The following is a 65,175-nucleotide window of genomic DNA, read 5'->3' on the forward strand; positions in this document are numbered from 1 at the left end:
TCCAGCACCACATCTGCTGGTGCACCACCAAGCTTCCCACAATGATGATAATGGACTAAACCTCCGAACCTGTGAGCCAACCCCAGTTCAGTGAGTTGGCATGGTCATGGCATCTCTTCACAACAATAAAAACCCTAACTAAGACACTTGAGAACAGGAAGCTGGAAGCTCAGCCTCAGGCAGCTCATCCATGGAGACAAAGTCCGGTCAGAAACTGACTGCCTCAACCCCCTCAGGACTTTCTACTGGATATTTATCAGCACTGAACTTTATGATGTTTTTTATCCACTGCTCTTTGCTCTTTTACTTGGAAGCCTTTACTTTAGACACCCTGCTCTGCCCAGGACGGTCACTTGTGAACTCCAGGTGACAGCTCCAGTGGGGCTAGCACAGTTGATACCTGCTGCATGTCTGTAAGCCTGGATTTGACAGGTTACCTTTTGTGTGCTTTCTCAGGTGGATTACTCCAGTTGTCTCTGCTGGATGGTTTGCTGTCTACTTCTTTCTATTTACTTCTGCTTGCTGTGTATTTAATAAACTCACTCATACAAAATGGAAAGTATGGCTGTCGTAGATCATTCTGGACCATAAAGAGCAGGGGTTTCTGACCGTCGAGTGTATATAACCTTTGAGCTCTCTAAATTTTGCTTCCTGGGTCTCATTAGCCTCCTTCCTCTCTTTAGGAAGAAGTGTTTCAATAAGGAGGAAGTAGCTACACAATGTGCCATCCCTTCCTCTGGCTTACATTCTTTCCATCCTCTTATATGATGTTCCCTGAGCCCACAGCAACATTATTCTCAGGAGGCTAACTAGCTGGTTAATGAGTCTCTGCAGTACACTACAAGAAAAAAAAAATCCCTCCAAGACAAACCAAAGTGACAGCAGCAGTAATTATGTGTATAATCACAGATGTTTAGAAGGCAATTTAATAGGCACATAATACCCATTTAACAACACAATTGCAATTGCTTCCCCACTGGGGCCTAAGACTTTCCCAACTACTGGCTTTTTGTCCTGGCTTACAGCACTACATTGAGTTTTCTCTTGTGGAGCAGACTTTAAATCCAATTGGAAAATAATTGTTTACACTCGTAACAGTCATGCCACTACACACCAAGGAGCACACATCATCTCTTAGGGTAGCATGAAAATCCACACCAAGTGCCAAGCAATGGTATCACATACCTTTAATCCCAGCATTTGAGGCAGAGGAAGGCAGATCTCTGCGTTTGAGGTCAGCCTGGTCTACAAAGTAAGTTCTAGGACAGTCAAGGCTACACAAAACAAAAACAAAAACCCTGTCTTGAAAAACGAAAACAAAACAAAACAAAAGATCCAAACCAAGCAAGACGGTCTTTCCCCAGCATCCTACATATTCCATTCAGGTATGAAAGCGAGGAGGGAGTTTTGTGTTCAGTGTCAAGCCGATTTCCTTTACATCCTTTCAGCTAAAGCATGGAGTGTCTTCAGAAATAAGAACTTACAGTCAATGGTAAGGCTTAGGTTGGGGTAGGGATATTCCAGGGACCTCCCTGACCAACAACTCCTAGGGAGGTAGTTCACCCTTAGCCATGGATATTTGCCTCCAAACCTTTCTGACTGGATGCAATATCCGATATGGCCTGCAAACTATCCTGTTTGTATTAGTTGTCTTGTCAAAAGAGCATAACTTAGTTGGTAGAGTCCTTGCTCAACATGCACATAAACAAGGAAGAGGTGCTGCCTACCTGCAATCCTAGCACTTAGGCAGGGACAGAAGTAACAGAAATTCAAGATCATCCTCAACTAGTAGTGAGTTCAAGGCCAGTCTGGGCTAAGACTCAGTCACAGACAGACACAAGGTTAGTATAGTAGTTAATCTTGATTGCCTACTTGACAGGATTTATAATCACCATGAAAACAACCTCTGGGCCTGTCTGTGAGGAGTTCTCTACATTGGGTTAATTAATTGCCATGAGAAGATCTGATCTAACTGGGAAAGAGAAAGGAAGCTGGAAAGTAGGATTCATTGTTCTCCGTTTCCAGGGTAGATCTAATGGGACTATCATAGAAACCTGGGACCAGCCTCATTCAGTATCTGTGGCTCCTCCCAGCGCTTCTCACCCCGCCCTCTACCGTAATCCTCTCCAGCCCAGCCCAGGGGCTGGGTTTCCCTTCCCTCAGCTTCAGATCCTTGTGACTCAGCCCTTTTGGGTAAGCACTCTCTTTTGGTCTCTTGGTTCCCAAACACTCTCTGTGTCCCATTGGCCTCCTCTTCCTTCTCTCTTCCTCTCGCACTCTCCCTGCCCCTCTTCTCTCACGGCCCGGGTCAGTCTCGACCCTCCCACACACCTCTGGCTGAACTTTCCCTCAATCTGCCGAGGAGTGGCCATGTTCTCGAAGCCACTCACTGGCTAGGATGGGTTGTGCCCATGAACTGTGAGCCTCTCCTTGAGAGCTTGTGTCAGGGTGTTCTGTCAGTGTGGTGAGGAAAGTAACTTAGCTGGGTAGAGAGGCCTGAAAGACACTACCGATCCAACCCTGCATAATTCACAGCCATTTTCCATGAGTTCTTCAGCCTCCTTGCTAGGGTGCTACTGCTGCTGCGGAGGTGGGGGTGGCTCCATTGTGCTTCTCCTCACCTGATGGTCTCTGTAGGGCAGGCCTGGCTGCTTGACTTGGCTCAAACCCAAGGAGGACTAGGGTTTACTCTTACCTGCCTCAGTCTTTCCAGTGCTGGGACCATACGTATGCCACTGGTCATGGTCATGCATTTGGATCTCTTTCCTTCATCAAAATAGATATATATTTCCTCTTTAATATATAATATAAATATTTTTAAAGGTTTGTTTATTTACTTATTTATTGGATTTTTTGAGCCAGGGCTTCTCTGTAGCTTTGGAGACCCTAGCTCTTGTAGACCAGGCTGGTCTCGAACTCACAGAGATCCTCCTGCTTCCGCCTCCTGAGTGCTGGGATTAAAGGCATGTGCCACCATGGGCCAGCTATTCATTTACTTATTATGTATGCAGTTTTCTGTATGCATGTATGCCTGCAGGCCAGAAGAGGGCACAGATCTCATTACAGATGGCTACGAGCCACTATGTGCTTCCTGGGAATTGAACTCAGAACTTCTGGAAGAGCAATTCTATTGATTGCTTTCCTTCCCTACTTGAAACTGAAGGTCATCAGTTGATAGGATGTTGTGAAATTTAAGCAGAAAGGAGAAAAGATAACACATTACTGTGTTCAGTGGTGGGACAGTAAAGGGACTAAGGACATGTACTATGGTTCACTTGACAAGGACAGTTCTTTCTGCTTTGACTTCAGGGTCTTCTCCAAAGGTCCAGGATCACAAAAAAGTCACAGGCAAGTTCAGCAGAGCCTGAAGAAGCAAATGTTTCCAGAACTAACTCTTAACAGTAGGGTAAGAAGCCAGTGGGGCAGGGCGGTGGTGGTACATGCCTTTTATCCCAGCACTCAGGAGGCAGAGGCAGGTGGATCTCTGTAAGTTCAAGGCCAGCCTGCTCTACAAGAGCTAGTTCCAGGACAGGCTCCAAAACTTCAACGAAACCCTGTCTCAAAAAAGAAGAAGAAGAAGAAGAAGAAGAAGAAGAAGAAGAAGAAGAAGAAGAAGAAGAAGAAGAAGAAGAAGAAGAAGCAGCAGCAGCAGCAGCAGCAGCAGCAGCAGCAGCAGCAGCAGCCAGTGGGTAGTACCCTAATTCATAGTTTTTTGGAATATAGTTCTTATAGTATCTATGGGTGTGTGTGTGGGGGGGGGGTATAGTTATGGACTTCTCAGAGTGATTACCAGAGGACTCACTGGATTTGATTCCTTTTGTTCATGGTAGTGACCTTGGTATCACACCTCTGAGGGTATTAATAAATCCTCATTTGTTCCTGCCAACTGAGTTATTTCCCAAATTAGCCACTTATATCCCAACTCTCTGTCTCAAACACTGCCTTAAAACAAAATACTTGGGCTGGAGAGATGGCTCAGAGGTTAAGAGCATTGCCTGCTCTTCCAAAGGTCTTGAGTTCAATTCCCAGCAACCACATGGTGGCTCACAACCATCTGTAATGGGGTCTGGTGCCCTCCTCTGGCCTGCAGGCATATACACAGACAGAATATTGTATACATAATAAATAAATATTTCTTTAAAAAAAAAAACACTTTACTGGGCTGGGGTGATATCTCAGTGGCTAAAAGCTTTTGTCCCACAAACCTGGTGACCTGAGTTTAGATCCCTGTGACTGACTACTTTACTAGACTGGGAAGAAACTCATTGGCTAAAAGCTTTTATCCCCCAAGCCTGGTTGCCTAAGTTTGGCTCTCTGGAACCCACTGTTTGGTTGGGGGCTTCACCCCAGCCCCCTGGCATCCATGTATACAAGGAGTCTGGAATGTTTGGTCAGAAGTGTCACCTCAGCTCCTCTCCATTTCAAACCCCTCCCCTGGGAGTTGCCTCAGTCCAAGAAAGCCGGCCAAACAGTGACCCCCCCCCCCCTCCAGGGAGGGTCAAGACCACTCCCATAGGCTATTTAAACTGCCCCCCAGAGAACCTCTCCATGTTTTCCTGGTGCTACCCAGGAGTGCTGGCATCCATTACACCTTGGTTTCTTCTAATTCAGTTTGATTTGGTCTGATTTGGATTATTGCATTGGCAGAGAGGTTTGTCATTTTGGAAAAAAACTTAATGCCCGTGTAGAAGTTGGACATGATAATACATAATACTAGTTCTCCTACCACCAAATGGGAAGCAGATAAGCAAATACCTTGGAGTTCAAGGGCCAGCTACCCTGAAGTATGAAGCACAATAAGCAAAACAAGAAAGACCATGCCTCAAGCAAGGTGGAAGGAGAGGATGGACTCTCAAGGTTGGTTGTCCTCTGACATACCATGGCACATATGTTCTACAACCAATCACAGACACACACACACCTCAGGAATAAATCTTTATTGAAATATTAGCACATTAATGACCCACTACACAGATAGTGAAATCAGTCATTAAGAATTATGACTTGGAGACAATGATAATGACATCAGCACCTAATTCCATTAAGGAAGGAATAAAGGCACATGACCTGGAAGGGTCTGTACATGACTGGAAACAGGAGTTAATGGACAGTTATTCCATTAACACAAAACTCAAAGTGAAACTTAAAAAATGAGTGTTTTGTTTTTCTTGGGTGGTTTTTTTTTTTTTTTTTTTTTTTTGGACAATGATGATCGTTGAGCTGGGTGTGGTAGCACATGCCTATAACCTTACCACCTGAAAGCTGAGGCAGAAGGATTCTGGGGTTGAGGGCAACTGGGGCTACATAAGAAAACTCAGTCCCACAACAAAATGGTTTTGTTTTGGTTCCACAGAAGGGAGCAGATAATGTGACCTGGAAGTGGCAGTGGAAAGGGAAGAAGTCCCAGGAGCAACTCCAAGCCTGGTGCTGTATGGAGATGCTGACACAGCAGCGACTTGGAGGTGCCCAGACTTCATCTAATACATTGCAAGAATTTGCAGTTACCGGCCCTAGAAGGTGGAGAAATGAAGCTAATATTGGAAGAGAGATTGTGTGGACCGCGTGGCAACCATGGCTGCTTGACAAAGTTCCAGCACTTCAACATTGCAGGCTGTTAGTATTCAGGGATCTGTACTGGCCCGCCCTTGGGGTCCTGACCGATGTCCTCAGCTGCAGCCCCTAAGAACCTCCCCTCCCCCGCCCCGCACATTCCCTATAATCTCTTTAAAAGGTGGGCCTTGCCCACCTCCGTCTCTTTCTCTCCCTCCCTCTCTCTTTCTCTTCCACTGCTCTTGTCCCCAGAGACAAGTCTCTGCCTCCCCTCCCACCCCCTTCCCTACTCCCTTCTCTGCCCCTTCTCTCTCCTCTTCCAATAAACCTCCCATGTGAGCCCTGTTGTAGGGCGTGGACTCCTTCCCACAGACTTTAAATTATGACACAGATCACATTTCTCCAGCACCTTTTTACTTTCATTTTGAATAATTCTCAAAAGAATCATTTCCTTTGTGAAATTCGGGTGGGCTTTGGTAAAGGACAAAAATATATACAATGGGGGCTGGAGAGATAGCTCAAAGGTTAAGAGCATTTTCCTGCTTTTCCGAAGGTCTTGAGTTCAATTCCCAGTCAACCACATGGTGGCTCACAACCATCTGTAATGGAGTCTGGTGCCCTCTTCTGGCCTGTGGTCATACACACAGACAGAATATTGTATACAAAATAAATAAATATTTAAAAACATATATATATACAATAGTAGCATCTCTAAACAAAATAATTCTTTGGAAAAAAATCTGTGGAACCAGAAATTGCATTGTGCCTGTCTAATTACACCAAGAGCAGGAACGTTAGGGATATACTATAGACACACCTTATCACAAGGATGAAATAAATGTCTACAGTTCAGATCCCAAGCCTGAGGCCATTAAGGGCAAGAGTTCAGTTAATAAGTGTAGAGAAATCAGAATGGTACAGTATAATGGGGAAAGAGTAAGACATCAGGACCTTCCCTTTTGGGAACATTAAGAGGGGAACAGGCCCATATAGTAAAACTAAGAAATTGTAGTATAGTGTTCATTCCCCCAAAAAAAGTCCTTTTCCTGAGGTCAGGCATTTGTATAGGGTTTCCATTCCCTTGGGAGCTTGAGGAAAGTTCCTGCTTGTTAAAGCAGTCATTATCCTTATTTCTAGCAAGAGGAACTTAGGTCCCTTTCATTAGCATGCAGGGCCCAGACCCACAGGCTTCCTAGAGACCACCCAGGCACCACCTAGGAACAGACCAAACGAGGGGAAATATCTAACATTCCAACCATTATAGATAGAATCACGTGATGTCCCTTAGCCCAGCATCACCCGTCCCTTTCACCAAGACACCCCTAGACAAATGTCAGCCAATCAGAGGTCCTGGACCTTAGAAATCCCCTCACCCCAGAAATCCCCTCACCCCAACCTCTGCTATGATAGAAACCCCACCCCAATTGGACTCATAGCTCTCCGACGTCATTGCTACGTCAGATGGATGGAAGGCCCAAGCTCGAGCTTGAATATAGACTCTTTGCTTTTGCATGCGACTGCAGACTCTGTGCTGGGTTTGGGGGACCCCGCGATCTGGGACTAACAAACGTATGGCTGGTGCCTATTGTCAAAATCAAGGCTGGCTTCCTCAATCCCTGATTTCAAGCCACACCCCAGCTCACATGCCCCTTTTCTCCATTTAATCTTACGTGCAATAAAAGGTGTAGCTTTTTTTTTTTTTTTCAATTAAACACTGCTGGCAGCCATCCTGGCTCACCCTCAGATCATGTCTGCACCTCCCAACCCGAACTCCATACATCTTTGGGACCTGAACCTGAAGAACCAAAGTTCCTCCATCTCTCCCTCCATCTTGTGTAAGCTATTTTCCATAAAACCGTCCAGTCGTTAGAAACGGCTAGGGGCGGAAATAACGGGGTAGCCACCTGGAGAGTACAGATAACCGCAGATTGTCCCCACCGGAAGGTCAGCCGACAAGCAACAGGTGAGGTTCAAAAATAAAATTCCTGAAAAGTCCCTAGACACGAGCCAGTCAGCATTGACCCTGTCACCCCACACCCTGCTAAGGTAACTTTTCTGGCTTTTGCCCTTAAATAATGCCCTCTAGAAGGGCAGGGTATCTCCTCTGGCTGCTGCACTGACAAGGTCCCTGCACACAATAAACCTTGCTTTTGCATTTCGGTGAGTCGATCTCCCTGGTGGTCTTTTGGGTCCCCACGAACTGGGCATAACAAACCCCATGCTGAAGCAAGTGTCCAGCAGTTCCCAGCTCTCTGATGAGGAGTGTGCTGAGGGTTACCTCCTCTCCTTTGGAGAGGAACATAAAGCTATGGGCATTACAAGTCTGGCATTTCACCTGACCTTTGCTATAAGATGTGCAGAGCCAGGGACAGCATAGGCTAACATGGAGCTGATGACTTTGTAGCTCTCTTCTCAAGAAACTGTTGAATAGTCAGCAGCTCTTTCAAGGTTCTTCATGAACTACTGTCAACCAAGGCCAAAGCTTACTCTTCAGTTGTATTTCTAAACAAGGACAGATTAAATAATACTACTTATATAGCAGAAAACAATCTTCAAATGCTGAAATACTAGAAAAATGTCAAATGGTACCAAATATTCCGAAAAGAGATAATGTAATGGTCTGTCCTGTCCCCTTAAGAGACAAGCTCCGCTCACTCCCTCCCCTGTCTGCCAAGGCAAGTGGATCTTCCTTCTGCTTCCAGCCTGTGAATCCTTCCTTTCTGTCTCTCTCCCAAAGAGGCAGCTTCTGCCTCTCTCCCTTCTCCCTCCTTCTCCCCCCCCACCCCGTGTTCTCTCCCTCTCTCTCCCTCCCCCCCTCTCTACCTCTCTTGCCTCATCCCCCTTCTCCTCCCTCTCCCCTTCCCTTCCATATTCCACTAAATAAATATCCAACCTCACTCTGCATGGTGTGTGCATATCCATCTCTGTCTCCCACCCGCTGTGTGGCTCCCTACCTGTGCTTCCATTGTTTGGTTGGTAAAGGGTCCCAGGGGCTCCTGTAATACCAAATGAGTAACCTCATGTGTCCACCAGAAATCTTACAGGTTGACCCCCTATGGTGAAGGTTACCATAGGCTCCTAAGGGCCTGGTTCGAAGAGCCTTGGTGTCACTAAACCCTCCATGGCTAGGATTGGCTTGGGTTTGGGGAGGACCCATCTGTTTCTGATGTGGACATTCATTTTTCCAATGACCCATTTCTTTGCCAGAGGCACATTGGTCATTTTGTAAAGGTCTGCTCTTTTTATCATGGTGTACACGGGCAGTTGAGAGTGGCTGGGGCTTGTAGTGCAGCCGTGTGACATGCCCCATCTTCTTTATCAGAAATTCTTCGTTGTCTCTGCCATCAAAAACATTCTGGGCCACCTCTAATAGTTCTGACCTGTTCTTTCTTGCAAATCCATTTATCTTTTTTCCCTCTACCCTACATCTGCGAGGGGCATTCCTGGCTCTGCCACTTTTTTTTTTTCCCAGAAGGCCAGGAGAAAGGTAAGCATGGGAGATTTTATATTGATTTGGAAGCATTTTCAGGAATATTAGCTTTAATGCTCTGGCAAGAATCTCAGGAGATAGTGCCAGCCTTTCCCCAGGATGACAGGCAGAGGATGCCATCCACTTTAACCACAGCTGGAATGCTGAACTGCCATGACAGTAGAAAGAAGGCTGAACAGGCCCAGAAAATTGAGCATGCTGGATGGATATTCGATGTGAAGTGAGAGGCTCCCTAATACCCGTGTACTGCAGAGAAGGCAGTGAAGAGTGTGCTAGCCAAAAGGGCATTTGTATTTCTCTCCACTCCAAGGTCATTGTAGCGCTCCTCTCTGGCCACCGCTGGTGATAGGGGAGGTCATTACAGAGTCTTCCCAATAGGAATAACAACTGTGAGGCACTATTAATAGAGAGCGTGTGACAACACTCAGTGACATATGGTTCCAGTCATGTATGGCAAGTTCAGAGGGCAGCCAGGTGTGACTGTTTTGCAGCTTCACAGAGTGATAAGGCATGGATGGTATCTTGTGGTGGCTAGCGTTTAAGAACTGAATATTAGTTGAAAGGATTCTAGCCAGCCCAAGCATTGCAAACACAACTCTGACAGGCCTTGCCCTTCTCCCCCATTCCCTCTGCCTTGCTAAAAACCATTACCTTATATTCCTAGTCATGAAGAAGGTCTGTTCCCTCATTTGGCTACTTCCTCTTTCTGGTGCTAACTACCAAGGTCCAGCTATCAGAACCCCCCTTTTGGCTGCCCTAATTAACATGCCCAATCAAAATTAAATACCTCTTTTTAGCAAGGCAATGGTGGCACACAACGTTAAACCCAGCACTCAGGAGGCAGAGACAAATGAATGAATCTCTGTGAGTTCGAGGCCAGCCTGGTCTACAAAGTGAGTTCCAGGACAGGCTCCAAAGCTACACAGAGAAACCCTGTCTCGAAAAAACAAAACAATAAAAAACAAAATCCCCCCCCCCCCAAAAAAAAAACCCTCATCCTAACTCAGCTCAACTTTAGCTTTACAAACTGCCCTTTGCCTGTGTGCAGCTACCGGCTGCTCTCTGCAGAGGGAGTTCTTTGTCCCGCTCCACTCTCCCTCCCCCAGGACAAACATCCCTTGTTCCTCACCCTTTCTCCCTCCTCTATCGTCTGTCTTTGTCGCTCATCTCCTGCCTTTGGTTCCTCTAGGGTGAATAAACCTTTGTGTTGAGGGTGTCTTGAGCGGATAGTGGTCCCTTCATTAGTAAACTATATACATATATGGGGTACAAAGGGATGCAATGACATATGTATACAATGTGGAATTATTGATCAACCTAATACACATATCCATCATTGTACTTGTTGTTCAGTAACTACTTATTGTTCATTCGTCTTATCTAATTGAGTGATTATATCTTTTAGTCAATAACTTGTTCATTTCCTACCATTCCTAACCTCTGGTAACCAACATTCTCATCTCTGCTTTTATGAGTTCTATTGTTCTAGATTTCACAAGTCAATAAGAACACTTTGCTTTTCTGAGTTTTGGGGTGGCCAGTTTAATGCGGCAACTTTGTTGAGCCATGATATCTATGATCGTTATCATTCTAGATGTTTCTGTGCAAGTGTATTTGGAGATTAGGGTTTTTTTTCTTTCTTTTTTTTTAAGACAGGATCTCTACATAGCTCTGCCTATCCTGAAACTCACTGTGTAGACCAGGCTGGCCTCAAACTCAAATAGATCTGCCTGCCTCTTCCTGCTGAGTGCTGGGATTAAAAGCCTGTGTCCCCATGCCCAGCAGGGGAGGTTAACATTTAAATTAGTGGACTTTAAGTAAACAGATCAGCTTTCATAATGTGGGTGGGAATAGAATGAAAAGGCTGGTCCACTCTGAGCAAAGCAGAAGTCACCTGAAGACTGCCTTTGGACTTCATTGACAACACTGGCTTGTTTGATTGTTTCTAGGTAGATGGCTCTGCAGTCCAGCTGCAGCATCAGGTCTTCTGAGTCTGCAGCCTGAAGACTTCCAACCTCACAGCCTCCATGGGAGAAGAGAGGCTCATTGGCTATGTAACAAACACAACATAACAAATGAGCATCATATTGATTCTGTTTCTCTGAATCACCCTGGTTGTAACATGGAAAGAGAACCAAATGGCCTACCTAACATGTGCAGTCAAAGGAGGTGACGTGCATGTGACCGGGCTGTGTTTCCAGTTTCTGTCTCTAATAAAACATTTGAGGGATTAACTTGTTGAAAGGTTTATTTTAGTTCACACTTTTGAAGGTTTCCGTGACAATCTTCACTATTTTAAATCACATCGCATTAATAATATACATCAAGTTTATACCATATTTTACTTTTCTCGTCATTCTGGGAAAAAAACAACAAGAAATTAGGATAGCAAACATCTATTCTTCCATGGAATGTATTCTTAAAATTAAATATATAGAACGCAAATTTCAAAGTGTGGAACTCACACGTAGAAGGCATAATTCAACACCATAACTACATTAGTAGTCATGGATGTCACAGTTACAACAATGTGTTAGGCACTACTTTAATAGGCACAAAAATTCTACCCAGAGAGTTGACAACGTATACTCTTTTGTGATATGTCTCATTTTATTTTTTAGTGTGATTGTGTGCAGCAAGCGAACTAGAATGAGTAGTGACAGATTCAGGTTGCCACAGCCTGACTCAGGTCTCCTTGCCCAGTGACTGGTGTAATCAAGGAGCGTCAAGTCACACAGCACATCATTCTGGTTCAAGAGGACTGTTTGCTTCTTACTTCACAGGTGAAGATGGGTGAAAACATTTGAGGTTCAGAAAGGCTCTGAAGCATAAATGACTATTCATCAGCTAGGGGATTTTTTTTTTTTTGACTTTTCAAAACAGGGTTTCTCTGTGTAGCTTTGGAGCCTGTCCTGGAACTAGCTCTTGTAGACCAGGCTGGCCTCAGACTCACAGAGATCCGCCTGCCTCTGCCTCCCGAGTGCTGGTATTAAAGGCGGGAGCCACCACTGCACAGTCCAGCTGTGGGATTTCTATTCTACTGTTGATTGACTGAAACGCGATTTTGCTCTGTATTAGTGACTCTGCTGTCTCTGGATTACAGCTGTGTACCACCACACCTGGCTCTGCTACTCTACTATTTTAAAATATAAAGGATCTGGCTCTAAGTGATGTTTTCTTCTCATTTCCAATCGAACTCTTTCCGGTGGGTCTTTAGTCTTTGGCTCATTTTTTCTGCCTGATCAGATCTAAGGAACTGTTCAAACACAGGGCATTCTGGGATTGCAAAGTTAGGCTCTTCATTGAACCAAAAAGTATAAAAACAGACAATATCATTCTTAAAATGATTTTAATAATCTAGATCCAGTTTTTCAATGATATAAAGCTCAATAAAGATGTGTTAACAATACACTATTGTAGCTGGGCAGTGCTGGTGTGTACCTTTAATCCCAGCACTCAGGGAGGCAGAAGCAGGCAAATCTCTGGGAGTTCAAAGCCAGGACAGCCAGAAATACACAGAGAAAACTTGACTCAAAAAAAAAAAATACACAGCCGGGCGGTGGTGGCGCACGCCTTTAATCCCAGCACTCGGGAGGCAGAGGCAGGCGGATCTCTGAGTTCGAGGCCAGCCTGGTCTACAAGAGCTAGTTCCAGGACAGGCTCTAGAAACTACAGGGAAACCCTGTCTCGAAAAACCAAAAAAAAAAAAAAAAAATACACAATTGTTTTTGGTTGCTTGATGCTTTTGGAAGCCTAAATCCTCAGGTTTCCAGGCTCAAAAATTCTCTCTTACTTGCTCCTATGGTGATGCAAAGAATATAAAGACCACATTGAAAAGCATTCTCATCACTTGGACATTTTGTTTAAGCTTACATACAATGAACCATCATGCCATTACATGTTCTGAAATTATTAGCACTGTGGATGAGCAGTCTCAATCAGGTACAAGTTTATTATACACTGAGTAGATTTTTGTTTTGTTTTGTTTTTTGGTTTTTCGAGACAGGGTTTCTCTGCAGCTTTTTTAGAGTTTGTCCTGGAACTAGCTCTTGTAGACCAGGCTGGCCTCGAACTCACAGAGATTCGCCTGCCTCTGCCTCCCGAGTGCTGGGATTAAAGGCGTGCGCCACCACCGCCTGGCTCACTGAGTAGATTTTTGTTCATTTAAAAAAATTCTAATGGCAATTAGCTACAGCATCTAGAGTATTAAATTTTAATAAGAGTAAATAAAGCATAGTAATGACATAAATAAAGTATGTCTTTTTTTTTTAAAGACAGGATTTCACAACATAACTCTAGCTGTCCTGGAACTTGATCTGTAGACCAGGCTGACCTCAAATTCACAGAGATCCACCTACCACTGCCTCCTGAGTGCCAAGATTAAAGTTGTATATGTGGTTTCTAAGAAATCTGGGCAGCAGCCAGGGAGTGGTGGTAAACACTGTTAATCCTAGCACTTGGGAGGCAGAGGCAAGCAGATCTCTGTGAGTTAAAGGCCAGCGTGGTCTGCAAAGCGAGCTCCAGGACAGCCAGGACTGTTACATAGAGAAAAATCTAAAGAAAAAAAGAAACCTGGGCAAATTCTTTTTTTTGCCAAGAGCAAGTATTGGCTGTTTCGGCATTATCATTCACATCCTCTATAACAATATATAAGAAACAGGTCAATCATATATACATATACACACATATACATACATACACATATATATACAATACTATATATATGTATATATGGATGGATAGATTTGAGGTTATGCGTATACACATATGGCAGTCTTTCTTTTTTTTTTTTTGGTTTTTTGAGACAGGGTTTCTCTGTGTAGCTCTGGTTGTCCGTGAACTCACTCTGTAGACCAAGCTTGGCCTAGAACTCACGGAGATCCATCTGCCTCTGCCTCCTGAGTGGGATTAAAGGTATATGTCACCATGCCAAGTGTATCACTCACTGTTGATACCCCCTCTGTAAGGGGTAGGATATGGGGGAAATACCTCCTCCATAAAGTCAAAGCAACTGGACCCAGCTTTACTTACCCTTTTACATTCCTCAACCATGAATGTGTGCACCCCCCCACACACATAAGTGTTTCTGCCCTACAAGTATCAACTTTTGGGGGTTCCACCTTCCCATTTCTTCTTCCAGCTTCCTAATTCTATTCTGAGTATAGAACACATTCTATCCTTGGTCTTTATCCAGCCTTACTATTATTAAAGGTGTCCACTGAGAATGAAATCACGCTTTAAATTTTCATTGTTAACTTGACACGTAGAGCACAGGTACGGGTCAGCCCTCCAGCATTTTAGACCATGCCATTTTGGATGTGATGGAGAACTGTAATGTAAGACTTAGAATTGTAACAGGAAAATCGACTGCTTCATGGGGGAGGGGCAATTGGAATTCATTCCCACAAAACAGCCCGGGGATATAAAAGTGTTGACAATATAAATATTCAAAACATTCATAGTGACATAACATATTCTCCTCACAAGCACTATTAAAAACACACAAACCTAGAAAAATGTCCAAGTGTTAATGTTTTAAGAATACAATTAAATGCCCACTTCAAAGATTCACTAAAACATTTTCAGATGTGACTTTCTGAGTGGATTAATTTTCCAAGGGCTTTCATCTCTGTTGTTTATGCTTTAGAGAAACAGTGATTCATCAGAGGCTCAAGGTCGAAGGAGAGAGGACAGTGCCAGCCAAGGACTCCCCTGGGTCCATGAAAACACGCACCATCTTCTGGTACCTCCACACAGAAATAAAAGGAAAGAATACAAGAAAATATTCTCATCAACTGTAAACATATGTCCAGAAGCAGCTGTATCAGCAACACACATGTAAAATACCTTCTGCATTCAAAACATTTTAACACCATCTGCTTGATTTTCAAAATAATTCCATAATATTCAACAAATTAGTAGGCTCATTTTATAAGCCAGAAGAGTGATGGTCAAGAGATCGTAGGACTTTTTTTTTTTTTTTTTTTTTTTTTTTTGGTTTTTCGAGACAGGGTTTCTCTGCAGCTTTAGAGCCTGTCCTGGAACTAGCTCTTGTAGACCAGGCTGGTCTCGAACTCACAGAGATCCGCCTGCCTCTGCCTCCCGAGTGCTGGGATTAAAGGCGTGTGCCATCACCGCCTGGCTTCGTAGGACATTCTTATGGTCTAATACTAATTAGTAGAGTAAAGGCAAGCTTAGAGCTTTGTTCTCTGACTTCTTGCTTAATATTCTTTACACTATACCATTTTGGTTTTCAAATAAATAAACTTACTTTAAGTATAAGAAACTTACAATCTCAAAAGGCAATTTCATTGGGTAATTAGATACCCTTCTGTGATTTATAGCATAAAACACATTATAAAATATTTAACACTCAATCAGAGTTAAAAATTAGGCATGGTAAGCTGCATGCCTTTTATCCTAGCACTCAGAGGCAGAGATAGGCAGATCTCTAACTTCAGATCCAACCTAGTGTGTGTATTAAGTTCAACACCAACAAGGGCGACCAGAGTGAAACCCTGTCTCAACCTCCATGCCACAAAAGGTACATTCCCAACACTTGGGAGAGAGACTGAGGCAGTGGGTCTGAGCTATATAGCAAAACTCTGCCAAAAAAAAAAAATACTAGTTTTAAAAAACTGAATTTGAATAGCATTTTATTCACTTGAGTATTTTATCTTCCCTTTTATTGATGAGATCGGAAAATTAGATGTGAATGCTAAATCAAGTGGCTAAGACCATTTTTCCTGTTCAGAACATTTTGTCTACTTTTACTGGAAATAAGATAATTTGGAAATCTGAAAAACTACTATGTATGTATATTGATAATTTTGACAATAGTTCAAAATAAACTGCTTCTTTTTCTTTGAAACTGTCACTATTTTTTTTCTTGGCTAAATTTGCTTTTGCTTTCCTTGGCTAAGTCTGGACAGTGTATTATAGCATCAAACTATTTGCTACTGAGTGGTCCTTTTTGTTTTCTGCGAATATTTGCTCAAAATATCTCCTTTGAGCACTTACAAATCTTGCCAAAAGTGATGATTCCAGGACCGATAAATCTAGAAACAAAAAGGAATATAAAATTTATTTTATTATGCTCTAAGAATGGCATTTTCTTTGAAAAGAAAACTTATATTTTAGCCCTAGTTAGTACTTCTGAGACTGCTTAAAAGTACTTTGCCTTTCCCCTCCAGTTTTTGTTTGTTTTTGTTGTTGTTGTTGTTTTGGTTTTTCAAAACAGGGTTTCTCTGTGTAACTTTGGAGCTGGTCCTGGAACTTGCTCTATAGACCAGGCTGGCCTTGAACTCACAGAGATCCGCCTGCCTCTGCCTCCTGAGTGCTGGGATTCAAGGCCAGCACTACCACAGCCTGCCCCCCCACCCCAACTCCAGTTTTGATGCTGGGATTGAATCTAGGTTTTCAGAAACTAAGGAAACATTCTACCACTGAACTATGGCCCCAGCCTGCAAGATGTACCTAATGCATTTTTTATATTATTTGGTGTATGTTGCTGCACGTACTCGTGTATTTGTGTGAGCACGTGTACGGCGGCGTGCATGTTGAGGTCAGGGGTCAACTTCAAGTGAAATGGGTTCTTTTCTTCCACCACAGGGGTTCCAGAGATCAGACTCCGGTCTGCAGATTTGGGGGCAAGCTTCTTTATCCACTGAGTCATCTCGTTGGCCTTCAAGTGCACTTTATATTTAATACTAATTGACTGAGGAGAATATAATCCTGATACATTTATTTTCAGCCAGACTACGTGTATACAAAAAAATCCAATTTCAATTGTCAAGAAAGATGAATAATACTGATACATCTGAACACTAAGGTCAGCTATATGCTAAGAAAGTGAGAGTGGATGTAGTTTTGTAGACACTGGTTTCAGAAAGAAAGCTGTCTGCTTTCCCTCCTAACTCAGCAGACTACCCTATCTGTTCTTGTAGCTGGTGAGCACAGAGCGCTGTAGCCAGCAGCTTACGATGCTACCGTGGGTCTGGATGTTTTGTGATGTCACTTCTTGCGTTGTTCTGCTGTAAATGTTGACATGTGTCCAGAAGCGTCTTGGCCTGTATACGACAGTTCTTTGGCATGTTGCAGTCAGCAGAAGCACTCTCTCCTGGGCTTAACTGCTTCCTCAGAAGAATGCACAGTATTTGGAACAAAACCACTTTTAACCCCTTCCCAGCCATCCTGAATACAAATCTCTCCCTTCTTAATAAGTTCGTATATGTCTCTTGTCAAGATTGTGAAGGACTCCTCAACATTTGTAGCATCTTTTGCTGAGGTTTCTATATATTTCATTCCACAGTCTGTTGATAGTTTCTCGGCTTCTTCCCTTGACACCTGACGTTGTGAAGCTAAATCACATTTGTGTCCCACCAGGAGAAATATAATATGAAAAGGCTGTACGTGCATTTTCGCTTCTTCCAGCCAATCTTTCACATGTTCAAAAGACCGTCGGTTAGTAATGTCAAATACTAAAAATCCACCAACTGAGTTGCGATAATAGGATCGAGTTATTGATCTGAAAAAATAAAAAAAAGGGTTGTGTAAGGTCAGTGCTCTTTGCTCCTCCTTTGAATAATGAAACACCAAAATCAAACTTGAAAATAACGTTATTTAAATAGAATTCATAAATCCAATATGAAGTATCTTTGGTGAACAAAAATATTCTGAGATTAACACATATGCCCATTTCATATATGGAGAGAATTTTGAAGTCACACTTCTTAGACACATGAGAACCTTTGCCGCATATCATCTTGCAGTGTCTTACGAGGTTTTATTTTTAAGTATTTGATAGAAGAGTTGTTACAAAATTGGGTTAAAACAGATAGATAATAAAGGACTAGGGATGTGGCTCTGTAGTAGAGTGCCTACATGCAGGAAGCCCGAGTTCAGTCCCCACACCAAATATGATGTGTGTGGTAGCACGCTCCTAGCATCCCCTCACACGGGAGGTGAAGGTAAGGATGAGAAGTTCGAGGTGGGGCTGAAAGCTGACCCCGCTGGATGAGCACGCGCCATGCAGACATGAAGACCTACGTTTGGTCCCTAGAACTCATGGAAAAAAAATCCTGGTGTGGCGGCTCAAAATTGTAATCCTAGCACTGGGGAGGTAGAGACAGGCAGACCCCTGGGGCTTGCTGGCCAGACACCCGAATGTCATATCTTTTCTCTCTCCATCACACTCCCATTTATCCTTCAATAGTTTCAGAAAGCTATTATCTGAGAAGCCTTCCCAATCAAAGACTCCTTTCTCAAATAATCCCATCTAATGGTTAGCACACTGCTATTACATTTGCATCAATTTTTATAATGTGCTGCCTGTATGTAGGGTGTGACTCTGGCTCAACCCATGGTTTCCCAAAGGTCAAACATGTTTTATACATGTGTCTTACATCATATTGGCTGGCAAATCCTAGGAATCACAGAATGCTTGCTAAACAGGGCTGACAGTCCAAAGGGCAAAGGAAAGTGCTAAGTGCCAAGGACCTCCCGAGTGTCAAAGTTCAAGCTGCCAGTGCTCCACACTAAACTCTACTTGACCAAGGTACAGAGATTGCTATGAAGGGACAGTGGGATGCGCCAGACGCTTGTGCTCACTCCTAAAGCCACAGTAGTTCAGCGACCCAACACTGTGCCCGCCCTTGCTGCTAGGGCAGGTGTTTCCAGTCCCTGAGTACCTCTCGAGCACTCAGGAGGCCCTAGGTTCAGTACTTAGTACTGCCAGAGAAACCCACCAGCTTTGCTTTCTGAGTGTGAAGAACGTATGTACCCCCTCTCTTATTCACTCGCCTCCCTGTTTCTCCTCAAAATTCATAAAATAGCCCCAAGTGACTCCCCTCCTCCTCCTGTGCTTTCATCCATCTTTCTATTTTTGAGACATGGTTTTCCAAGTCCAACTCAGCCTAGAACTGCTCTGTGGCCCAGCTTTCTTCCCAGCTCAGCCTCCTGAGTCCTAGGACTGTAGGCATGCACCATCACGCTAGGCTTCAAGCGACAGTTTCTGGGGACTACAGCACTGTACAAGCATTGATGACAAGAAAAACTGTCCCCCGTCTTTGGCGGGATTTAAATAATCTAGTTAATTAAGGTGTTGCTATCTTCTTTAATTCTGTGGGATAATTAATTTGTTACCGTTCTGCCACTGTCCTATCTACATGTGTATGAATTCAGGCAGATGTGCCATGTCATAAGAATAATCCAATTAAGCCTGTGTTGTTAGGCCGAAACTTTATCAGCACCAAATCTGCCTTGCTCTCTATAGCTTAGCATGGGTGTAATTTTATTACATCTATTCATTTACTTTATGTGTGTATGTTATGTATGATATATATATATATATATATATATATATATATATATATATATATTTGGGTACATGTATACCATGGCACATGTGGCCATCAGAGGACAACTGTCAAGGCTTGTTTTTTTTTAAATATTTATTTATTATGTATACAATATTCTGTCTGCATGTATGCCTGAAGGCCAGAAGAGGGCACCAGACCTCATTACAGATGGTTGTGAGCCACCATGTGGTTGCTGGGAATTGAACTCAGGACCTTTGGAAGAGCAGGCAATGCTCTTAACCTCTGAGCCATCTCTCCAGCCCAAGGCTTGGTTTTTGTTCCTTTCACCACGTGGGTTTTGGGATCTGTAGTGGTCTGAAAAAAAAATGACCCCCAAAGGGAGTGGAACTGTTTGTTAGGAGGTGTGGCTTTGTTGGTAAGGTATGTTTGTAGATATGTTCTCGTTGGAGGAAGTGTGTCACCTTGGAATCCGGCTTTAAGGGTTCATATATGCACAAGCCATATCCCGTGAGACAGTCTTGTGCTGTTGCCTTCTGATCAAGATGTAGCCAGCACCACATCTGCCTGCATGCTGCCATGCTCCCTACCACGAATGATAAGGGACTGAAAGTCTGAACTGTAAGCCACCACCTCAAATAAATGTTTTCCTTTAGAAGAGTTGTCGTGGTCATGGTGACTTTTCACTGCACTGAAAACCTTAGCTAAGACAAGATCAACTCAGGTCCTCAGGCTTTGTAGCAAGGTCCTTGACCTGCTGAGCCTGGAACTCACTCACAGAGATCCACCTGCCTCTGCCACCTGAGTGCTGGGATTAAAGGTGTGTACCACCACTGCCTGTCCTTCACCAGTGTAATTTTAAAAAACAACCTTTTTGTGGTTGAAAATTCAATGTTGAGAAGATTACTTAGTGCAAGTTTTTTAAGATTTTACTGGGATATGGGAACTTGGGAGACAGCTCAGTGGTTACAAGTATGTGCTGTTCTCCGAGAACCGTTAGGTTGCCAGCACCCATGTTGGCTCAGAACTGCCTGTAACTCCAGTTCCAGGGGGATCGGATGTCTCTGTCCTTTTAGGGCAACTGCATTCAAATTTACATACTTACATGCAGACACAGTATACATAATTAAAAGTAATAGAGCCTGAACAAGGATGACACCAATAGACATCCTAACATTGAAGGGGGAAAGTTACAGTTTATCCCTAGACAAAGAATTACTAGCTGAATGGTGGTGGTGCATGCCTTTAATCACAGCAATAGGGAGGTAGAGGCAGGCGGATCTCTGTGAGTTCGAGGCCAGCCTGGGCTACAAGAACTAGTTCCAGGACAGGCTCCAAAACTACAGAGAAACCCTGTCTTGAAAAGCCAGAAAAAAAAAATTATAGGCAACTAAGGAATGCTGAGAGTGGGAGAAATGGTCTTCCCTAGGAAAAATCATTCCAAGTGGTCAGCTCTGGAAGCAAACATACAAGCAGCATTACAGACAGAGCAGACTGAATTTATATATTTAGGGACATGCATGCAAGAGCGCGCGCGCGCGCGCGCGCACACACACACACACACACACACACACACACACACACACACTCCAGCAACAATTAAAAAAAGACCCTGGGTTTGAAAAGGGTAAGGTCGGGGGTACATAGGAGGGTTTGGAGAGAAGAAAGGGGAGGGGAAACGATATTAATCTAAAGAAATGTTTAAAAAGGAACAGGGGTGGATATTTCAAAATTACTGGGATATAATACAAACAAAGTAACCTTATGACCTCATTAAATCGCCAAGATATTTAGAGTTATATTATTTCAGTGAATATTTACATTTACAAATTAAAAAAAAACGAGTTACCACCTAAAATAGAAAATTCAACATTGGAATGTTTGCATGCATGTATTTTATATGTGTGTGTGTGTGTGTGCGCGCGCACACACACACACACAGAGCATGCCTTACATTGTAGGAAACACCATGTTTTCTAGCATCTTGCATTTTTTTTTAAAAAGAATCTTAATTTTGTATGTTAAGGAGGGAATTATTAGTTGTGAGACTATCCTCTGGCCAGAATGCAAAGGGGGGAGGGGATACAGAACCCAAAGGGAAGGTCCAGGTTTTGTTTTTCTTTATATCTTTTAGGGTTGAGGATTAAACCCTTGGCCCCTGAGCCAAGTCAGTCCTCAGCCCCACTGCCATTGCATATAAAAGAAGCCTGCTGAGGTTTTGCTGCTGGAAGGTGATCTATCTCACCCACTTTCAAAGGCATCTCCTCTAGCTTGGCCTCAGGACCCCCCCTACCCCATTATCCCCTCCAGTCCAGTAAACAAATCCTCTGCTCCTCTGAGACTGAAGTCGTCTGCTGGCACCTACCAGTTCTGGGCCTTTCTCCACAGACTAGAAATTTTAGCCCTTGACTTTCTTTATCTCAAGTCCGGTCGTTCTGCTGATAGCAGCATCCACTACGGCAGGTTGTTCCCCAGCGCCTGTTTTCCAGATTTGGGGCCCCAGCGAGATGGCTTGATGCACGGAAGTGCTGGTTGCAATGCCCGATGGCCTGAGTTCTGTCTCAGGACCACAGAGTGGAAAGGAAGAACTTACTCCTACAGGCTGTCCTTGGGCATGCAGCTCTCCTACGCCTCCAAATAAATGAATGTAAGGTAAGTCTAACTGCAAATCTGGGCTGAGGAGATGGTTCAGGGCACATCAGTTGAAGTTGCTATGAATTAATTATAACCAATCCCAAGTGGGCACTCAGTAGTGCCAAGGAACCGCTGGTACCTTTGCATGGTACCCTTTACCCCTCCCCACTTTCTGTATCCATGCTACTTTTCTGTATCCATGCTACTGGCTTGCTAACTTCTTTTTTTTTTTTTTTTTTTTTTTTTGGTTTTTCGAGACAGGGTTTCTCTGTGGCTTTGGAGCCTGTCCTGGAACTAGCTCTTGTAGACCAGGCTGGTCTCGAACTCACAGAGATCCGCCTGCCTCTGCCTCCCGAGTGCTGGGATTAAAGGCGTGCGCCACCACTGCCCGGCTTGGCTTGCTAACTTTTAAGGGGCATGAAGGACCGTGTCTGTTTTGTTCACCACTGAATACCCAGTGCTCTTTCAAGTGTGCAGTACAGAATGATCAGGTCAGAGCGCAACACAGCTGGTGAGGACATAAGAGACATGACAGAACAGTGGAAGCCAGGGCATGCTGCCCAACATCTCATCTCTCAGCAGTCTGAGCTCACGTGTCACACTGGAGCATTGCCATCAGCGTTGGAGGGGCTGATTAACACACAGTCGCCAGCGCTCCGTGGGAAGTTCCTTGAGGGGTGGCTTTTACGCTGGAGACCAGAGAAACCAGATGAAACCAGAGAAAGTGAGTCCTAGCGTCCTTAAAATCAATTAACTGGGCGTGGTGGTTTACATCTTCCACGACACCACTCAAGCACAGGCAGGCAGATATCTGTGAGTCCAGGGCCAGCCAGGTAAACATAGCGAGATCCTATCTCAAAAAATTGTCAATAGCCGGGCGGTGGTGGCGCACGCCTTTAATCCCAGCACTCGGGAGGCAGAGGCAGGCGGATCTCTGTGAGTTCGAGACCAGCCTGGTCTACAAGAGTTAGTTCCAGGACAGGCTCTAAAGCTGCAGAGCAACCCTGTCTCGAAAAACCAAAAAAAGAAAAAAAAATTGTCAATAATTACCATCATTATTATTGTATATGTATGATGTATGTGTGTGGGCTTCTGACAGCATGCTGTGAGGCCACAGCACAGACTCTGGATTCAGTTCTCTCCTTCTACCTTTATGTGGATTCCGGGATTTAACTCTGGTTACCAGACTGTACGCCACCTTGTAGTTATATATTGTATGACCCTGTTAAGATTTTTTTTTTCTAACCTTAGAGGGAACTTGCATAGTATAATGTACTTCTCGGACCCATTTGTGTGAGATCCAAAGGTTCCAGCTTTAACAGGACTAAAGGAGAAGTACCTTCAATTGGTCTATACCAATAACTCTGAGATCCCTTTGGGAGGGGGGTGTCAAATGACCTTTTCACAGGGGTCGCCTGAGTCCATCTAAAAACACAGATATTTACATTACAATGCAGAACAGTAGCGAAATTACAGCTATAAAGTAGCAACGAAAATAATCTTACGGTTGGGAGTCACCACGACAGGAGGAACTGTGCTGCAGCATTAGGGAGGCTGTAAATCACTGCAGCATTAGGAGGATGTAAATCACTGCTCTGTGCTGTAACACACGCAGCTGACCACTTCGGCCATCAGATCTAGTGGTTCCAGCCTCAAGTGTACACAGAACACTGAGATGTTCAATTAAGCCTAGACAAGGCTCCGATGGGCAATTATAGCCATGACATTCTGGAGCAGAGGCATGCTCTTCATCAAAGGCTGTTACACTTTTGAAAAATAGTTCTGGCTCATAGTCTGGCTTTGAAAGAGACTAAATGCCATCTTTAGAACCCAAAATGCTTGTGCGAGTTGAACACTCACTATGAGGGTATTCTTTGATGCCCACCACACACACACACACACACACACACACACACACACACACACACGGGGGTGGGTGGCAGGGACACACACACACACACACACAGAGAGAGAGAGAGAGAGAGAGAGAGAGAGAGAGAGAGAGAGAGAGAGAGAGAGAGAGAGAGAGAGAGAGAGAGAGAGAGAGAGATATCAAGCTAGCACCACTCAGCTCCACTCTTTGGGGAACTTAAAGCTAAGTATAAAAGGGAAACTCTCCCATTTGGAAAGCCAGTGGTAGGACTCACTGTCCACTTTTCCTAGAGGATTTCTGTGGCTCAAGATCCACAGTTCATTAGCACAGGCTAAGGGTTTGTCATGTCAAGAAATGAAAACCACCATCTACTTATAAAGAGGTTTGAGGGCCATGTTGATGAGTATGTAATAAACAGTAATGAACTATTGTAGCTTATATGAAAGCCTAGCAAAAGGCTCCTCCATACAGGAATCCTTTTTGTTGTTGTTGTTTTGTTTTGTTTTGAGACAGGGTTTTCTTTTCTGTAGCTTTGGAGCCTGTCCTGGAACTAGCTCTTTCTTGTAGACCAGGCTGGCCTTGAACTCACAGAGATCGACCTGCCTCTATCTCCCAAGTGCTGGGATAAAAGGCTTGCGCCACTACTGCCTGACTAGGAATTCTTGATAATCTACAAAACAAAATGTCTTGTCCTGTCATTATCAGTAAAGATGTCCACTCCAGTGTGAATGTGAAGCGGTCATGGGAGCTGTGCCAAGACTCAAGGGTCTTCCTCTTACCCAGGTTGACTTGGACGGTCACCCTTTGCTACCCACATCTCCAGTAACTGCTGATGTGAGAAGCTGGATGCTCTCACTGTAGAGGATTCACTCTGGAATGTGGACATCTTAATGACCATCCACGAAATCATAGAATGCCACATTCCTTTCCATGGTATTATATGTAGGGCACCAATTAAAGTATTCAGTTAGCCGGGCGGTGGTGGCACACGCCTTTAATCCCAGCACTCGGGAGGCAGAGGCAGGCAGATCTCTGAGTTCGAGGCTAGCCTGGTCTACAAGAGCTAGTTCCAGGACAGGCTCTAGAAACTATAGGGAAACCCTGTCTCAAAAAAAAAAAAAAAAAGTATTCAGTTAATCACGGTGAAGATGGGACGTAGGCTGATGTCAACCACGGGATTCCAAGAGCTTGCCACTGTGATAGAGAGGCAGCTGGTCTATATAACTGTGGATGGCTCCTGAGGACTTAGACACGTGACATCCAGGAGAGGTCACCTTGCAAGGCTTTGTCAGGATCCTTCAGGATGCATGCATCCTAAACTAGTGCGGGAGGAGGGGGTGTTTTCTCTGAGTCACAGTTGTTCCATGGGAAGCAAGGGCTGAAGGTTGGGTGATGAAACCTTTCTCAACTGCATTTAATGAGTCACTAAATCCTATTTTATTTTCAAATGTCTTTTCCATTTTCTGCTAGTGACTCATCCTGTAGCCCACTAGGCCTCGAACTCTAGGTAATTCTTCTGCCATGCCCTCCCAAGATCTGGGGTTATGAGTCACCATGTTTGGCTCCTGAGTCACTAAATATTTTGGATGCCTTTAATCCCTTTCTATTGTGCTGATGAAGAAGTTTTTGCAGTCAAGGGAGGGATGTTTCCACTAGAGAACACTGTAATGCTTCTAGTGAATTCGTCCAGGCTGCCAACTGGCTCCTTGGAGCTTCTACAGCAGTAGGTGAGCATGTGGGAAAGGAGCAGCCCCGTCAGGTGAGGACTACAGGCTTCCTGTGGTTCTGGCTGCTCAGAGCTCATGGGATCTATTGCTTCTGCTAAACTTGGTTCTCCAGCATGGGGACTATCTTAGCCTATCAAAGCAGCCTCAAGAGAGAGCTGAGCAGGGCCGGGCAGTGGTGGCGCATGCCTTTAATCCCAGCACTCAGGAGACAGAGGCAGGCGGATCTCTGAGTTCGAGGCCAGCATGGTCTACAAGAGCTAGTTCCAGGACAGGCTCTAGAAACTACAGGGAAACCCTGTCTCAAAAAAACAAAAAAAGAGAGAGAGAGCTGAGCAAATTTCCCTTTTTATGAAGAGCCTCAAGATGATTTTATCTGGGGCAACCAGAACATAGTTGATGGAGGAAATTTGCACAGATGTTGTCTAGGAAAAATGATAGAAACCAAGATCACAAATCTTTCATAACTTCCAACACGGCTTTACAAGGCAAAGGTTCAGTTTTGTTTGTTTTGTTTTTTTAAAAGTGGCCAGGCGATGGTGGCGCACGCCTTTAATCCCAGCACTTGGGAGGCAGAAGCAGATGGATCTCTGTGAGTTTGAGGCCAGCCTGGTCAGAGCTAGTTCCAGGACAGGCACCAAAAACTAGAGAAACCCTGTCTCGGAAAAAAAAATTATATACATATACATACATACATACATACATACACACACACATACACACACACACACACACACACACACACACACACACACACACACATATATAGTTTTTTTAAAAGCCTAAGGAAAAGAGTTTGCATTTGTATGTTTTTACATAAAATGTTATCTCAGAGACCAGGTGGTGGTGGCAGCGCACACCTTTAATCCCAGCGCTCAGGAGGGAGGCAGAGGCAGGCAAATCTCTGTGAGTTCAAAGCCAGCCTGATCTACAAGAGCGAGTTCCAGGACAGCTAGGGCTGTTACATAGAGAAACCCTGTCTTGAAAACAAAACAAACAAACAAAACCAAAACTGTTGTCTGAGGTAAATTAATACAGTCATATTTAAACATTAGACAATAAATATGTATATAAAGATGTCATGGCACCCCTATAAACATGTACAATTTTGTTTGTATTACTAATAAACAAATCTAATAAATTACAGAGAAGTGAAAACCAATGGGAGACCCTCCTCCACGTGAGTCAGTCAGACTATATGTCACTATGACAAACACCTGAGAAAAGCAATTTAAAGGGGGAAAAGATGTATTTTTGCTCGTGGTTTCAGAGGCGTCATGGCAGTCAGGGTGTATGAGCAGAAGTGCTCACCTCTGGGTGGTAAGGCTGGAGACGGTGAGGAGAGGGAGAGGAGAGGGAAGGAAGGGCCACAAGGATAGGAGAGAGAGCAGCAAAGCGATAGGCAGAAGGACGTGAAGGCCGAGGAAGAACACACACATTCCAGGGACAAGGCACACTTTTAAGTGACATTCCTCCTGACCACGCTTCAGCTCTTCACATTGCCATCATATTGTGACACCACTGGGGACACCATCATCAGTTAGGTCAGGATTCAGTTTCTTCTCCCAAACCCATCGGCCGGCAACCAAGTCCCTTTCATACAAGCTATGGGTGACATCAAGACTCAAGTCATCACACCTCCTTAATTTTTAAGTGTATAGTACAGTACTGTTAATTTTTTAAGGACAATGTTGCTCAGACCTCCAGGTATCCAAATCCAGATCTCTCCTGACCATCACTCCATTTCCTGCTTCTTTAGGTTTGACAAGTTAAATGCTTCAATAGTGGAGTCATGCGTTATCTGTCCTCCTACAGCTCTCAGTCTCTCTGTCTCTTTCCAAGACCTCCCTGTGTAGCCCAGCCTGGCCTCAAACTCCTAATTAGCCTTAGCCTTTTGAGTGCTGGGATTATAGGTGTGTGCCACCATGCCCAGCATGACTACATAAAAGGTTTTAGCTGTTGAGTTTTCTCCCCCCTCCTCACGAAATAACATATACGTGAGTGATTGCTGGCAGCCTCAGAGCTCACCGACATTTATAAAGTCTTGCTTAATGTATGATTAATGTAACGAACTGGGAGCAAACTGCTGTGGGGAAATTGGAGTCTTTTGGCACAAAAACAATTATCGAGGTTCTAAAAAAATATAAATGATATCTCAGGCAACTGTTTAGTTTTCTGGCAGACACTGAAAACAAGATGCTATTACTAAATGGAGGACAGCACTCCATAAGCCCTGGTGTGCTCAAGATTTATAGTGGTGACACATCTAAATATTTAAATGTAAGTGTTAAGATTATAGAGTGCTTGCATGTCATCATGGACTTTGCTGAACAGGCATCAGACTCTCAAAAACACTGGGCACTTGCTGGCTGAGGGTAAATGAATTAGATGCTCCACCTGGAAATACCTTCCTATGGCGCTGCCAACTGTAAAATAGGTATTTAGAAGACAGAAGTGCTTTGACGCTGAAGACTGTTGGCAGCTAGTAGCCCACAAATGCATTAGCCTCTCCTGCAGCCAGGGCTGGACGTTCTGAGGGCCCTTGTGGGAGTAGACATTGTGTTGACGCTTCACTCACCGGCTTCTTCTGCCGTGTGAAGCTAGCCCTTAGGATGACTTCAGGAACATACCGCAAAAGTCTCCCCTCTCATTTTATCAGGACTCAGTCCCTCCCTTACCAAGGATTCTAACACTGTGAACTTAGGATAGTCTTTTTTCACCCAAACATTAATAATTCCAGCATTTTCCTATTTAAAAAAAAATCAGGGTGTGGTTACAGAGACTCCAAGGAATTCAGACAAAGAACTAATGGAGCCCATTTTCCCTTTGAACATGTAACTCCCCTGTGGGCATCTTTTATCTCCCTTTCATGACACATCTTCAATGCTGACAGGGCTTCTTGCTATCCCCAATGCTCTATTTGCCATTGTTGTTCTTATTCTCCATAGCAATTAATACATTCTGACATTCTATATCATTTTCAACTTATTTGAGTATATCCCGCTCCTTGCCCCTATTATAAAATAAGGTCCACAAAGCTAGTCATGGTGGTATATGGCTATAATCTCAAGATTGAGAGGCTGAGGCAGGAGAATCATGAGTTCAAAGCTACCCTTGGCGATATACTAAGGCCCTGCACAAACAAACATACATGCTGTTTTATATGAGTGCTGGGATCTGAACTCAGGTCCTCAAGCTTGAACAGCAAGCTCTTTCCTCAGTGAGCCATCTACTAGGCCCTATTCCAGTGTTTTCTGGTATCTTCTGCAGAGATTAATGTACAGCTTCTCAGTATCACTTTATTTTTCACATGATAAAAGGGACCAGAGATAATTAAATACTACCCTGTATAAGCAAAGAATAAACGTTTTTGGTTTAGAGTTCTATAATTTCTGCATCTATAGTCTACTCCCATGTGTTTCTCTGTTGTGGAATATGACTTTAACTATGTAAAGATGTGTTACATTTGTTTATGTTGTGAATTATTACTTTATCTATGCAAAGGTGTGTTGCATTTGTTTATGCTGCATTTATTTAATGATATATTTAATGAGATGTGTTGCTGTTCTACCTTACCTGTCTAAGGCACCTGATTAGTCTAATAAAAAGCTGAATGGTTGCTGGGCAGTAGGGTGCACGCTTTTAATCCCAGCACTTGGGAGGCAGAGTCAGGCAGATCTCTGTGAGTTTGAGGCCAGCCTGGTCTACAAGAGCTAGTTCCAGGACAGGCACCAAAAGCTACAGAGAAACCCTGTCTTGAAAAAAAAAAAGCTGAATGTCCAATAGCTAGGCAGTAGAAGGATAGGCTGGGCTGGTGTACAGAGGGAATAAAGAGGAGAAGGAATCTAAGCTGGAGAGAAGAAAAAAGAGAGGGAGACATTCGGGGACAGCTATTCAAATATTCAAGAAGTGGGAAAAGTAAGACATGCAGAATGAAAAAAAAAAAGGTAAAAAGCCCTGAGGCAAAATGTGAATGAAGAGAAACAGGTTAAATTATGTTATAAGAGCTAGTGGGATGAGCATAGATAAGGCTGAGCATCCATAACTAATAATAAGTCTCTATGTCGTGATTTGGGAGCTGGTGGTCTGAGAAAGCCTGCTACATTTTTCTGTACTCTTTGTTTCATGATTTCATGTCCTGAAATTTATTACTCTCACTATTTATCCTTTCATTATTCCAGCCTGCTTCTAAAATTACTGTTTTCATTTAGAAATCAATGGAACTAATGGGGATTTTCACAAGTAAGTCATCATGCCTTCTCAGGGTTGGGGCAGAGGAAGACAGCATATAAGGACTGAAAAGTATTTCATAGTACTTATGAACCTGTAAGGACCGTACCCAGCTGTGTGCTCTAAGACCTCTCCTGATCTAAACACACAGAACATTTCAGAGTCAGGGTGGCCAGCAAGATGGCTCAGCAGGTAAAGGGACTCGCCATCAAAGCCTGATGACTTGAGCTCAGACCTTGGGACCCACACGGTGGAAGGAGAGAACTGACTCCCACTTCGGTGTAAGGGCTCACTGTCAGTGTGTGTAGCAGTGCGGTCAGCAAGGGCTGTACAGAGAGGAAGGCTGTCATTCACTGGTGCCACAGACGTGTGTTGTCATTTTGGTATTGCAACCACTATGTAAAGCAATTTCCCCCTTTGTTTCCTGCATATAGCAGTAAGTAAAATAATGGTTTGGACGGATATGAGTTTGGGTCCACTGGGATGGGTGTGGTGTTGTTTGGAAGCAAAGACTTTCCAGGATAGAAATTGTGCATGCCATTGCAGTTTGCTTCGACCATAATAAGAAGTCTGGCATAGAAGGAGCACTAAACACAATGTTGAGAGATCTGGGGATGCTGGAGAATGGCTCAGAGGTAAAGAACACTGGCTGCTCTTCCAGAGCACTCATGATCAATTCTAAGCATCCACATGGTGGCTCATAACCACCTCTAACTCCCATCCCAGGGCATCTGATGTCCTCTTCTGGCCTCCACGGGTACATACATATGGTACACTGGCATATATACACATGGAATAAAAATAAATGAAGTCAGGGCTGGAGAGATGGCTCAGCGGTTAAGAGCACTGGCTGCTCTTCAAGAGGTCCTGAGTTCAATACCCAGCAACCACATGGTGGCTCACAACCATTGTAATGAGATCTGGCACCCTCTTCTGGTCTGCAGGCATACATACAGACAGAACACTGTAAAATAATAAATAAATAAATAAATTGAGATAAAGAGAACTGAGGATTTTTTGTTTGTTTTGTTTTTTTTGGGACAGGGTTTCTCTGTGTAGCTCTGGCTTGCAACTCACTCTGTAGTTGAGGCTGGCCTCAAATTCACAGAGATTAAAGGTGTGTGCCACCATTGCCCAACAAGAACTGAGTCTTGAGAAAGCCAGTTATGAGCTATACGATCTTGGGCAAGTAGAAGACTCTCTAGTCACTAACTGTATGACTTAGAGAATGGCTTTGGAAGTTGGGCAGTGGTAGCACTCAGGAGGCAGGCAGATCTGTGAGTTCGAGGCCAGCCTGGTCTACAGACTGAGTTCCAGGACAGCCAGGACTGTTTCACAGAGAAGGCCTGTCTTGAAAAACAAAACAAACAAACAAACAAAACTGGCATTTGAGAAGTTGAGACAGGAGGATTAGGAATTCAGTTTTCTTTTTTTCTCTAAATATTTATTTATTGTGTATATAGTCCTCTGTCTGCATGACACCAGATCTCATATAGATGGTTGTGAGCCACCATGTTGCTGGGAATTGAACTTAGGACCGCTGGAAGAGCAGCCAGTGATCTTAACCTCTGAGCCATCTCTACATCCCAAGGAGTTCAGTTTTAAGGGAATAACTACAGTGAGTTTGAGCCAGCCTCGATTCCATGAGACCATTTCTCAGTAAAAATATATAAATTTAGTTAATAAAAAAGAAAAAACTTTATCTTACATTGAATACTATTTCAAGGAAAAGTGGTGGGTTATACCTATAATTTGAGAAGCTATTATCTTTCTTCATAATGCCTTTTTTTTTTTTACACAACTAGGGAGGTTCTTAGGAGCCACTTAATTCCCCTTTGCAGCATTCTCTCTTGATCTCATATCACACTAAATCCTGTAGAAAGGGATGCACTGGGAGGGACTAAAGAATCAGAAAGAGTGCAGGGAAATTGCTCAGTGGGTAAAATGCTTGCTTTGCAAGAATGAGGAGCTGAATTTGGGTCTCCAGCACCCACGTAAAAAAGTCAGGTGTGGCAATGTGTACCTGTAACCTCAGCACTGAGAGAGACAGGAGCCCTGGTGTTAACTAACCATAGCTTACAGCTGACAGCCTTTTGCTAAGTTAATTAGTCAGCCAACTCATTTATATAGGTCTGCTATTGCTTCAAATCTGAGAAAGATGAAAGCAACTTATCAAAGGAGCCTTTCCCAAAGCTTCCTCCTTGCACATCAGTTATACCTAATTGGGTATTTTGGAAATTGCCCAAGTAAATCTGTTAATGTAATCAAAGTTAAACACATTTCTTTGCTGCACTGTTTCTGAGCAGCTTTCTTCCTCCAGTGCTGGAACTGCCTTGGGAACGGTAAACAAGGACTCTGCCACTGAACTGCAGCTTTAGTCCTTGGTATTTTGAGACAAAGTATTAATATGTAGCCTATACTGGCTTCAAATGTACAATCTTGCCTCTGCTTCCAGGTGTTTAGATCATAGGCATACAGCATCATGCCTGGCTTCTTAAAGGCTTTGATAAGGAGCTTTAGGGGGATGTTACATGGATAGAGATTTCTAAACACATGTGGCTATATAAATTATTCTTTGAAAATATCATAAGGGAAGAACGTTCTACAGAGCTCACCTTGAGAGCACTGGGGGAAGAAGGCACTATTCTCTGAGCTTTATAATTAGTGGCTATAGCCGGTTGGTGGTGATGCACACATTTAATCCCAGCCCTCGGGAGGCAGAGGCTGGCAGGCACGCCTTTAATCCCAGCACTAGGGAGTCAGAGGCAGGAGGATCTCTGTGAGTTCAAGGCCAGCCTGGTCTACAAGAGTTAGTTCCAGGACAGGCTCCAAAGCTACAGAGAAACCCTGTCACGAAAAACAAAACAAAACAAAAATAATTAGTTGCTATAATTATAGTACTCCAAAGGTCAGACAATATGAAAAAAAAAGGCCAAATTTGGTTTGAAATCTGAAAGTTTCATGGTATGTGTGTGTTCATTATTGCTGCTATGCTTTCTCCCTGTATCCACCAGACCACATTCTGCTAGCATAACAAAATATCTGAGGCTGGATACAGAATAAAGGAAAGTTCATCCAGCTCAGTTTTGGGAACTGACAGTTCAAACAGCAGGACACTAGGTTTGGTGGGCTCCCCTTAACTGGTAGGTGACCTCCCGATGGCAGCATGCTTGAGAGATAGTCCATGGGAAGCAGAGGCAGCTGGCCCTCTGAGTTCAAGGCCAGCCTGGTCTATATAGCGGGTTCCCAGAGTGAGAAAGAGAGAGACAGAGAGGAGAGAGAGAGAGAAAAAGAGAGAGAGAGAGACTGTCTCAGACACTACACTAAGCATTATTTTTATTTCTTTTACTGCTAAACTTCCCCACTATAATTAAAAGTTATAAAAAGTGATTTTTTTCTTTTCTGTTTTTACTGAGCTACGAAAGTGGTGATTTCTAGTTCTTTAACCATTCACAATCCTAGACTCCCCTTCCCTACTTCCTAGACACATGGTGGCCCTTTCTTATTAAACTAAGGTTCTTCATGGAATCCTAAGTATTTTACAAACCAAATCAATATTCCCTGATTTTATTCTTTTATGTTTTTGACAATATCTCACTATGTAGCACTTGGTTGGTCCATAACTCTCTATGTAGATGAGACTGGCCTAGAACCCAGAGACTTGTTTACCTCTACTTCCCAAATGCTGGCATTAAAGTCTTGTACCACCATGTCCTGTGCTGTTCCCTTTAAGACAGTCTGGCTGTAGAGCCTGGTATGACTACAGAAGATCCTCCGGGTTCAATCTTTGAATGACAGGCAAGTGTCACCAGGCCCAGCACATCTTGTCCCTTTCTGTTATGCAAGTAGTTAAAATCCACTAGAATGTTAACTTAAATACTGAAAGGAGAACTAGTCATGATAACTCCCAGCTGGTCAGTTCATTGTTCTGTAATATGATTGTTTATGCTTTCAAAATACATCATGAGCTCTCTAAGTTCCTTTTTTGCTTTATGTCTAATCACCAATAAACCTCCTAATACGATATTTCCCACAAATTCCTCAGGGTATGATTGTAATGACAGGCATATATCTCCAAGCACACTTGAATGTAATAAAACGTGCCAGGAGACCCATGATTCAAAACAAATATCTCTATTTTCTAGAAGATGCGGGATGATTTAACAGCAATTGTTTTGAATGTAGTTTTATGGTGAAGCATTCTGCTATATGCTAGAAAGGCAAGTATTGTAGGTAGCTACTGAAATATGTATGTATTTATGAATATATCATTGGTAAAGGGCCAAGCAAAACAGAAAAGTATGACTCATTGTAAACATTCTCTAGCTGTCCTTGCATTATTACAGGGCAGTTACTGGGTTGTTTAAATAATGTATATATAAAATGAATTGCTATTTACATTCTTCTCAAAGGCATTGCAAAACCGTCAACTAGCAAAGGTCTTTACATTCTAACAGATTAATTATCCTTTATTTTCCTGTCAATAGGTCGAGGAATTACTTTTAAGTAAATAGACACAGGAAGATTTTACTACCTTTAAAGGGCAGAGCAAGCACTAAGTAAATGCTTTTTTTTCCTGACCCTGAAATAACTCAGAGTTCAACCTAAGACCACAAATGGAAGAATCGGTAACCGATCTCAAGAGTGGTTGAACTGGAAGGAATCTTAGAAATCATGACGATATCTTCATTTTACAGATGAGGCACAAGGTTTTAAAAACTGTTTCAATCAAGGGAGGCTGATTGAAAAGGGAACAAAAATGTCTTCATGGAATTCTAAACAAAGCTGATGCCCTTTAACACCTCTGAAAGCTGGCTTTACCGTTTATTTACTTCACACACAAAAGTAAGAAAACTAATGTACAAGCAAGCAAGGCAGTTCCCTTATTGTCTCTGTGAATTAGTGTCAGACCCAGAAATGAAAGCCAAGATTTTAATGTTGGACATTCTACAAATGTAGGGTGCACTCATTCGGAACGGATGCTGGTTAGGAGTGAGGGGGAGCCATGTTTGGAAGTTCCTAAAAGGAGTTCTTCAGTTCACAAGCAGAGCACTTGCTGAGAGGTGTAACAATGTTTGCTAGGAGAGTTCCGATTGATCATGTGATTTTAAAGAAACAAAACAGTACATTACCAGCTTCCTTACCAAAGTACTGTTCGCTCCAAAATAACTGAAAATAGGCTTTAGATATGATTTTATCTCAAATATCTAAGGAATTCAGTTTTGGTTCCTCTTATTTCTGTAACGCCAGTCGTCTTTGTACAATCTCTCAGGTTCCCCAGTAAACACTTAGAATGAGACTATTTAGTTGAGAGCTTTTTTCTCCATTTAGAAAAATATTTTCTCTTGTTATCACTCCGGAACGTTAAGTACGAATCGGTGAAAGAAAGGGAAAGTTGCAGACAAACCTCAATATTACGTTTTTCACCAAAGAGGACAAACTTTTAAAGGCAACTCCACCCTTTAAACACAAACACACACACCCTCAGTGGTGTCGGTGACTCCGCTGTTGCATTTAGTTGTTTTCCAAGACCTACTCCCTAGGGTCATGGCCCAGTATTTTCTGATGACCACATTTGGTGCTTTTCAAATCAATTAACCGCATGCATCTCGCTGTGAACCGTTCCAATGGAGCCCAGGCCATAACCCCGGCTGGAGTTCTGCTTGCTGAGAGCTAAAGATTTTTCACAGATCAGGGAACCCCACTAGGCATTTCTACCGCCCCTTAAGAGGCTTGGTCGAAGCGGAAAAGGGGACGCTAGGAGGAAGGTTGTTGAGTCAGGGCGTACGTGCGAAGTCGAGTTTGGGGAGAAGCCAGCGGTGGAGCCAAAGAGACCCAAATGCCTAGAGGAGCAGACAGAGCTGGGGAAGACCAGGCGATCCTGGTTAGGACAGGAAAGGAGACAGAAAGGGGGCGCAGGAATCCGCGCTAAAGAAAGAAGAAACTGCGGAGGAGGAAGTAGCCCCTGGAAGGGGAGGGGCGAAGGGGAAGCGAGCAGAGAGCACTAGCACTTTCGAGAGCTCGTAGCGGGTGACTCCCTACCTGAAGCGCTCCTGCCCAGCCGTGTCCCAGAGCTGCAGCTTGATCCTCTTGCCGGGCTCAATTTCCAGTAGGCGCGAGAAGAAGTCGACACCAACGGTGGGGTCGCAGGCGGGGGAGCGCAGCCCTGGGAAGCGGCCCTGGGTGAAGCGGTGCAGGAGGCACGACTTGCCCACCGTGGAGTCCCCGATCACGATGAGGCGGAACTGGTAGATCCAGATAGTCTCCATCGCTTTGGTGCTCCGCGCGCTCAGGGGCAAGTTCTGTCGCTGGAACTGTCCCTTCAGCACCTCCGCGGTGCGCGCCTGCCCGCTTCTAGCATCCTCTTGCGGCTGCGGCCGCCGCCTGGTCGCCGCCCTCTGGGGAGGGAGGGGCGGGACCGCGGGCAGGGGGCGTGGACCTGTACTGTCTGGGGGCGGGGCTTGAGGATGAGGGCGGGGCTACAAGTCAGGGCAGGATCGCAGGTAAGGGTGTGATCGCGGGCTCGGGGCGGATCTAATTTCCAGAGGCGGTGTCTTGGGCTGAGGGCGGGGCCCCAACCATAAGGGGAGGGAACTGACTTCTGGGGGCGGGCCCTCGAGCACACGGGGGCGGGGGTCTGGACTGGGGGCGTGGCGAGAGCCTCCGCCAAGGATACGGGGGATGTGGGAGACCCCCAGACTCAGTACGGATGCGGGGGATATGGGAGACCCTCAGACTCAGTACAGCCCTTTAGTCCTGCAGTTGCTGGAAGTGGACCAGGAAGTGGAAAGACGTGACAGCAAAAATAACCAATGAAATTGTGTTAGAGGGTTAAATTCCAGAGAGTTCAGCCAATGGGAAGTGACAGTCATTTTCTCTCACGCATCTTGGTGGATTTCTCATATTAGGACTCTGATCTCTCGGAAGTCCGCCAGGCGCTAATGTGTTTCTGTGTGTGGATTCGTGGTGTCCGTGTTTTTCGGAATAGTCCAGTTGGCGGCTTTCTGATGAAGGAAACAAATTAGCAGAACTAGTTCTGAATGTTTCTGTTAAGGACCGCCTGTTGCTTTTTGCCACAGCGTTGTTCAGGATTAGACAAGAGAAACGGGCCAGTTCTAGCCCTGAAGGGCCCTCCAGCCTGGGAAAAAGTTGAAACGTTGAGAAGCGCGTTCAAATCATTACTACTCGCGGTTGACAGCTGCTCTCCGCTTGCCTATGGCCAGTGATCTTCTAAATGAAGTAGAACTTAAATTTAGGTGATATCTTATCATGCTCTCATCTCTTCCCTCAAATTTAATGATAGCTAATTTAAAAGTTCTCTTCTTGCCTGGAGGTGTAGCTCAGTTGGTAGAGTTGTTTAGCCACATGACACCCTGGTTACAGTCCCCAGCTCCCTTTAAACCAGGCATGGTGGCCTGCAGTTATAATTTCAGCAGGAAGCCAGGCGGTGGTGGCGCACGCCTTTAATCCCGCACTCGGGAGGCAGAGGCAGGCGGATAGAGGTCGTGGAGGTGAGTTTGAGGCCAACCTGCTCTACAAAAGCTAGTTCCAGGACAGGCTCCAAAGACACAGAGAAACCCTGTCTCAAAAAAAAAAAAAAATTCCCACACGAGCCGGGCGGTGGTGGAGCATGCCTTTAATCCCAACACTAGGGAGGCAGAGGCAGGTGGATCTCTGTGAGTTTGAGGCCAGCCTGGTCTACAGGAGCTAGTCCAGGACAGGCTCCAAAGCTATAGAGAAACCCCATCTTGAAAAACCAACAGAGAGAGAGAGAGAGAGAGAGAGAGAGAGAGAGAGAGAGAGAGAGAGAGAGAGAGAGAGAGAGAGCGAGCGAGCGAGAGAGAGCTCCTATTTAGAAGAGCAATTATAATTTTCACAAATAGTGCAAAGAACATGAACACATATATCCCATCTGACTTTAATTTTATGAAATTATTTTTGTCCCTCTATTTAGTAAACTCTACCAAGCTTTCTGTCAAACACTGGATAGTTCAAAAAGAACCAGAGTCAAGCAGCTCAAATCAGAGCTTTGGTTCAACTTTAATCTGTCTCTGTGAGGAACAAGAGGTTCCAAGCACTTCACGCAGCTCCCTCAACGGTCTAGTTCCAGATTCTTGGTGGGAGCCACTGCAGAAAGTTCCAGTTTTGGCAGAAAATCTGTGACCAAGTTAATCCACCTACTTTAATGTATAAAAAGCCTCTAGAAAATATATCAAAGTTGCATAAGAACAGATAGGAGGATCAATGGAACCGAATAGAAGACCCGGATATCAATCCACACATTTTTGAACACCTGATCTTTGATAAAGAAGCAAAAAAAAAATCAAATGGAAAAAAGAAAGCATATTTAATAAGTGATGCTGGCATAACTGGATATCAACATGTAGAAAAATGAAAATAGACCCATATCTATCACCATGCACAAAACTCAAATCCAAATGGATCAAAGACCTCAAACATAAAGCCAGCCACACTGAACCTTATAGAAGAGAAAGTGGGAAGTACACTTAAACTCATTGGCACAGGGAACCACTTCCTAAATATAACCCCAGCAGCACAGACACTGAGAGAAACAATTAATAAATGGGACCTCCTGAAGCTGAAAAGCTTCTGTAAAGCAAAGGACACGGTCTACAAGACAAAATGACAGCCTACAGAATGATTGTGGAGAGAATGTGACCTGCCAGCTCGTGTTTCTGCCATCATGCCTTCCTACCGGAAAGGACCAGCTTCTTCAACACAAGCCAAAACAGACCTAGTTTTCCTTGCTATTTTTTTTTAACTAGGTATTTTGTCATAGTGAGAAGCGTAATTAACACGGTCCCTTTAGTCCTTGGTTCACTCTCAATCTTTTTATTCTTATTTTTTTTTTCAAGACTGGGTTTCTCTATGGAACAGCCCTAGCTGTCCTGGAACTCGCTCTTATAGACCAGGCTGGCCTTGAACTCACAGAGATCTGCCTGCTTCTGTCTCCCGAGTGCTGGGATTAAAGATGTGCACATCAACTGTCCGGCCCACTCACTCTTGAGGATGCTTTATAGTCCCCTGTAAGAAGCCTTTCACACTAAGTTCTGTGTCTCCTCTGAAAGCCTTTGCTGTGAGATCCCAAGGGCCAGTGAAGTATCCCTGTGACAGATTCAGTGACAGTGGAAACATTAACGCTATTAATAAGTTCGTGTTCATGAATTTGCTTGTTTAAAAAATATTTATTTGAGCTGGATGGTGGTATCACATGTCTTTAACTCCAGCACTCGAGAGGCAACTACAGACAGATCTCTGTGAGTTCAAGGCTAGCCAAGGCTATATAAAGAAACTCTCAAAAAAGCAAAAAAAAAATTCTTTCAAAAGTATCTTAATTAATTAATTTTATGTGTATAAGTGTCTTGTTTTGCTTGCATGTAAGTATGTATGCAGTCTATACAGTGGCCGTCATGGAGTTTTGATGACTCTGAGCAGTTATGTTGGTGCTGGGAACTGAACCCAGGACCTGTGGTCCTCTGTGAGACCAGCCAGTGTTCTTAACCACTGAACCATCTTCCAGCCCCAGATACTGCCTTGTTGCTGTACCTCCTCTTGTTATTTTGTAGCCTGTTATCCATTTGTCCAAAGCCAGTATCATGCCTCAAAGGTACGGTTTTTAAAAAGGAGGCAAAATTAGGTCTGTCTGCTCCACCGGGAGTGTTATATGACATTATTATACCTGTGAGAGGGCTATGCCCATCTGAAGCATATGGTTGCCCATTAAGTGCTGAAAAAGTGCCCAGTTGCACTGGTAATCACAGAGATGAAATGTAAATCAATGGCACGCGGTTTTTCCTTATTGCCCTGACAGTTCTGCTGAGGGCGGCGAACTCGGGGATTGATCACTCTCATTTTCCTTACCTCACTTTTCCCGTCACCGGAAATTAAATAACTCAAAGCTTAAGGTATAAACCATTGCTGTGAATTTTGTGACCATTAAAGGAAGCTGTTTTGTTGGAAATTCTAAACTGTGAAAGTAGAGGCAAATTTTGCTCTAGTTCCAAACCTACGGAACTAGAAATCAGTGTTGCTGGGCAGTGGTGGTGCAAACCTTTAATCCTCAGGAAGCAGAGGTAGGTATATCTCTGTGAGTTCAAGGCTGCCTGGTCTACAGAGTTTGTTTCAGGACAGCCAGGGTTCCACAAAGAAACCTTGTCTCAGAAAAAACAAAAACAAAAACAAGGAGGGGCAGTGGTGGTGCTCGCCTTTAGGCTCGCCTCAGGGAGGCAGAGGCAGGTGCACCTCTGAGTTCGAGGTCAGCCTGGTCTACAGAGCAAGTTTCAGGACAGGCTTCAGAGCTACAGAGAAACCCTGTCTCGGTATACCAAACAAAAACAAAACAAAAAAGAAGAAGGAAAGGAAAGGGAAGGAAGGAAGGAAGGAAGGAAGGAAGGAAGGAAGGAAGGAAGGAAGGAAGGAAGGAAGAAATCAGTGTTATTGAGGGATGAGGGAGAATTGGCTTTCTCCCAATACCAAGCCTTCTCTGGTGCCACATATTTCAGATTGGAAGCCCAAGGAGTATAGACTGGGTTTTTGGCTGTGACTCTTCCTCAAGAACACACTTTCTAGATGAGCAGTGGTAGTGCATGCCTTTGATCCTAGGACAGGAGGCAGAGGCAGGTGAACCTCTGAGTGAGGTCAAGGCCAGCCTGGTGATGTGGGAGGGTCTTCTGTTTGAGTTGATTTCATTGGTTAATAAAGAAACTGCCTGGCTCATTTGATAGGCTGGCCCTTAGGTGGGTGGAGTAGACAGAACAGAATGCTGGGAAGTTAGTCAGACCGCTGTGCCTCTCCTCAGGAAGACAGACGCGATGGAGCCAGCCACCGGTCAGACATGCTGAATCTTTCCCGGTAAGACACCACTCGTGGTGCTACACAGATTATTAGATATGGGTTAGTCAAGATGTGAGTAACAGGCTGAAACAAATGGGCCAGGCCATGTTTAAATGAATACAGTTTGTGTGTTGTTATTTCGGGTTTTAAACTAGCTGTACGGGAGCCAGGCAGCCGGGAGCAGGGCGGCGGGAACGTGGCCCGCTGCTCCTTACTACAGCCTGGTCTACAGAGTTCAGTATGACCTGTCTCTGACATAGTTAAGTTTTCAGTATTTAGTTGTTGGGTGAAGGGACACGGATGGACAAGTGAAAGGCTGGTGGCTGGTACCTTAGAGTCACCCTTACTTAGGACAACTTCTGTAAGTAATGGCTGGAGAAAAGTATGTAGATCTTTTTTATCTTTTTTTTTTTTATTGATTCTCTGGGAATTTCACACTATGTACCCAATCTCACCAATCCCCCAGTCCCTCTGCATCTGTTTCTTACCCTTGTAGTTTCCCCCACCAAAGAAAAACTAAAAAGAAATAATAAAAGTAAGACAAAGATAATAATAATAAAATAGAAAATTAAAAATGCAAATAAAAATATCAATTTCAAAAAAAGCCAGGCGGTGCTGGTGCACGCCTTTAATCCCAGCATTCGGGAGGCAGAGGCAGGCGGATCTCTGAGTTCGAGGCCAGCCTGCTCCACAAGAGCTAGTTCCAGGACAGGCTCTAGAAACTACAGGGAAACCCTGTCTCGAAAAACCAAAAAAAAAAATCAATTTCAATTAAAAAGCAAATGAACCAACAAAAACAAACAAACAAAAGAAAACAATTGTTGTTGGAGACTGTTTATTCATTCCTGGCTGCTTAGCCCCGAAATAACCACACAGAAACCATATATTTGCAGTACTATTTGGCCAGTAGCTTCAGCATTCTGTCTAACTCCTATCTTAAATTAACCCATCCCCATTAATCTGTGTATCGCCAGGAGGCTGTGGCTTACCTGGTAAAGTTTCTCTGTCTGTCTCCGGAGGGGCTACATGGCTTCTCCTGACAAGGCTTTCTTTCTCCCAGCATTCAGTTTAGTTTTACCTGCCTAGCTCTATTCAACCCTGTGCAGGCCCAAGACTGCCCTTTATTAACCAATGGTATTCACAGCATACAGAGGGGAAGCTCACATCAAACAACATCAAGAACCCCCCCCCCCAAAACAAAACATTTTGCTTCTCTGTCAGTCTCTCCTTTGTCTCTTCATTTCGTCTTTGAGTCATTGGCAGTCATGCAGCATACCTTTTTGTCCAAAGAGCATTCCTTGCAAATGTTCATTGTATAATGTGCTGTTGGTCAGTTCAAGGTCTCTGACACACCTTCCACACTGGACCCCCACAGAAACTCCTCAGACATCTCCCATTGCCCCAGTTATGCAGACCATTCAGCCATGGTCCTGCAGGTTCAGTCCCTTTATACACTCTAGCAGGTCATCGATGAGGTAGATGTTGGGGTGTGTCAGCCCAAGATCCTGGATGTGTACCTGGACGGCTGTTGAGTTGGTCAGTTGAGGCCCCTGGAACCACTTCCCTTAGTTGAGGGGTGGGGCCAGCTCTCCTACAGCTGTGGTGAGGTATGGGGCCATCTTTCCCAAGTGTCAGGGGACAGCTCTTCTATTTGGGGCAGGACCAGCTTTCCCATGCCAGGGTCATCAGGGTCCATTTTTCTAAGGCTGGTGAAGAACAGGGCCAACTCTCCAGCAGGGAGGGCAGTTCTCCCTGGGCCAGTGAGGGCCAGATCCAGCTTAGTGAAGCCCTTGTACTTCAAAACATGGTCCAGCACATGGTTCACTTGGGCTCCTGTGGTAACATGGGCAATGGACATCAACACAGACCCCAGATGTGGCAGGACCATGGACTCAGACATGGCCATCAGCAGCAGCTTGGGCCCTGATGTCACCATGGCCCCAGGTGGCAGCTTAGGTTTTTCAAATCAGCATGGGTACCAGACTCCAAGAGGGTTCCAGGTGTCAGTAGAGACCCTGAACAGTCACACAGCCCCAGTTGCAGCAGCAGCCACAGACCTCAACACAGACCTCGGCTGCAATAGGGCCACAGACCCAGACATGACCCCTAGCCACAGCTTGGGCCTGAACATCAACATGGCCCCAGGTGGCAGCGCAGGTCACCCTGATCTGCATGGCCCCAATGACAATATGATCTTTGGGCACCTACATGGTCGCAGGTGTTGGCTTAGATCCCTTTGGTGGTAACCTGAGCCAGGTGTGTAGACATTTTGACTAGGGTTTTTAGATGATTACATCCAACTGTCCTTAATTAATTAATTAATTTTTGAGACAGGCTCTCACTATGTCCTGAAACTCACTATGGTGACCCGGCTGGCCTTGAACTCAGAGATCTGCCTGCCTTTGCCTTTGAAGCATTGGGATTAAAGGTGTGCACCACTATGCCCAGAAAAACTATCCTTATTAAAGGCAGGAAATAGGATAATTGAGAACATGGGGTTTGCAGACAGGCACCTTTTGGGACTTGATGCTCAGATCCTATGATCTCATTTACTAGCTGTGCAACCTTTCCCTCTTCAAGTCTTCGAGAAGAATTTGACATTTAAAGCCACAAAATCAAAACTGTATTTTTCCCATTTGTCCCTTCTTCAGGCATCTCTTCTATGTGCATGGGTAAGTGCTGGAAATATCACAAGCATTTTCATGGGTCCAGGCTCCCAAAACTTAAGAAAATCATTCTTCATTGTCTTGGTGTTTTCCTCTAAAGTTTAAGACTACAGCTCCCAACAATGCTTTTATTCTTGTTGATACTAGACAGAAATGTAGAATTCTACTACTTCTGACTAACGCTTATAGGAAAATAAGATAGGAAATATTTACATTTTTCTTCTGCCCCTTTTCATTTTTATTCTTTTTTTAAAAAAATGTGTGTGGGTGGGATGGTGGTGGCACACGCTTTTAATCCCAGGACTCAGGAGGTAGAGGCAGGTGTATCTATGAGTTTGAGGCCAGCCTGGTCTACAGAGCGAGTTCCAGGACAGAAGGGGTATGTGTGTGTGTGTGTGTGTGTGTGTGTGTGAGAGAGAGAGAGAGAGAGAGAGAGAGAGAGAGAGAGAGAGAGAGAGAGAGAGAGAGAGAGAGAGAGAGAGATTGAGAGACAGAGAGACAGAGAGACAGAGGGAGAGAGAGCGCGCATCTGTATGAATGCATGTACACACATGTGTGCATGGCGCATGTGCCTGTGTATGCAAAGAGGTCAGAAGAGGGCACCAGGCATCCTTTTTAACCACTCCACCTAACCTGTTGAGGCAGGATCTCTGGAGTTCACATCTCAGCTAGGTTGGAAATGGTCAATCCCAAGCAACATTTGCATCTTTGGCTCCCTCAGAACTGGGGGTGCAGTGTTTATTTATAGGGATTCCTGACTTTTACTTCAGTGCTGGGATATGATCTCTGATCCTAATGGCTATAGAACAAGCATTTTTAACCACTGCGTCATCTTCAGGCCCTAGCTCTTACTCTAACTTGTCTGTGTCTTCTTATCACAAAAGTCTAAAAACTAAGTCATGTCAGATTTCTGAGTCTTTCTTTTAAGTTTTGTTTTATGTGTATGGATGTTTTGCCTGCATATATCTTTATGTTCCACATGTATGCCCAATGACTGTGGAGGCCAGAAGAGGGCATTGGATCCCCTCAAACTGGACTTATAGATGGTTGTGAGCTGCCAATGGTACTGGGAATTCCAACCTAGGTCCTCTGGAAGAGCAACCAGTGCTCTTAACCACAGTGCCCTCTCTCCTGCCCCAAATAAATATTTCATATGTCATATAGAAACAATCACTGATAGCTGAGAAATATCAGGCTATAAAATAACTTACAAGAAGTTTCCTAAATGGTCACTTAAACCGAGAATCTGCTGTGTTACTTTTGGGTTCCAAGTGTGTGAATGTGGATAACACTAGCCTAAAAGAATGAAGGTGATTTAGCTTTTGCTTAGCTATTGCAGCTTAGCTACACTTGGAGGCAGTACAGTGTTGTGTATAGAATCCAAGGTTGAGTGTCAGGCTGACATTCAGAGGCAGGATCTGTTTGTATGATGATGACCACTGGCATAAGATAATAAATTTATCTCTTTGTGTCTCCATATAAAAAAGGATGTTTTGTAAATTAATAAAGTAAGGCCCCTATTTACTACTAATAGATCCTAAGACTTCACTTCTGAGTGGCAGATGTTTTAACACCGTGCTATTCGTTTCCATCAGCGCCACTCAGAGCCATCCCAGACACAAAGTCCAGCCAAGTCTAGGTTTGAAATGATCACCTATTAACGATGTGTAACATTGGGCAATTTATATGAGCTCCCTAGCACAGTGTCTTCTTGCATAAAATGAGGATAGTATTTGACATGTAGTAAGTGCCTAATAGTGATCACAATTTAATGCTCTTTAATTAATTGATGTACATATTTGTTTGGGGGGGTTCTTAAGGCAGGATCTTTTTATGTGACATAGACTGGCCTTGAACTCACAGCAATCCTTCCTGAGCCTCGTGGTGTGTGGGGATCACAGCGTGAGCCACCACACTTGGCTCTTGTACTCTGTTTTCTTTGATGACTTCTGTGTCTGCCTTCTTTTGCTGTCCATAGAAATCCAAGGTCAGAATTTTATTAACCTTTATAAATGGTATTAATTAATCAATCACATATGTGCATATATCCATTCATGGCATCTTTTCAGCATTCTTTTGGGTCTAAGTTTGCCTAACCTCCAAGTCTATTGCCGTTTTACCATCCAGCTCCAGGTCTTAATACAACTTTTCAAATTCTTCTAATTTGGTGGCACCACAAAAATTCATCAACATGGTGACTGCATAGTCATGCCCAGTGGCAGGCAAGAGTTTACCTACAATAGGCTTATACAGGGCAATAATTCCAAACAGAATTATTGCTTGAATTAATATAGAGATGGGGCCAATTCAATTAGAATTCAGAGACTCTGAATGTGCTAAGTGAATAATTAGAAATCATCTGTATCATTTTTTTTTGTTGGCTTAAGGCAGTGTCTCACTGTGAAGCTCAAACTGACTTTAACTTTGGCAATCCTCCTGCCTCACCCTCCCAAATGCTGGGATTACAGATGTTGGCCTCCAGGCTGGGCCATATACTCTACTTGTTATCTTGGCTCTGGCTGATCTCACAGTTCTAAAACAACCAAATACAGGAATTTAATTAGCAAATTAATCAAAAAACATTTTGTTTTTATTTTGGTTTTGGTTTTTCAAGACTGGGCTTCTTTATGTAGTCTTGGAACTCACTTTGTAGATTAGGTTAGTCTCGAACTTGGAGATCTGCTTGCCTCTGCCACCCAAGTGCTGGGGTTAAAGTCATGTGTCATCACTGCCCAGCTCAAAATTTATTTTATTTTTCATTATGTGTATATGTGTGTGGTTGTATGTATGTATGTGGCTATATGCATGTATGAGTGCAGGTGCCCTCAGAGTCCAAAAGAGGTCCCTAATTCCCTGGAGCTAGTGAGCCATCCACCATGAGTGCTGGAAACAGAATTCAGCTCCTCCAAAAAAAAAAAAAAAAAAAAAAAAAAAGAACCCTTAACCACTGAGCCATCTCTTCTGTTCTAATTAAATTAATTTCTTAAGGATGTAGTTATGTGGTTGGTTCAGGTAACTAGCACAGGTGATTTAGCTATTACATACAATTTTATATTATCCTTCCTAGAAATTCTGCCTTCATTATTAATTGAAATATTAGTGAATGTGTATTTTATTAGCGTTCATTCCTCTTAGATGAGCTAAGTGTGTTTAATTAAAAAGCATCAGGACATCTATCTCTGTCCCCTAATGTATTATGTTTCTGTTGGCAGAGTTCCTTTACGAAGGCAGTCAGGGTGGTACACACATGTGGAAACTCAGCACTTAGAGGCTGGGGTGGGAGGGGCTCAAGGTTGAGACCTTATCTCGGTTAATCAAAGCAGAAAACATTTCTGATATCACACTCTCTCTCTTATTTTGTTTTTGTTTTTTGAGACAGGGTTTCTCTGTAGCTTTGGAGTCTGTCCTTGAACTCCCTTTGTAGTCCAGGCTGGCCTCAGACTCACAGAGATCCACCTGTCTCACCACCCGGTTCATTCAGTAATAAGAAAACAAACTCAAATCTTGAGGTTTTCTTCTATCTCTTCCTTCTCCTTGCCAAGCCTTGACTCAGGTCCATGGACTACATAGACACTTCCTTTGTTTTGGTTTCTTCTCTGCACAATTGTGCCCTGTTCACCACTGAAATTCCTTTTCTGCTTGTTTTTCTACAGGGTGATATTCTTTACTGCTCAAAACAAAACTGCAGACTTCTGAACTACTGCCCACAGTCTGCAGAATGAAGCACAAATTCTGGCAAAGTCTCTGTTCAAGTACTAATCATAATTTAGCCAGGAAAAGTGGCCGAAGTCCTTTGAGTGAGATGTCCTGCACATTCTCAGGCATCCGAATACTTGGGAACCCAGTTGGTGACACTGGGAGGTTTAGGAGCGTGGGCTTTCTAGAGGAAATGTGTCATTGAGTATAGGTGGAGGAGCTGCTTGTTTCTCCTGGCCACCCAGAACCGAAATAATCACACAGAAACAGTATTAGATCAAACTTCTTCTTCTTTCTTCTTTCTTCCTCCTTCCTTCTTCTTCTCCTTCTTCTTCTTCTTCTTCTTCTTCTTCTTCTTCTTCTTCTTCTTCTTCTTCTTCTTCTTCTTCTTCTTCTTCTTCCTCCTCCTCCTCCTCCTCCTCCTCCTCCTCCTCCTCTTCCTCCTCCTCCTTTTGGTTTTTCAAGACAGGTTTCTCTGTAGCTTTGGAACCTGTCCTGGAACTAGCTCTTGTAGCCCAGTCTGGTCTCAAACTCACAGAGATCCACCTGCCTCTATCTCCCGAGTGCTGGGATTAAAAGCGTGTGCCACCACTCACTGCCCACCTTAGCTCTAACTTCTTATTGACTAACTTTTACATCTTAATTTAACCCATTTCTAGTAATCTGTGCATTACCACGAGATCGTGACCTACTAGCAAAGTTTCAGCACATCTGTCTCCAGCGGTGGCTCCATGGTGTCTCTCTGACTCCGCCCTTCTTCCTCCTAGCATTCAGCCTAGCTTTCCCTGCCTACCAAAGTTCTGCCCTGCTATAGGTCCAAAGCAGTTTTTTTTATTCATTAACCAATAAAAGTAACACATAGACAGAAGGACTTCTCACACCAATTGAGGGTGGCTTTGGTCATAGTGTTTTGTCACAGCAATTAAAAAGTAACAAAGACAGGGCCTTTTCCACCTCCATCCCAGCCCATGGTTCTGCTCAAACCCACAGCTGTCTTAGTCATAGTTCTAAATCCATGTGTCATTACAGCAGTCAGTGTTTTCATACGTTGTCAGTGAGCTTGTAATACACATGCCTTAATAAATTTCTAATTTATTTTGTGTGTGTCCATTTGGTGTACAAGTTTATTTGTGTATATATGTACATGCAGGTTCACATGCCTGTACACGCATGTGTGGAGACCAGACATACACTGATGGCAGCTATCCCCCTCTATTATTCCCCACTTTTTTTTCTTTTTGAGACAAGGTTTCTTTGTTTCCCGGGCTGTCCTAGAACTCACTCTGTAGACCAGACTGGCCTCAAATTCAGAGATCCACTTGCCTCTGTCTTCCAAGTGCTGAGACTAAAGGTGTGGGCCACCACCGCCCGGTATCTGATTTTACTTTTTGAGATAGGGTCTTTCACCAAACCTGGAGCTCACTGATTGACTAGACTGGCTGGCCACTGAGCCACTGGAATTCTCCTATCTCTACCACCCAGAGCTAGAATTATAGGCATGCACTGTGATGCTTTTTGCATGTTTGCTGTAGATCTGAACATGGACCCTCATGCTTTCTGGACATACTATATAGACTGAGTCGTCTATCCATCCTATAAATTACTACTATAATTTCTTTTGCTAAAAGAGTTATTTTTATTATTTTAATTGTGTGTGTGGTTTTTGCAGAGGCCAGAGGCGTCGGATCCCCCTGGAGCTGGAGCTACAAGTGGTTATGAGCCTCCTGATGTGGGTGCTGGGAACTCAGCTCCTCTGCAAGAGCAGCTTGTGATCTTAGCCACAAGTCATTTCTCCAGCCCAGTAATTTCTTGATACTAAGAACACATGCACTTAACTATTAATACACTTAATAGCTGAGGTATAACTTAGTTTATACCTTAGTGGTATAAGTGCTTAATGTATACAAAGCTCTGAGTTCAATCGACAATACCATTTAGAAAAATGAATATATATAAAGAAAATAATATATAATATATAAATAAATATACTATTTTCTTGAGATCACGAGTAATATATTAAACTAATGGAAATTTAGAAATAAGTTCTATGAAAAGACTATTTGATGGGGTGCTTCCAACTTGTGGAAAATCCAGATTTTATAAACAGCTTTAAAAATGATTTATTTGCTGGGCGGTGGTGGCTCACACCTTTAATCCCAGCACTCAGGAGGCAGAGGCAGGCAGATCTCTGTGAATTCGAGGCCAACCTGGTTTACAAGAGCTAGTTCCAGGACAGGTTCCAAAGCTACAGAGAAACCCTGTCTTGAAAAAAACAAAAACAAACAAACAAAGATTTATTTTTCACTTTATATGAGTGTTTTCCCCACATGTATGCATATGCACCATGTGCATGACTGGTGTCTATGGAGCCCAGAAGGGAGTGTTGAATCCCTGGATCCCTTATAACTGATGTTATAGATGATTGTGAGCCACCACATGGGTGCTGGGAATTGAACCCAGATCCCCTAGAAGAGCAATCAGTTCTCTTAACCACTGAGCCATCTCTCCAGAACCTCTTAAATGGCTTTTAAGTTCTTATTTGTTGATTTAAATTCTCTCTCTCTCTCTCTCTCTCTCTCTCTCTCTCTCTCTCTCTCTCTCTCTCTCTCTCTCTCTCTCTCTCTCTCTCTGCATGCTCATGCACTCATATGTCACAACCTACTTGTCAAAGCCTGAGAACAACTTGTTGGGGGATCAGTTCTCTGCTTCCACCACATGGGTCCCGGAGATTGAACTGGGGTCCCTAGGCTGGAAGTGCCTTCATCTCCTGCGTCACCTCACTGCTCGCAATGCGTTTTCACAGGCAGGGTAGTAAAGATGACGATATCTACCACATATGAATTCAAAGTTTAACTTTTTTTCTGATCTAAGAAGAAAACTAGTAGATCAAAGTCTGAAAACAAAATACATTAAACCTCAGAATATTCTTAGCCGATTTGTTTCGACAGTGTTTAAATTATTTAACAATACTGAATTTATTTGGTTTTAATTATTTATAACAACACACAGCAGTGCATTAGTAAATGTCTCGAAGAGTGTTTGGTAAAGGTGGGCACCAAGATCACGATAGCCCTGCCGTTTAATTTTTGCTGACAAGTGGTCTGAGCTGATGAGGATAATTGTAAGGAACATTAAAGGGTCCTTCGCACGTGATTGATACAGGATGAGGCTGCACTAAGCGGATGCGGCGGGAGGCTGACGCTGCGCTAAGCTAACGACGCTGCGCAAGGATGACGCTGCGCTAAGCTGACCAAGCTGCGCGAGGATGACGCTGCACTTGCCTTCTGAGTTTTTTGTGCCACTGTAGTCTCTCCAATACTTTCCAAAACTGTCAGTAGTTCAATACGTTCAAGTCTGTAACTTGAAAGACCATCTTTATGTGCTCTCGGTGCTGCATGCCCAAATTCTTCAAGTGCTTATCTACTAACAGCCGCACTTTGCAATGATGCTCCATTACATCCCAAACCTTCAAAGATCTTTTAATTTTTCCCCTCTTGTGCATGGAAAGTTTTCAAAGCTCTTTTGTATTTGCATAGTGATGTAATAAAGTCCACTGCAGCTTTCAAATATGCGACAATGCCAGGCAATTGGGACTAGCTTCCTTACGCATTTTCCATTTTGCCTTTTCCCTCTTTGACATTTTGAATAGGTGCTACTGAACATATTCCTAAGTGAGGAGGAGTTTAGCAAAGAAAGCTACATTAAGGCATTCCCAGAATTTGTTGGCTCTGAGAGGAAAACTAAAAATACATTCATTATCTCTCAGAGTGGACAGCATCCAGCAGGAACGGCCACTCTAGGATGATGCATTGCTAATGAATGCTGGGACCAAATACAATTCTGAGGCTGGTAAAAAAAAATAGCCCAGAAAGTTAAATCTTTAACACACAGGAGGCTGAGGCAGGAGGATTGCTGTGGTGCTGATAGCAGCGTGGGCTGCAGAGTGAGACCTTTTGTAAGAAAATGAACAAAAAGCCCACGGAAGAAAAGTGAAGAGAGACACTATTTCATGGCTATCGCGATCCCGGTTACTGGGGATACAGACTCTTCTGTGGATGGGCTGCTATGTTCCACTTGTGTGCTAATATCCTGCTTAGCACCTACTTTCCCTCTCAGTTCTTCTAGTGAGCATTCCCTCTTTCCAAAGGCCAGAGCGCTCAGTGTTTGATTTCTCCTACTGTTTTGTATGATTCCCACTTTTCCTCCTGCTCCTCCTTTTCTTCTCCCACTATGGGTACTTTATAAACGTTTAGAAAAGTACGAAGATTCATATATGGAGCAAGAGCTCTAAAATTAAGATGAGCCCTAAAAGTGATTGTCTCTTGTATCTCTCCCGGGTTACATTTTATCCACTACATTTTTATTTTCCTTTCAAATTTTAGAATTGGACGTAGCATGGAGCAAGTGGACAGGACACAAGTTACTTCTAGTACCTCAGACATCTCTTTTTTTTCTTTTTTTCTTTTTCAGACATTTCTTCCATGCCTTCTTGAGTTTATAATATAATCATTTTCCAGGTCTGCTGTAACAGTGTTTCACAAGTTAAGTGACTTACAACACATGTTTATTTTTTATTTTTTCATGAATCTGGAAAGTTTAAAACCACTGGAGGGACATTTACCTTGTCCCTTCTCCTAGTTTCTGTTCTCTCTCTCTCTCTCTCTCTCTCTCTCTCTCTCTCTCTCTCTCTCTCTCTCTCTCTTTCTCAAACACACACAACACAACATACACACACACACTAGTTGGGTTTTTTGTTTGTTTATTTTTTTTTCAAGACAGGGTTTCTCTGTATAACAGTCCTAGTTGTCCTGAAACAAGTTCTTGTAGATCAGACTAACCTTGAACTCACAGAGATCCGCCTGCCTCTGCCTCCCAAGTGTTGGGATTAAAGGCGTGCGCCACCACCACCCAGCAAGTTGGTTACTCTTTATGCTTAGCTTTTTGTTCATTGTGGGGCTTGCCACCCGAGATCTCCCTAATAAATGCACACACAGGCTTATTCTTTCGTATGAATGCCTGACCTTAGCTAGGCTTGTTTCCAGCCAGTTTTTAAAAATTATCTCATCTATCTTTTGCCTTTGGGCTTTTGTCTTTCTCTATTCTATATACTCTTCTTTCCTTCTTACTCCATTGCTGGTTGTGAAGCTGGGTGGCTGGCCTCTGATGTCCTCCTCTCCTTCTCTTTTTCTGATTCCTCCCTCTCCTCCTATTCATTCTCTCTGCCTTCCATCCCCACCTATCCTTTCTCCTGTCTAGCTATTGGCCATTCAACTCTTTATTAGACCAATCAGGTGTTTTAGGCAGGCAAAGTAACACAGCTTTACATAGTTAAACAAATGCAGCATAAAGGAATGCAACACATCTTTGCATCATTAAACATATATTCCACAGCATAAATGGATGTAACCCATCTTAAAATAATATTACACAACAACACACTTTCCTGGAGGATATTCAGAGAAACTACAGGCCAGAGGAAGCCTATCCTACAGCACAAACTTGAGATTTCTCTCCCCCTGCTTCTTGATTATAGATGCGTTGGCTGGCCAGTCTCCTGTCCCTGCTGTCACACCTTCCCCGCCATAATGCTCCCCTCAGACTCTCTTCAAAGTTCCACTTTTTAAATCTTAGCGCTGAACATCCTTCTCTTAGTCATTATAAACTAGCTCTGCTGTTTACTTCAGTCCCAACGCAAAGGCTGGCCCAGTGGAATGCCCTCCTTGCATGGAGACCTCAGAAGAGATGATGGCAGCTTTTCCTGTTGTACCTATTGTGTTGGCACTAAATTCACACTGAGGATAAAGAACAAGAAAAAAAAAAAACAGACAGACAAAACGAGAGAATGCAGAACATGGTTCACACTTGGTTAGTGTGTGGTCCAAGAAATCTTTCTCTGTTGTATGTCTGTCTTTGCACCGAGTGAACTGGAGGTTTTCAAATGGCTGAAATCCTTGGGGGATGTTTGGGTGAGGCCTGTAAAGTCATCATCCACAATAGCACTTCCTGTGGGGCTTTCCGGGGCCAGTGTCAGTGCTTGTGGAGCCTGGATCCCGTCAGAAGATGCACTCAGAGCCTTACGGTCTGTCAACAGTGTGGTGTAAGATGGCAGAACATTTATGTCCAAAGTCTGACCACACTTCTTAACAGTCAGAGGATGACTTTGGCTTTGGTACCTTTGATATCACTCAAAAGCCTTATCAGACATGACGGAGGAGAAACTGTCTCATCTATGACCAACCTTCCCTCTGTAACACGTCTCTTCAGAATTCCTCTTCACACACAGCTGCCAAAGGTGCAGGCTCTCACAACTCTGCATCTGCTGTACCCTACAAATGCAACTCTTTCAATATTATCTCAATGCTTAATTCCAGTTGTCAGGGACATGTTCTAGAATCACCTGAGAGGAGACTCAGTGAGGGAAGGACTAACTCTCAATAAGGGATTGTCCTGACTGTTTTATTGGTATGGGAAGACCTGGACCTAAAAGTGGATGCTGCCAGTCCCTGGGTTCCTGGCTTTTGGACCTGAATTCACTGCATTTTATCACAGCACGTGAATAAAACGAAGACAAGAACCTTTTCAGTCTTGCCGTAGAGGTTTCCTCAACTTCAGCATCGCTCAGTTCAGTGAGCTTCCAGTTCAGTCTTCCAGACCAGGCAACTCATTGGCCTTGGAGGGTTTTTCTGTGCAACGCCACCATGCACTAGAAACACATAGCAGATGCCACCTCCAACCAAAATTTGTTGAGCTGGAATCTCCTGTTACAGCACCACACTGGTCCAGAAGAATCACTTTAGCAGGGGAAGAAGAGGTAAAGGATTGGACCATCCATACCTCTGAATAGAATGTCTTTCTATTCATTACAGGGGCCTCTAAGGCCCTGTTCTTCTATGGCCAACAACACAACCCAGAGGAGAGGATTAGACTCGGGGGTCCTTGCATGGGCAACTGGGCTTTGTTTGTGGTTCCTTTTGTCTGGGCTGATAGCCAGAAAGTCCCAGAAATCCTCCTGTCACTGCCCTCCCCCAACCTTGCTGGAGTTATGCTCTGGCCTGGGCCCACACATGGCTTACTTTGAGGGTGCCGGGATCCGAACTCTCATCCTTGTGTTTGTCTAGTAAGTGCTCTAACCCTCCGAGTCATCCTTCTAGCCCTATAACTGGTTCTTAATTGGCAATAAACAGGTAGTGGTAATTCTTTGTTCTTTGAATTTGTGAAAAGCAAATGGCAGTGGCTTAATCTATTTCTGAAGTCTTTGAAAAGTTAAAATAATGTCTGTTACATCTTTGTCTACTTGGGAGGAAAGAATGCTTCTAAAAAAATCGGTGGTATTGGTTAATGCCTAGAAGACACTGTCAGCAGCTGTTCTTAGTGGTCTAGGTTTATATTGAATATTATGCACTACCTGTATGCAAACTGTTTGCTCCCATTTGCACTTTAAAAATAATTTTATTTTCTAAAAAGACTTCACACGTGAGCACAGCATTTACTTTCTGTACTTACTTTCTGTACTTCCTTTAATTACACATAGGTGCTAAAAAGGAACCGTCGCGGCCCAAATGCTTATCATTTCTTTACTGTGCACTCATAGTAGACCAGATCTATTAGGCACTGTTCTATGGCTGTGATAACGCACACATGGCCAAGGCAACTTACAAAAGAGAGAGCACTTAGGCCTGATGGGCTTATGGTTTCAGAGGGCTTGGAGTTCATAATGGCGGAACAAAGGCACGGAGGAAAGAACAGCTGGGAACTCACATCTTGATCCGCAAGCAGAAGGCAGAGAGGGGACACTGGGAATGGTGTGAGTCTTTTGAAACCTCAAAGCCCTCCCCAGTGACTCACCTCCCCAGACAAGGTCACACTTTCTAATCCTTTTGTTTGTTTATTTTTGTTTTGTTGTTGTTTTGTTTTGTTTTTGAGACATGGTTTCCCTGTGAAACAGTCCAGGCTTGTCCTGAAACTCACTTTGTAGACCAGGCTGGCCTTGAGCTCACAGAAATCCACCTGCCTCTGCTTCCCAAGTGCTGGGATTAAAGGTGTGTGCCACCACTGCTAGGCTGCCGTAGTAAATTTTTAAATTAATTTTTTATGTGTATGAACATTTCTCCTGCATGTATGTAAGTGCACTGCATGTTTGCCTGGTGCCCTTGGAGGCTAGAAGAGGGTATAGGATCTCTGGAAACCGGAGTTATGGATGGTTTTCAGATATCATGTGAGTGCTGGGAACCAAGCTCTGCTCCTCTGTAAGAGCAGCAACTGCCCACAACCACTGAGCCATCTCTCCAGCCCTAGAGCAAGGTTTGAATGAGAAAATAGTAGTTCAGAGACAACCACTGAGCCATCTCTCCAGCCCTAGAGCAAGGTTTGAATGAGAAAATAGTAGTTCAGAGAACATGTTTTGTCACTGCATTACTTAATGATTAGTATATGGTTAAAAAAACCCTAAATATCTGGTAAAATAATTTTTTATATATTTCTAATTATGTCTATGTAATTATGTCCACAAGAGGGCAACCTGTCCCATGAAATTTGAGTTTTATGCCTTTGTGAGCTGACTTAACATGGGGGCTGGTCCCCAAACTTGGAGCTTCTCTAAGAGCAGTGTGTGTTCTTAATCCCTAGGGCCATTTCCAGCCCCCAAGTATCTGGCCAGAATAAAACATATGGTGGATGAGAGATCTTAGGTATCCTGCAAAATTATCCACGTGGGGCTGGAGAGATGGCTCGGTGGATAAGAGCTCTTCCAGAAGAACTAGGAGTCCATTCCTAGCATCACATTGGCTAATAACTCTATGTAACTCCATTCAGGAGTATCTGCTGCCATCTTCTGGCCTCTGCAGGCATTGCTGGGCTCTTAGGTCAGATTGGTGCCTTGGCACTTCCAACAGGGTGTCAGTTTTGTGGGGGCCTGTTACAGAATATTTTTAAATTACCCATGTAAGTTGCCATGGATAACATCAATTAATCAAGAATAATGAAATAATTCATAAGGACAAAATGTAAAGCAATGTTTTGCTGTTGTTGTTTTGATTTGTTTGTTTGTTTGCTTTTCACTTGCAGAGGATCTACTTAGAGAGGACACAATGCTGGGCTTCTTGTTACAATGGCTCCATATTCTTCTATATAGCCTTGGCTGTCCTGGAACTCGCTCTTGTAGACCAGGCTGACCCCAGACTCACAGAGATCCGCCTGCCTCTGCCTCCCGAGTGCTGGAATGAAAGGCCTGTGCCACCACTGCCCGGATCATCATAACGTTTTCTTATGTGTGCATCATTAAACTCTTATTTTTTGATGACTATTCTGTCTATGTCAGTTTTCTTCTTCTTCTCCACCTTCTTCTCCTCCTCTCCCTCTTCTTCTTCTTTTGTTTTTTTGAGACAGGTGTCTCTGTGTGACAGTCCTGGCTGTCCTGGAACTCGCTTTGTAGACCAGGCTGGCCTCGATCTCACAGAGATCCGCCTGCCTCTGCCTCTCAAGAGCTGGGATTAAAGGTGTGCGCCACCACCGCCTGAAAAGTTTTCTTTTTCTCACTTCTTCACTGTTTATTTCAGGAGTTTTCTGGCCTTTGGGAGAGGTGTTCAGTCCACATCTGGGAAAGAGGTGAAGAGATGTCTTTTAGGACTGTGGATGGGCAAGAAAGGGCAAAGTGGGGCTGGATGGAAGTCATGAATAATGAGTCTTCTAGTGTCTTTCCTCTTTAAATGGTAAGATCATTTGGTCTTGCATACAAGTCTCTGTATGTATTAAACTGTAAATAGTTTGAGGGTAAATCAAAATGCTTTACTCTTTTGTCCCTTTAGCCACATGGCGTGGGTCCCCTGACATAGCAGATGATCTAAAAACGTTTCTGGAGGGAAGAATGTTGGGTAAAGTGCCTTGAATTCATCGCTAGAACATCACAGATCACACCGGAACTGTGTAGTCTGCACTCAGTTTGCCCCAATCCGATATTGGGCTGATTGATTTTCAATTATTTTATGGTAAGCTAATTGTAAGGATATGAGTTCTCCAGAGTGGCCTACAAGCACAGAGCGCTATTGATCCGCTCTGCGGAATGATAGATAATTCTGACTTTTCCAGGTGTTTGCTACCCTTCAAATCAGACAGCTTAGCATTGATGTGGTACTGATAGAGATTTTTAGATCCTAGAAGAGAAGATGAGGAAGCCTAGCTGGGCTGAAAGGGCTGTCTGTTTCTGGAAGATTCAGTGGTACTTGCAATAAATGTATTTTATAGGATGTTACAAATAAAACTCTTCAAACTCAGGCTTTGATAATGAGGCCTTTAATATAGATTTAGATACAGATTATATTTAGAAAGTTCTCATTAAATTTATGAAAAATAACGTTATATAACACCTTGGTCCAAGTTTATAAGTCTAATTGGTTTTTGCTTTTAATATGTTATTCACTTATTAACTGATACAAAACGTAATTATCAGACATATTAATGGGATCCCATGTTGTGTTTTGATGTACACCGTGAGGGTTTGTCTTCTCTGCCAACTTGATTAGATTTGGAGTCACCCAGGAGACACACTTCTGAATGGGTTCTCAGAAAGGTGTAACTGAGGGAAGACCTAACTTGACTGGAGACTTAAACTTAATAAAAAAGTGGGGAAATAACGAAATGACTGAATTCCAGCATTTACCTCCCTCTGCTTCCTGACTGTGGACACGTGACCAGCTGCCACATGCTCCCACAGCCATGTTCTTTTTACCAGGATGGACTGCATCTCATCTTAAACCATGAGCCAAGGGCAGTTCCTTCCTGTAGACTGCCTCTGTCAGGTATGAGTCACAGAAATGAGACATGACTAACATATATTGCATGGTGTTTAAATCAAGTGAAACAATCATTTCCTCAAACAATTATCATTTGTTTATGGTGAAACTTTCAAAGTACCCTTCTTCTAGCTTTGTTTATTCATGTTTATCATGACTGGTTTTGTAGCACTCGAGGCCAGACGCAGTGGCTCCCCATTACAGGCAAGCACCCTTCTTTTGTGCTAAGTTCCTAGCACACTTGTGGCTTTTAGACTCATGTGAAGTTGTTCTTGTCTTAGCCACTCGTTGCGTAAAAGCACATTAGGATTCCTTGGTCTTGCCAAATTATAATTTTATACGTATTTTTTTTTGTTTGTTTGTTTTTTTTGTTTTTCGAGACAGGGTTTCTCTGCAGCTTTAGAGCTTGTCCTGGAACTAGCTCTTGTAGACCAGGCTGGTCTCGAACTCACAGAGATCCGCCTGCCTCTGCCTCCCGAGTGCTGGGATTAAAGGCGTGCGCCACCACCGCCCGGCCAATTTTATACGTATTTAGCCCCTTTCCCCACTCCTCTCTCATCACGACTTTGCCCTGTCTTTGGAAACCTATACCATTCTCAACTTCTGGAGATCAACTCTTGATTTCAGAGCTAAGTGAGGCTATGTGGACCCGTCATTCTGTGCCTGACTTATTTCACGTAACATAATTGCCTCCTGGTCCATACCTGTTGCTGCAAATAGCAGGACTTCATTTTTTCCTAGTGCTAGAATCTGACTGGGTCTATGCACCCCGTTTCCTCTCTCTATCCACCCATCAGTTGATGGACATGTAGATTGCTTCCATTTCCTGGCTGTTATGAATTGTGCTATAGTAACACGGAAATATGAATGTCCATTTGACATTCTGATGGTTTTTCTTCTGAATATGTCCTGTAGTAGGCTCACTGGGTCATCTAATAGTCCTCCTTAACGTTGGGGAATCTCTCTGGTGTTTTCCATAATGGTTGTGCTTTCTTATTCCCATGCAGGGTATGAGGGAAGCCACTTGTCTTCACCCCCACTCGCAGTGGTTGTCTCTAGACTTTTCAACAGTAGCCATGCTTACCAGGGTGAGAGGGAATCTTACTGGGGTTTTTATTTGCCTTTCCCTGATGATTAGCAATACTGGCCATTTCTCATACACTTGTTCCTGTTTGAACGTACCCTCTTGCAAATATCTGTTAAATGTACTGCCAACTTTTAAATGGAATTACTCAGTTTCTTGGCTCCTGAGTTTTTTGGGAATGCATTACAGCATCTGGATTGTCACATGTAAGCTTTGCAGACATTCTCTTCCATCCTGTGGGCTGTCACTGGATCCTGTCGACTCCCTCTTGTGTTTTTTTGGCAAGAAATTTTTAGTTTGCTGTATTCCTATTTGTCTATTTTTTTGTTTCCTTTGCTTTAGGGTGTCTTGTAAAAAAAGTCCTTCCTATTCCATTATCTGAAGTATTTTTCCTGTTATGCTTTTTCCTAGAATTTTCTTATTTTCAGGTTTTATGCTTAAATCTTTAAGGTATTTTTGAGTTTATTTTATTTTATTTTTTTTTTGTGGTTTTTCGAGACAGGGTTTCCCTGTAGTTTCTAGAGCCTGTCCTGGAGCTAGCTCTTGTAGACCAGGCTGGCCTCGAACTCAGAGATCCGTTGAGTTTATTTTTGTACCCGGTGAGAGATAGGTGTCTAAATTTCATGCTCCACCCAGTGAATAACCGACCTTTCTGAACTATTTCTCGAAAGACTGCCCTTCCTGCAATGCATGTTCTTCCATTGTTGTGTCCTTGCTTATTCCCTATGATGTCGTCTCTACAGATCATACTGTTATGGAACTCACTATGTAGACTAGGCTGACTTCACACTTGCTGAGATCCTCCTGCCTCTGCACCCTGAGTACTGGGATTGCAGGCATGAACAGTCATGACTGACTTCCATATATATCCTTAGCACCTTTGCTCAAATTCCGTTGGCTGAACGTAGGTAGCCTTCAGTTCTGTTCTAGGCTAAGGCAAGGACATCACAATCTCAAGGCTGTCCTGTGTCAAACTTCTTGGAGATGGGCAACACACACTCAGTCTGTAAAGGGAACACACAACAGACCAAAGTCTAGCTTTGTGAGCTAATGAGTTTTTATTGGGATTGCTAACAGAAATATGGGCTGTGACTGCTGATGAGAAAAGCAGCTTCCGCCTCAAAAGAATGGAAGCGATGGTTTATTCTGGATCCAACTATGAGTGACCAGTGGCCTGGGAACACAGGCTTAGGTCTCCCTGACCACAGCGTTCTAATAGGATAGCGATTTCATGAACAAAGAAAGCCATAGGAATGGGCAAGGAAGGAATGGCTACTTGGGGCTAAAGCTAGCCCAAGATGAATCGTAATTAGGCTGTGGAGCTGCAACATCCTACCCTCTCCACATCAGTGATGTTGTGCTAATCAGTCCGTGGGCAGATGCAGCTCATTCCCAGGAATTCTTGCTCACAGTTCCCCCTGTTGGCCGAGTATCACAGTTGGTGTGTGGGGCTGGCCTCTAGATTAATAAATCATGAGCACCATTGCCACTGGTGACTGATACCTTTTGCACAATTTGGATAAAAAGAGACACCCCCAAATCACTGAGAATTCCATATAAGAGTCAATATGTAGAGGTTATTTCCTGGGTGTGTATGAGGCTTCCCAGGGCCTTCCAGGCCTGACAGTAGTATTTACATCGTCTGGCATTTGGTTCACCACACTGCTCCATGAGTTGGAGATTGAGAGATATCGTGGTTCATCCAGCTACCCATCCGGGGCAAATGCTCAGTAGGGCAGGCTATGCTGCAGCAGGAAACATAGGCAGCTGCACTAGATTGACCACTATACCCGGGAATCTTTTGTACATTAACATCGTCAGTATCAGCAGCAACACAGTAATCTGATTGGTTGGACCCAGATAGAATTCTTCCCTCTTTCTTTGTGGGAAATCTTTTTATCTCCTTGGAGATAAGGGTTGTGGCCCTAAAATAGAGATACCCCACAAAGGAAAGTCCCTTAGGCAGATTTAAATTAGAACTCTGTGAGTTCAAAACCTGGAACCTTTCTTTATCCAAATTATACTGAATCCTCGCTTGGAGGCAGTGAAGAATTGTATCTTTCCAAGCAAGAAGATTTGGTTCCCGTAAGAAGGGGGGGGGGGTGGTTAGAAGCAAACAGACGTAATGAGGACAACGGAGATCGGGAAAAGGGAACCATCAGTCACTGTTGCTGAGATTGCAAACTGGTGCACCCACTATGGAAATCAGCATGGAGAATCCTCAAAAAGCTAAAAATCAATCTACCGTGTGACCCAGCTGTACACTCCTGGGCATAGGCGCAAAGGACTTCACATCCTACTCCACAAACGCTTGCTTGGCCATGTTCGCTGCTGCTCTACTCACAATAGCTAGGAAATGACAACTACCTAAATGTCCCTATAACCAACGGTGGGTAATGAGAATGTGGTACATATACACTGTGGAACACTATTTAGTAGTAAAGAAAAACAAAATCATCACCTTTCAGGTGATTGGACGGAACTAGAAAAGATCATATTGGGTGAGGTAACCCAGACCATAAATCAAACGCGGCATGTTCTCTCTTATCGGAGGCTCCTGGCTCCAAATCTTCAGATGTGAGCCCGCAGCCTGTAGTCACTACAGAAGCCAGTAAAGTAAAACCTGGGACCATGGCCAGGATAGGGGTGTGGGAGTAACAGAGAGGAGGAATAACAGGTTACAAGGACCTGGTCAGGGAAATGGGAAGAGGTGGGGCTCCTTGGGGAAGGAGAGGGAGGTAAATACAGAGGAAGGTGTGAAGAGGGTAAAGGGGAATGGCCGGATACAACTTATCTGATGGGGAAGGGGGCTCCTTAGAGGAGGGGAGGAGAAGGGGGAGGAAGGTAAAAACAGAAGGAGGGAGGTAAAATGACAATATGGATGTCTGAGAAAACACATGGAATCATATTTCTCTAAAGAAAGAAAAAACCTACAATGAATGTCATTCAGTTTATAAAAATATACATATATAGTTTTAATAAACTCTTCTCATCTGAGCTGAAAGCACCTCAATCCAGGAGCCACTGACCAGATGGATAGCATTCAGTGATTCTGAGATTTGGTGACTATTTCAAATACATTGGCTGAGGAAGTCCTAAATCCACCTTTGCCACCACAGACTGCTGTAGTCAAATGCATAGTGAATGCTGGCTCTTCTGTTTCCTACTAAATGGCACGCTCTGGTTGAGGCTGTGAGTTCAGCCATCTGAGCAGATTTATATAGTTGGTTTTATTAGTCTTTTGGGGGCTCACCATCCAGCTCCCAAGTAAATACATGGAGACTTATTCTTACTTATGAATGCCTGGCCTTAGCTTGGCTTGTTTCTAGCCAGATTTTCTAAATTAAATTATCCCATTTCTCTTCTACATTTTGCCTCTGGGCTTTTTACCTTCTTTATTCTATATGTCTTTCTTCCCTTCTTACTCCATGGCTGTTGTGTGGCGGCTGGGTGGCTGACCCCTGACATTCTCCTCTGCTTCTCCTTTCCTTGATTCTAGCTCTTCTCTTTCTTCTTCTCTTAGATTTTTCTTCATATCCCTCTCTCCTACCTAGCTATTGTTTGGTCAACTCTTTATTAGATCAATCAGGTGTTTTAGATAGGCAAAATAACACAACTCTACAGAGTTAAACAAATGCAACATAAAAGAACGCAACACATATTTGTATCATTAAACAGATATTCCACGGCATAAATGAATGTAACACGTGTTAAACTCTTATTCCACAACAGATTTAATCCCAGGCAAATGAGCAACTCTCAATTATATAAGTAGAGGTAACTGTCTGAAAATGTTCTTGTTCATCTTGTGAATAAAAACCACCATAAATAGGGCTGGAGAGATGGCTCAGAGGTTAAGAGCACTGGCTGCTCTTCTGGAGGTCCTGAGTTCAATTTCCAGCAACCACATGGTGGCTCACAACCATCTGTACTGAGATCTGGCGCCCTCCTCTGGCGTGCGGGCATACATTGAGGCAGAATGTTGTATACATAATAAATAAATAAATCTTAAAAAAACCCACCATAAATAAAATCAATTCTTCACTTTGGGTAGCTGTTTCCAATATGTCTTTTCTAAGGGCAAGAAGTCTACAGGTTATTTGAGTACAGTCATGTTCAGCCTCTTCTAGTTCACATGGCAAAGTGTGACATCCCACCCACCAGTTCTCTGAGGCTTAATATTAATTACAAACTGTTTGGCCTATTAGCTCGGATTATTATTAGCTAGTTCTTAGAAGTTAAATTAATTCATTTCTATTAGTGTGTATTTTACCACAAGGTTCGTGGCTTGTTACCTCACATTTTGCTTCTCCAGCGGCTGCTGGCCTCTCTCAGACTCCGCCTTCATTTTCCCTTTGTCTTTGTTTGGATTTCCTGCCTGGCTCCATTCTGCCTGACCATTGGCAAAATCAGTTTCTTTATTAACCAGTGGTAATAAGACATATTTGCAACATACAGAAGGGCATCCCATGTCAGTTGATGTGGGAGGGTCTTCTGTTTTAATAAAGAAACTGCCTTGGCCAGCCCTTAGGTGGGTGGAGTAGACAGAACAGGAAGAAGGAAGTGAGGTAGATGGCTCAGTCAGATGCCACGCCTCTCCTAAGTTAGGCAGACCGCTGTGCCTCTCCTGAGAGAGAGAGACAGTTGCGATGAAGCCAGCCACCAGGTCAGACATGCTGAATCTTTCCGGGTAAGACACCACTCGTGGTGTTACATAGATTATTAGATATGGGTTAAAGCAAGAGATGTGAGAATTAGCTAATAAGAGGCTGGAACTAATGGGCCAGACAGTGTTTAAAAGAGTACAATTTGTATGTTGTTATTTTGGGTAAAGCTAGCCGGTGGCCGAGAGCCGGGCAGGATGAAAAGCAGGCCTGCCCGCAGCTCCTCACTACGGTCAGTAAAGAGAGTGAGACAGTAGGGACCTGGAAGATGAAAGCAGCTGTGTCTCATAGGAGGTCAGGCTGCTCCCTGAGTAACGCTGGGTGTGATGGGGAATTAGCACAAGTTCTACAGAAGGAGGCTCATAAATGGCGAGAAGAGAGCCTAAGGTGACTTCTGCTGCTTTAAGTCCTTTATGAGTCAGCATGCCCAATTCATTCATTCCCTTTTCATGAATGGACAGGAAGAGGAAGGGTTGTAGTTTGGTTGTCCTCAGGCAGGGGCCTGGTTTAGTCAATTGCTGCCTATTCCTTCAGGCCTAGTTACCTGGTTTCTGGCAGGGCCTGTTTAAGTTTCTTATATAGTGACTTGAAAATTAAAGAGTAGTTTAGAATGCAGTTTCAGTAAAAGTCCTAAAACTCTCCTTAATTGTTTCGTTTGCTTGTCTGTTTGTTTTGGAAGTAGGAAATCTCCTTACAGTAGAAATACGGTCAGGATTTTGAGCAATCTTGGTACATCACTGTATGACAAGACATTTAATTTCCCATTTGTAAAACTGCATTTTGTCTTTTGATGTTTTATGGCCCCTTTTAATTGGTTGTAATAAGAGGATTACAGGAGAGAGAACACAATAGTTGGTCATCCACATATTGAATTAAAGCAGACTCATGAAAGAAATAGTATATCTTATAAATCAAATTTAGGAATTTGAGAACAATATCTGGGACTTTCAATGTGTCCCTGTGGCATCAAGGTCCCAGTTCCCTGCCATTCCTCCTGAGGGAAGGGAACAAACCCTGGCTGTTTGATGGGTCAGGGATGCTAAAGGATCGTGGTGGTCACTGCAATGTTGAAAACACCCAGCGAGGGGTGGAGATTGGGCACCGCTGGTTGTTGAGGGATAACTAGCTTATTCATGGCCTGGAGGCCCTGCACAGATCTGCATCTGTGTCTTCTTTCCTTTGACTTCTCTGTGGGCACCTGGAGGAGTTGCAAGAACTGGTGCAGGGGTTATAAGTTGCTTTCTGGGATTCTTTGATGGGTTTGATTTCCAGTAGGGCTCCTTGCCTTAGAGGGTGTTGTTTATACTAGGCAAGGGTCCAGTCTTGCCTGTGAACATCTCATTTGGAGTAGGTGATCTCATTTGTCCTGTGCCTGTTGAGGATTTTACCTGTCATTTCCCTGGCTGTCAGTTTCCTCTGGTAAGGTCTTCTGACTCTCACAAATGTCCTAGGGGCTGGAGATTCTCAGTGTCACCTAAGTTTAAGGTCACTACTCCCTGTTAGGAGATGAAGACACGAGCATTTTGTGTTTCTAAAAAACCATCCTAACACAATTCACCAGTCGAGAATAGGATAAAGGCTGGAGAGGTGGGTTGAGGTTAAGAGCA

At 43.7% G+C, this 65,175-nt stretch overlaps 1 protein-coding gene across 1 annotated transcript; it reads right to left on the reverse strand.

Moving 5' to 3' along the window:
* Positions 1 to 16,426: 16,426 nt before the first annotated feature.
* Positions 16,427 to 36,166, reverse strand: Rab39a (RAB39A, member RAS oncogene family). Its single transcript, XM_038323862.1, has 2 exons — positions 35,860 to 36,166; positions 16,427 to 17,567 (listed from the first exon to the last, which is right to left on the reverse strand). The coding sequence occupies exons 1-2, from the start codon at positions 36,084 to 36,086 to the stop codon at positions 17,141 to 17,143; spliced, it is 654 nt and encodes a 217-aa protein (XP_038179790.1). The 5' UTR covers positions 36,087 to 36,166; the 3' UTR covers positions 16,427 to 17,140.
* Positions 36,167 to 65,175: the final 29,009 nt, after the last annotated feature.

This window comes from Arvicola amphibius, chromosome 3, assembly GCF_903992535.2.
Source record: "Arvicola amphibius chromosome 3, mArvAmp1.2, whole genome shotgun sequence".
In the NCBI taxonomy this organism is placed as follows: domain Eukaryota; kingdom Metazoa; phylum Chordata; class Mammalia; order Rodentia; family Cricetidae; genus Arvicola; species Arvicola amphibius.

What these genes read in the sequence shown, in the direction of transcription:
- Rab39a (XM_038323862.1), bottom strand. Translation starts at nt 36,086, where the DNA reads ATGGAGACTATCTGGATCTACCAGTTCCGCCTCATCGTGATCGGGGAC. An exon ending in GCTGGGCAGGAGCGCTTCAG is followed by an intron (nt 17,568 to 35,859) that starts GTAGGGAGTCAC and finishes TTATTTTTTCAG; the next exon opens with ATCAATAACTCGATCCTATT.